We start from the raw sequence: 72,089 nt of genomic DNA on the forward strand, positions 1-72,089 counted from the left end.
CACGGAAAGGTACAATCATTCACCTAATCGCCAGTGTATAATACATTTTTATTAGGGCAGTTCCAGCTTCTCTCGGGTACCTAACCGCACCACAGTCGCGCACAGAAGACAAACCCACGTTCTGACAAACGACCGTACCGAAACTTACTCTCCCGTCACCAAAGCCACTTTTCAGAGTTTTACAAACCACGCGTTTGGAATTTAAACTATTTTAATTTATTAATAGCCTAGTTACAGAATAGTAGTTTACGCAACAAGGTGCAGAATGATGATTTTTACAGCACGAGTCGTACATTTATTCAACGAGGCTTGCCGAGTTGGATAATTACGATGAGTGCTGTAAAAATCGAGTTCTGCACCGAGTTGCGTACAACGTTTTTTGCAACTTCATAAATTACCACTTGAGGATAGTTTTTAACAAAACGTTTTCATCAGACTGCACACTGATGTTCATAGCCTTGTTTAAGAAAATCTGATCATAGCAGGTTTTACTGTGTAGTTGTCACAATTTTTCAAACTTGCGTCCAGAAAGCATCAATAAGTTGATCAAAACTGAAAACAGTGCTGTAATGGTTCATTACGCAACGCAAATCAGCGCTGTTAATTTGGTGTGGGAAAGTAGTCCTTTTCCTGTCAGATTTGCGTGAGGTAAAATGGCCCATAGGGCACTGCAAGATATTCTTTCCTTCTCTTTCACTCTCACAGAAATTTTGTAAACAACAAGGCCAAGAAACGTCAAAATCCCATACAAAATCAAAACAATGCAGTACCCTATTACGATGAGAAGTTACAAAAAATGTCTTTACAATTCAATTTCGTTATTCTAATCATCGGAAATGTGCGTGCTGTCCACACGAGAAAATTTTCACTTCTTCTGAAAAATTCAAATTTGAACCTCGCGATGCGGTTCGTTAGTTGCCAAGGCGACCCGTTCGCGTGGTCGCGACGATTGGGTCGACGTCGGGCGTCGGCAGCGCCCTAGGTGTCGCAATGTTCGCAACACGCCTCCTTCTTCGACACCAAGTTCAGCATCATCATTTCTCCGGTCCTGTTGTATCGGATGCTTTTTTTATGTTTATATTTTTTCTGTGTATTTTAACTTAAGCTAAAACTACACTACGAACATCGGATGCTTTTAACATTAACGTCCAGCGGCGAGGGTCGAGTTTATACGAACTTCCGGTGTTAACACCTTGCTCCCCACGAACCACGTGACCGCTAGAACGCGCGCGCTGCTCCGGCTGACTTGCGCGCCAAATCTAAACCCAGCTGTCGTATTTCATCCCCGGGCGCTCAAACAAAAGATGCCATCTAGGCCACGAATCAGCTGTCATCAGACTGCAAGAAAACTGCTTGCCGCAGCGCCATCTCCCTTTTCGTGCAATTTTTCCCCGACACTACAGTTTGACAGGTCGCGCATTCTCTTCGCGGAGGCATCAAAATCAAAACTTTTGTGTGCGGCAGGAAAAAAGTTGTTTCTTTCCGAAAAAATTGCTCACGTTTCGGTAGGAAAAGTTGCGGATTCGCCACGGGACGGTGAGTTTTTGTCGATTCCGGTGAGGCAGTTGCAATCGATCGCCGGCAGGTATCGGAAATCGTCGGAACGCAGTTTCGCTGCCGTCGTCGTGCGTGTGTGCGATTGGATCCCCTTTCTGCGGTGGGGTAGCGGAAGAACCAAACGCTGGGGCGATTTGTTTTCGTTTTCTTCGGGGTCGGGAAGCTGCGTGATCATATGAAGTGTGCGTACGAATTGCCGCGTTAAAGATTTAGTTATTTTACCCGTGAAGAAGAACCATCCAGTGTCCGGAAAGTAATTGTGTAGCAGGAAGTAGTTTCCGGCCGGTAGCTGGAGCCGAGGAGTGAAAAGTGCGGATTTGTTTACATTCCTTTCGGAAAGTGAAGCTGTTGTGCAAGCTTCCCGCTTTAATTGGCCTTGAAATAGTGCTCCCGTTGTGGAAGATCGTGTAAGCGAAGGAGCTCCACCAATGGTCAGCTAGCGCTGATGAGAGCACATAGCCGTACTTCAAGTTATAATGAGTGCAATTATTTGAGAAGCTGTGAAAAACAAAAGAATCGGCAAAGCAGGAAAAGTAAACGAAAAAATGTCCAAAACGACAACGCTGTCAGTGACTGCTACGGCGGCAGCTGCTGAGAGGAAAAGTAGCAGTAAAAGCAGTGGAGGGGGAGGAAATGCTGCGTCGGGAGAGTTCGATGTTCCGGCATTTGAACAGAAGCTGAAGGAGCTCAAGGACACACAGGATAGTATACAGCAGCTTTCGGCGTGGTGTCTGCAGAGGCGGGCGCATCACAAGAAGATCGTGACCAGCTGGCTGAATATACTGAAGCAAGGTAAGACATTCCGGTTGTTATGTTTGGCACGTACACTTGATCCTATGGTGATTTCCTCTGCTGTTGGACGCTAGTCAAGTTGAGTTGATTGACTAGTGCAGTACCGATACGTCATTTTTAGAAGCTGACTTTGTATCTGGGTATCTGGGTTCGATTACTGACCGGACCTGAAACGTTTTTAGTTAATGAAAGTTTCCCTTATCACCTTGGACATGAAATAAGATCGTGCTTGCCTATATTGTATTGTATAACTCAATTTAGTGGAGTCCCCTGGGCTTGGATTATATCTTCCAGGGAGCTTTGATTTCAGACAAGTGGCCGATGTGCTTTGCAGCTTTGCAGTAATGATTGGAATAGCTGAATGTATAATCAATGGCAAACAATTCTGTTAAAATCAGATCTTCAAGTCATCTGATATAGTTATACTGATCATGATGCTGCATAGTATATTGAACATTTGTCAAAGTCATTTATGTGCCGGGAAAATATAATTCCAAGTTGGTGAGAATATTACAAACTGAGGGAGGGTAATAGGCCCAGTCAGACCCCTGAATGGGCAATGTTGGTTAGTGTATGGGAATGCCATTGAAGGTTTGTAATATTCTCCGAGGCTTTCGAAATCCAACAGGGCGCGTCCCCGGGTTGCGGATGGGGGGAAAAGGGAGATTTTTCACATTTGTACTGTAATCAGCCAATGTGATATTATTTCCTATGGTGTTGTAGTGCAAATGAATGATCTCATTCTATGGGAATTCGAACCTTGTAATGTATTGTTTACTAACTTAAATTTTCTAAGCTTGACAAAGTTTTAAAGACAAACATGAGATGAGAGAATTGCCTAATAGTAAAGTCACATCAGCAAAGGTTTTACATATGCAAATGCTACCCATGGGGTCATGTCTAGCATTTAAGTGGACGCTATTTACACCGACTTGAAGGCAGCGTTCGATTAAATTGACCACGGAATACTTCTACGAAAGTTATCTCGCCTCGGTACCGCTTCGCATTTGGTGTCTTGGTTGGAGTCATACCTTACAGGACGAGAGCTTCGAGTGAAGATCGACGGCTATGTATCATCATCATTTTCCAACAAGTCCGGAGTTCCGCAAGGAAGCAATCTTGGACCGTTGCTTTTCATTATTTTCTTCAATGATGCTGCTTTGGTTTTGGACGAAGGATTGAAACTGATCTATGCGGATGACCTGAAGCTGTATATTGTGGTGCGTTGTATAAATGATTGCAGACATCTTCAGAACTCGCTGACACTTTTCGCAGATTGGTGCCGTAGAAATAAGCTGACTATAAGAGTGGAAAAATGTCAGGTGATTACTTTCCACCGCACAGTACAGCCGATTGATTTTTGATATCATATTGAAGGAGATCCCCTGAGCAGAGTGACTAGTGTGACAGACCTAGGCGTTCGTTTGGATACTAAAATGACTTTCGGTCTTCATCGCTCTGAAATAGTATCGAAGGCATCGCGTCAGTTAGGCTTCATTTACAAAATAGCCAAGGATTTTTCTGACCCGCATTGTAGGAAATCTCTTTACTGTGCACTAGTACGCCCAATTTTGGAAAATGCCTCCGTCGTATGGCATCCGTACCAAGTCACGTGGAGCCTAAGAATTGAACGAATTCAGAGACGGTTCATCCGTTTAGCCTTGAGAAGTTTGCCTTGGAGAGATCCTGATAACTTGCCACCCTATCCAGACAGATGCCTGCTACTAGGGTTGGAGACCTTGGAGCGACGGCGAAAAGTACAGCAGTCGCTACTTGTAGCTAAACTACTTAATAGTGAAATCGATGCTCCAGCGTTGCTTTCTTCATTAAACTTCCGTGTTCCGACCATACATCTTCGAAATTCGACGTTATTGCAACCAACTTTCCACCGGACCGTGTATGGCTACAACGAGCCCTTCTCAGCGTGTATTCGTGCTTTCACAAATGTGGAGGAATTCTTCGTTTTTAATGAACCGACAAGAATTTTCGCCAATCGTATAAAATCTGTGTTAAATGTCGTTTAAATGTATGTATGTAATATTAATTAATTTTATTCATTAAGACTAACATGTCAGATGAATTATTTAAAATACAAATACAAATACAAATATGTATGGCAATGACTGGTTCTTACCTAGAAGGGGTACTAAAAGACCACGCGGACAATTCGATCAAAGGCTTAATTGGGAATAATATATTTTCCAGAACTGAAAGGACATTTTTTCCGGGGTGACTGGCGAGTCGGAGAGGGTAGAAGTTTCCGTTTGTTATAATTGGCAAAATAAACAATCGGGCGCTTTTTCTTCCTATGACTTGCTTGGTATTTTGTGGATTTTTGTTTTTTTTTATTGGTTTTGGAAGGTATGCGATTCACTATTGAGCCTTAAAATTATTTTGCATCTGAATAGCATTGATATTGTCCCTGGGCTTGGATTATATCTTCCAGGAAGCTTTGATTTCAGGCATGTGGTCGATGGCCTTTGCAGTAATGATTAGAATAGCTGAATGTATAATCAATGGCAAACAATTCTGTAAGAATCAGATCTCCAAGTCATCTGATATAGTTATACTGATCATGACGCTGCATAGTATATCGAACATTTGTCGAAGTCATTTATGTGCCGGGAAAATATAATTCCAAGTTGGAGAGAATATTACAAACTGAGGGAGGGTAATAGGCCCAATCAGACCCCTGAATGGGCATTGTGGGTTAGTGTATGGGAATGCCATTGAAGGTTTGTAATATTCTCCGAGGCTTTCGAAATCCAACAGGGCGCGTCCCCGGGTTGCGGATAGGGGGAAAAGGGAGATTTTTCGCATTTGTACTGTAGTCAGCCAATGTGATAATATCTTCTATGGTGTTGTAGTGCGAATGAATGATCTCATTCTATGGGAATTCGAACCTTGTAATGTATTGTTTATTAACTCCAATTTTCTAAGCTTGACAAGGTTTTGAAGACAAACATGTGATGAGAGAATTGCCTAATAGGAAAGTCACATCAGCAAAGCTTTTACATATGCAAATGCTATCCATGGGGTCATGTCTAGCATTTAATATGTATGGCAATGACTGATTCTTACCTAGCAGGGGTACTACAAGACCACGCGGACAATTCGATTAAAGGCTTAATTGGGGATAATATATTTTCCAGAACTGAAGGGACATTTTTTCCGGGGTGACTGGCGAGTCGGAGAGGGTAGAAGTTTCCGTTTGTTATAATTGACAAAATAAACAATCGGACGCTTTTTCTTTCTTTGACTTGCTTGGTATTTTGTGGATTATTGTTTTTTGGTTTTGGAAGCTATGCGATTCACTATTGAGCATTAAAATTTATTTTGCATCTGAATAGCATTGATATTGTCAAGTCTGTACCAACACCCTAATCCCACACCAAATACTCTTTTCCTATCCCATGGCGTTTATGTGGTCAGCAAAGACTATTCAGCCATTACCCCTCCTTATCATCGGCTTTGGACTGACTTGCGCTCTCATTGACCCACCAAATGCTGCAAAATGAAAATGAAAATGAAAGTTCGATTCAACTATAAGTTAGGTTAAAAAGCGAAGACAAACTTATATCAGAAGTCGTTTCAGTGTCCGGTCCTGTCCTTATGTTAAAAATGACAAAGATAAATCGCATTTAATTCGGTTGTTGTACAAGGCAATTTCACATGAGAGAAGAAGAGAAAAAATAGTGTTGAACTCATCCACTGATTTACGGTAATCTGGCCTGCGTCTTTCCGGGTTGACCTAGCCCACCATATATCTTGGATATGCAGTCCTTAGGACACCTGGTTTACCACTTTATTTAAACATTTTATTGACTTTAAATAGATGTTTCAACTTATTCACTTTTTTCTCTTTCATTTTCTTTGCAACAAAAATGTCACGAACATCAACGAAACAAAGCACGGAAAAAATCATAAATTGAATAAATAATTAAAAATGCACAGAAAAAGATTGTTTCGGAATACAGTCGGGACCCGCTGGTTGGGGGTTTAATAGTTGGGTGACTTTTTAGTTGGGTCTCCGTTAGTTGAGCTGTCAGCCAACTAAAAAGCACCTGCATGTCATAATTCAATGTCAAACTGAAAATGACAACCAATGTGTAATTCCGAGGGGCGACCAAATGAGTTTTTTGGTTTCTTGAACATTACTGATAATCGAGAAGAATTTCTCATTCATTTTTCTTTAAAAAAAACAATATGTATGATTACCTCGAAACAAATGCAAAACATCGACAATATTTATTTTGTCGATCATTGAAAGCGTTTTGTACTTGCACTTTGGACCAGGTGGTTTCATAATCATCTGTATTTTCACTTCACCGACTAAAATGGATGAAGATAATTAATTCTCGTATTGGTCATATATGTATCTTTCATAACGTATCAGTTTGGCTCTAAATGTGAAAATAATTGAAAAATTTACAAAATTTTACTTTTTACTTCCAACCTAAACATGATAAAAAAAAACAATGCGCACGCCCCTTGTGCTGCCGTCACTGCACCCAACTAATGAATCGAATTCGTTGGTTGGGTGGAGGTTGTGGCTCAACGAGCGAATTCCGACTGAGAGAATGGTTTAAACGTAAGAAAAACAGTATAATATATTGTTACATAAAGATCGGATGTAAATGTATAGTAGCTACCAATGTGCAAAGCTTTTAGCGAACCTTTTCATTACAATACACTATATTGTAGCTGGTACAGTGTATGGTACAGGAATGGTTTTCACCAAATACCCTATGGTTAGTTTTTATCCGGGTATCTAAACGGAAACTTTTTATCGAATTTCAAAAGCTAATTTAACAGGTTCGTACTGGACAACCAAGAGGAATCCCAGATTCTTTTTGGAGAATTTCTAGAAGTAAGCCCTTGTGGGCACGTGAATATAGTTCCAAGGAGGAATTCCAAGAGATTCAGAGGAAATTCATGGAGGGTTGAACAGTTCCTGGTTGAACTAACAAAAATCCAAAATAAATTCTTGTTGAATCCCTAGAGGAACTCCTGATGGATTTTCCGCGGGTGCTGCTGTAAGAATTTCTAGATGATCTTCCCAGAAGCTAAATAGACATTTCGTTTGCAATTCGAACACAGGATTTGATTCAATAGGCAAAAGATAATTTACTTTCACTGAATCTTACGCTGCTTTGAAATCAATGAACAGATAGTAAGGCTGCAAGGTACTCTTCCAAAATTTGTCTAGGATTTACTCTCACGAAACCTAGCCTGATATTCGCCGACGAAAGATTCCTCACGAGATCTCAAAATGTTGATCAGGATACGCAACTTGTACGACGAATTTAAAAGGATTATCACTCTGTAATTAACACACTCTAGTTTGTGCCCTTTCTTGTAGATTAGGTATATCAAGCCTTCAAAGCAACGGGTAGGTTATTCGTCATCCTCCCACATCTTTATAAGAATATGGAGGATTCCTGCAGCTGTTCGGTTCCGCGCTTAAAAAGTTCAATCGGGATCTTTTTTTCCCTTCTAAACCATAGGGGGATAATCGGCTCAACAGACACCCTAACAGGAAGGTTAGGGTATAGTGTAGGGCTGAGGCCGTCTTCTACAACAAAAGTAAAAGCCAGGACTACTCTCTCCTCGTACCCACTAAACCATTCCTATGGTCGCCAAACCCTACGTCTCTCCGGAACTACCAAGAAGGTATTGCTTCAGAGAGGGGCTAGTGCACATCGCACCCTCAAGGTTAGCTGCGTAGCCTAGCAGCAACGAACATCGATGACTCGCTCTGGAGAGTCCATCACGGTAACATGCTTGCGCTTAGCCAGTTTCCCGAGTGGTCCTCGCCACTCCCTTTGTCCTCGGAAGGCGGGCAACGTCAACCCCGCCCGCGCCCAACTGCTTTGCAGACATCAAGAACTGATGCCCACTTGCAACCCGATCTGACCTGCTGAAGGCAAGGGTATCTCTACTCTTCAGGCCCTATCAGCTGCACCAGAAGGTTGCTGACAGCAGGGTCTCCACCTGCCCCGACCCTTGCCTGGGCCCCCTTTCCAACCGCGGGCTCGGATCCAACCCAGTAGACCGACGCCACGACAGCATCGCTACCGGGACTACCTCTCCGCGGCCACTTAATCGCTGTAAGGGTCGATCTCGACCGCAGGGCACTGGTATGGCCTACGAAGCCGACTCCGAACCCCTGGATCACCTCTTGTACTGCATCTGGACTAGTCATTCACCGAGTCCACGCGCCACCACCTCTGTAGCTCCCAGACGATATGGGTGATAGCCGTTGAAACGGCGTTCCAGCCAAACTCATCCCTACACATCCTCTGGACCAAGTTGTCCGGATTTGTGTCCTCCCCGCATGTGGCAAGCATGCGGTCACGCATTGTGCGAAAACGCGGGCACACGAACAAAACGTGTTCCGCCGTTTCCTCTAAACCATTGCACACTGGGCATTCGGGAGAATCCGCATGCCCGAAACGGTGTAGATTCTGTCGGAAGCAACCATGACCTGTAAGGACCTGTGTCAGGTGGAACGTAACTTCCCCATGGCGCCTATTAATCCAACTATCTACCCTCGGTATCAACCTATGGGTCCACCTTCCTTTGGTGGAACTGTCCCACGCGCGCTGCCATTTGACCATAGAGGCCATCCTGGCAGTCTTGCGTATGCCTCTTGTGCCGCGCATTTCATGGTTCCACTGCTTGGATGTCATCAACTGTATTTTCCTATTTATAGTTACACCTTCATTATTACCATTTAACGAATCATCGAAGTCTTTTTGATATGACTGCTATCGTTGTTTTGTTTGTCAGCAAATTTCCTTCCTGATCATTGTACATGGCGGGTATTGGCGCAGTCTTGTACCGCACACTATTGACAGTTGCATAAAACCTCAAAGGACCAGAGCTGTTCTGGAGTACAAAGAAACTAGAATAAATCAGGCCCGAGAAAAAATCGGGAGACATCTGGGCTACGTAAGGGCTACGTAAATGTTTCAGAATAGGAAAGACAATGTAATAAATGGAAAATCCGGGCCAACAAAGGACCAGATAAGTTAATAAAACAACGAGTGAATAATAAAAAGTCCTCAAATACTGAATACTAATCATACCTGTTTTATATTTATAAAAATTAATCCAACATCAAATTCATTCAAATCAATATTCATCATGATAAGGCAGCAACGCGAATCCTTTGTCGAAGATTTATTAAAGAAAAAAATCTAATGTAGCACTTATACAAGAGCCGTGAGCTCATAAAAACCAGGCAGGGAGGGAAGTTAATATACGATGAAAATATCATAAAACCTCGTACAGCCTTACACATAAAAGGAAGAACAAAATTTGTACCTTTGACACAGTTCATTACCAAAGATTTTATTGCAGTTCAAATGGAGATACCCACTACCCGAGGAAAAACTGAAGCGTACATAGCTTCAGCCTACTTTCCAGGAGATGTGGACTCGGTACCGCCACCCGAACTGACAGCTTCGTTAATTTTTGCAAAAATAATAACAAACATTTTATTAATGGGTTTGATGCCAATTCCCATCCCCATCACACAATTTGAGGAAGCACCGACATTAATAAAAGTGGCGAAGATCTGTTCGAATACATATCATCGAACAACATCGAGATATATAATGAAGGAAATCAGCCGACATTTACAACAAAAACTAGACAAGAAATGTTGGACATAACTATTTGTAGTCCAATGCTTTCATCAAATAATAAAAAGTGATATGTTTGTGACGAAGAAACATCATCTGACCACAAACACATAATGTTTGAGTATAATGCCAGTAAATCAAATAAAGAAACTTACAAAAATCCTAGAAACACCAACTGGGAGACATACATCATACATCAGTTTACAGCTTGATAATGATATAACAGTGAATAGGAACATTGAAACACCACAACAATTGGACAAAATTGCAGAAAATATCATAAGAAAAAATATTCAGGCATATGATACTAGCTGTCCTACCAAGGAAGAAATTTCAAAGAGAGATGTTCCTTGGTGGAACAAAACTTTGACTACTTTAAGGAAAAAATCTCGACAGCTTTTCAACCGAGCAAAACTTTGATGAGATCAATATAAAGAAGCCCTTACAACTTATAATAAAGAGATAAGGAAATCACGTAGAATTACCTGGAGGCCTTACTGTGAGAACATAACCCAGATGTTCCTTATTGGGTATCCAAGTCACCAGTTGATAGATCTATTGTGGCATAATCCAGATGTTGCAAACATGTAAAAAGTTCTTTCCAAGGACAATTCAAAAGTTGAAGAAAACAAACGGTAGTTTTACTGTTGACACAAACAAAACTTTCAAAATAAAAGAAAATCATAGGTGTTTTAGGACTATAAACGACTACCTAGCCGTACCGGATACTATCTTCACCCAATCAAAAGTTGAATGGGCGGTTAATTCTTTCGAAACTTTCAAATCTCCTGGTAAAGATGGCATTGTTCCTGCACTTCTGCAGAATGGTGGAAAGGTGCTTTTGAATTCTCTTGCCAGAATATTTAAAGCAAGTCTGTCGCAAGTTTACATACCTAAGTTCGTGTTGTATTTATTCCTAAAGCAGGAAAAAGAGACAAAACAAATCCAAAATTTTTTAGTTCTATTAGTCTCACATCGTCCATACTTAAAACTATGGAAAAGATACTAGAAATATTTAAAGAACAATCCTCTGAACAGACAGCAATTTGCTTATCAACCAAAAAAATCAACGGTCACAGCCCTTCATGAACTAGTTACAAAAATAGAAACCACACTTGACAGAAGAGAAATTGCCCTTGTAGCATTTCTTGATATTGAGGGCACTTTTGATAATGCATCATACAATTCCATTGAAAATTCAATGACAAAAAGAAATTTCGATCTCTGGGTGAAAGATTGGGTTATGGAAATGTTTAATAGTCAAAAAGAGTCTGCTGAATTGGAAAAATCATCTATTACAGTAAGGACCACCAGGGGTTATCCTCAAGGAGGTGTATTCTCACCCTTGATATGGTCACTTGTGGTTGATGATCTTCTCAATAAATTAGTGGAAAAAGGCTTCGAAGTCATCGGTTTTGCAGATGACCTAGTTATAATAGTTCGTTAAAATTTGATAATATCATCACAGATAGAATGCAATCTACATTGAACTACACTTGGCGGTGATGCCAAAATGAAGGGCTAAACATCAACCCTTCAAAAACAACGTTGGTACCGTTTACTCGCAAACGAAAAATCACTATGAAAGCCTTATTAATAAATGAAGCTGTCCTACAATATTCGTCGAATGCAAAATATACCTATATTACAATAGATCACAGTAATGGTCGCATTGGTTCAAATCCCAAAAAAAAAAAATAAAACACGTAGTATATGTGAGAGTGAGTGTCACAATGCGGGCGTCACCAAGTGTTTTTTTTATCCCATTGGAGTGTGTGTGCTTTTAACGGACTTATCCTTCAAATCGTCGGGCTTACCGTTCTTTGGTGCATAGATACTGATTAGGCTGTATGTAGTTCAAGAATTTGTTCCTCATTCTCAACACACACATGACACTCGCTTCATCTGCTTGCCGGTCATTATGGAATCTGAATCAACTCCACATTCTGCCTTATCGCCGTCGCTGTAGAAATACTTAATTGCCGCTTATTTATCAAAGTTCTGCTAGAACATAAAACAATTTTCTTTAAAAAAATATATAGAATCTATTTTTATCTCATTTCTTCCCTACAGTCAAAGTGGAAAGCCGTCTAACGTTGTTCTACCTGGCGAACGATGTCATTCAGTACAGCAAGCGAAAGAACTACGAATTCGTTGACAGTTGGGGCACGTATCTCCAGAAGGCGACCACCCTGGTCCGGGACGAAAAGGTGAAGCACAAAATCCTCCGAATATTCAAGATCTGGGAGCAACGCGAGATCTACAATGATGAATTCTTGGCCGACCTGAACGGGTTGCTAAGTGCCACATCGGCGAAGAAAAGTGATTCGAGCACGAATGTCACCTCTTCGAGTACACCGGCCAGTACAAGCTCGTCGCAAACCAGCGTCCAACTGGCGAGTGGGCCCTCTCGGTTAACCGAGCAAGCAAAAAACGTCGTGATCAACTTGGATGCGGACGATTTCCAGAGTGCATCGTTGGTGTCCACCATCAAGGACTGTGTCAAAAATGAAACCGATACGGATACAACCTTCAAAAGTCTGAACAAAACGCCGCTGGTGGACGTGGAAATGGTCCGGAACTCCATCAAAGGGAAAGGTAAGATATCGTTGGATGTATGTTGGACCAATGACTAACATTTTCGAATTCTACACGCAGAGCGGAAACGAGTGGAAGATATCGAACATGAGATCGAGGAGAATCTGGTCCATTACCAAAGTTACGTGCACAGTTTGAAAACGGAGATTAAATCGAGAAAGCTGCTGCTGAGTTTGCTTGAGCAAGCCGAATCATTCTATCACAATCAGCGAGGGGAAGTTAAAGTCGTGGTTAATGTGAGTAAGATGTTTTGTGAGCTGTTTCGAGCGTATTTGACCTTGTTGTTATGTACTAATCCCGCAGGCTTACCGAAATTTCGGTAACCGACTGAAGAGCATGAAAAAGAAGCTCGATGAGCTGACGACGACGTTGCCGAGTCCAATGCCGTCGCCGGACATCAATGCACCGTCCCCGGAACCGGATATGGACTTGCAACTGCCCGACGACCAGAGTTTCTTCAATGTCAACGGTATGATGAACAGCTACATGGATGGAAATCTACCGTTCGACATCAACGATTTCCGAAGGGATTCTCCGACGGCAAGCGCGGGTGAGTTATTTTGATGTTTTTAAAAATTTAATCAACACTTTCTTTTGCGTGAGATGTCAAGTATGAAAATGAACGATATAATAATTAATTTTGAGGAATATGCGCACACTAGACTGGACTGAACTAGACGCTAGTTAGTAAACTAGACTCGAAAGTAGACTCCAGAAGCTATTTTTCATTTGGGACGTTTGTGTCATTATAAGAAGCCTATTTCATTCTCTACATGAGTTTTGAGTTCGACAAGCGCTAGCCAACTTTGACGTAGAAGAAGTGTCTGAAACAAGTGCTTCAAGAGCAGCCTTACTAGATAATAAGGGTGCTATTGGAGAACTTGTTTCAGCCTTTCAGATATTTTTTTTCCTGTTGGGTACATTTTCCACTGCGACCAGTTTTTTGATCTATTGTGGACGGCCCCGTTTTAATGTTTTTGCCCATATCAGTGTGTCATATCACTATGAGTTTGAGTGATTTCCACTTGCTGACGGTAGGCATTATCCCAGTACGGTATAACAGATCGAATGAAATGTATTACCTTGCTAGGAGAAGTCATCCATACATCTGATGGTTTTATAAAACCTTTATCGAAAAATGTGCATCTTTGTTGGAAAAGTGCTTCACAGGTGCATAACAAATGTTCAGAATCCTCCTTGTCCCTATTACAGAAACGACAGATAAACATGAAGTATATTATTTTGCGCGATTCTATAACACTAGCCCGAATGTCACTAGCCCGAATGCACCCTTAGCCCGAATGTCACTAGCCCGAATACCACAAGCCCGAATCGAAATTCATCTATCAGTATCTTGGTAATAATAGAAAACGAAAGAACAGCGTATGTTCCAAAGAAGGAAAAACCTCTGCCAGGTTTGTAAACTGATTATGGCGCTAATGATGGTGCTAATACGATTTGCGTCAATAAATCTTGAAAGAATAGCCGATAACTTAAAGAAGGAAAAATGTCTGATGAAATTGTTAATCAGTTTTCCCCAAAATACCTTATGCTACCATTCGGGCTAGTGTTACATTCGGGCTTGTGGCATTCGGGCCAGTGTCTTTCGGGCTAGTGACTTTCGGGCTAATGTCATTCGGGCTAGTGTTACAGAACCATTTTGCGCATTATACGTTGCTAAAGTGCTGTTTGCCCTCTGCATAAAAGAGTAAATACTTCAGCCTGAAAACTATTGTACCATCACCTAATTTTAATCACCTTTTTTCGGTTCATAATTACGTTCATTTCATTTGTTTTGCATGATGTAAGTGTAATTAGGAACCCTCAAATAGTGATTGGAATTAGGTGATGTTACGGTAGGAGTTTCTACCAAGTGAGTAGCACTGATGTAACCTTAACTCAAGAGAGTAGACACTAGTACCCCGAGCAAAGTCTGATAGCAAATTGAAAACTGCTTTTGATGTTGTGATATCGCAAACAACCTCAGTTATCAAAGGTTGTTGTCGTTTTGGTCGTTTTAACGGTTAAAACATCAAAACTGAGAGCAGAAAAATGTCCCCGTAATAGCAAGTTGAAAACAGTTCCTGCCATCAGTGATAGCAAATTGATAACTGTTTTTGCTAGCAGTGCAAAAAATGGAAAAATCGTTAAATGTAGAGTTTTACGATGAATATGGAAACGAAAATACAATAAGACAATTGCGCAAATGGTGTATGATCAAATGTATTATACAAGAATGCCTAGAAGTTTTGAAATTACTTAAAAACTTTAATATTTATAATAATTTGAAGTGACAACAAAACGAAATCAAAATTTGAAATCAAATTTAATCAAGTTAAATCGATATCAAAATGTGATATCAATTTGCTGCTGATTACAAATCGTGTTTTAGATTTGCTATCATTTTGTTGTTGGACTTTGCTCGGGACAAGCTCGTCCTTCACAAAGGAAGACATCTACATAAGATACGATGCAGTCTGAAATACCGTGGGGTGCCCTAATTTCGTGCGGGCCCAAACTTCGTTAACTTCTGACATCTGAGTGCATTCTTATCTAAATAACAGCGGAATCATCCAAAATTTGCTATAACTTCAAAACTGCATTTGATCTCAATACAATTCACAAAATAAAGCAATGAAAAATTTGATTTATGTCAAAGATTGAAAAATAAATTGCAAATGTATGCAAATAGCAGTTGCCATATTCAGAGATACGAGAAAATCAACACTCACGGTAGTGAACAAATATTTCGATCTCTATCAAAGATAAATATTTCAATTTATGCTTGATTATTTCAATTCAATATGTTTTATTATAATACGCAATAGGTAAAATTACTTACCAATGTTATTTTCTTATTTTGTTTCAACATTTTTGTTGTTAGCGAAATTAGGAACCCACAATTTGTATGGGTCCCTAATTTCGTGCACTCTTTTTCATAACTTTGTTTTAGAGGTTCATGTGTACACAAATGGCTACAAAGCCATCGTATGATTCGGTTATTAACAATAGTTCTATGTAATTACAAACTATTTTAATTGGTTTAAAATTAGCTAGGGACTGCTCATACACCACGTAGAAAAAAAAATAAACAAATTTATAAATGTGGGAATACTAAGTAAGCTCGGGATGATTTTATTTACCAAACATTGGGAGTAGTAGCTTACAGCTGCTAGTTTCATTCAAGCAAGTTATTGCCGTAAGCTTTATTGCCAGAACACTAATTTGGAAGACGACACTTTACTAGAACTAACCTCCCGAGGAATGTGCCTATCAATGGCACATAATAGAAACGTAAAAAGCTACAATTAAAAAAATGAATTAATTCACATTACTGACCATCAGTAAAGTTAGTGTACATTTGATTCGAATAGCAAACAATATATTGTTTTATCAAGAATCCAATAAAAGAGCTAAACAAACGTCAAAAATAATAACCCCCAAAGCTACAGAAGGATTTTGGAAATCTTAATGTAAACATCCGGGACGAACATGGTAAACAGCAAATATTCACTCATATTTCGTCACAGACATCGATTTTATCTACACGCTATGGTTTCATTGGTATTCTACGAGTATGCTACGTTTTGAAAATTAACATATTTAGGCGAATTGTACGTCTTTTAGAGTGAGCGAAATTTGGACCCATTTTGAACGAAATTTGGAACCCGTGCACGAAATTTGGCACTTTCAAACAAATCAAAACTAATGCTGTATCTATCTTGTATAATGTAAAGTTGCCAAATTTATATTTTTCTTGGGAGCTACGGTGCCAGCACTAAATATTATCGAAGCAATTAATCTGATATACTTTATGGTAAAATTTCAGTCGTTTATCTAACTTTGAGAATTCTTAAGTGCACGAAATATGGGCACCTCACGGTACTTGCCCACATTTCCCGAGTAGGGAATTTCGTGGAAAATTTTGTACCTCATAAATTACAAACTATATTAAGATCACTAAGAGTAAGAACAACTTTATCCCAATCAACCAAAATATGACATAGGTATGTGTATTGATCTGTGGTTTTTGTTGAACTTAAAGTAGACCTCAAAACTAACTCTTCCAATGTGAAGAGTCAAATTTCAGAGAATTCGTCCGACAAACCCCCACATCATGAAGAGAACAAAATTGCCAAAATTACCAAGTCCACGTGTGGTTCAACTTTTTTTTACTCTGTTTCCTGAGTTTGAGCAGATCAAAGTTCTACCAAAGGATAGGATTCTCCTTGTCGTCTTCACAGACCGACAGGGCAAGCTACTTCATTATCTTTCATGAAAAATGAAAGTTTTAGTATCGACATTATTCGTACGCAGGTATGGGAACACTCACTTTCAAAGAGTTACACTCACTTTCTATTTTCTCAGCTCAGAAGCGTGCAATCAAGAAACGATGTATGGACGACTTTTGCCTTGTGGTTTTATCTAAAATTTTGTCGAATAGAGTAGAGGTCACACACGAGTCCCAAAGTCGTGACAGAGATGTGAAAACCACTCTCCACGAGGTGAGTGTATTTTACATTCACCTCGTGGAGAGTCGCTTTCACAGCGATGTCACGACTTTGGTATTCGTGTGCGACCCCTACTCTATTCGGCAAAGTTTTAGAAAAAACCACAAGGCAAAAGTCGTCCATACATAATTTTTTGACTGCACGCTTCTGAGCTGAGAAAATAGCAAGTGAGCAGGGTATGAAAAAATGGATCACGCCGAAAAACAAACGCTTTGTCCTAAGCGGTGCATGTCGGTAACAAAGCCGCTCCGCAACAAACGCATGTCAGGCGATGAGAGCAATAAAACAAACATCGCTTGCCGTGCGTGTGCCGATATTTTGGTTTTTCTGCTGAAATTTTCAACCCGTATCATCGAATTCATAAGCATTTGGACGAACTAAGACTCTTGCAAACCTCAGAGTCAAGTTTCAGTTGCAAAACAATGCGAAAATCACGATGTGAATAGAACGAGACAAATATTCCTACCGTTTTTGTTGTGAACAAACTTGGTAGCGATTTTGTCATTATCTGCTAACGAAAAAACAAAGCGTTGTTGCCGTGCCTTCTTTGTTGCCTATTTTTCGCTTGCGGTGCCACATTCTGCGTACACTGCAAGTGAGTGTAACTCTTTGCAAGTGAGTGTTCCCATCCTTGTTCGTACGGCATTATTCAAATCACTTGGAGTGTCAATGGATATCTGAAATAAGCCAATCGGTCAAATCGTGACTGATGCTGCTAGATAAAAGCGTTATATCTATCACTTCTTCTAGTAGGTGAAGATGGGTCGGTTGCCTATGAGTAATTCTCGCTGAGACCGGCCCACTATTTACACCTTGTTTTTTAAAAATGCTTAAGGTGGCGAATTCTTGAAAGTCCTTCCCGAAAAAGTCAGGAAAAATGCATTTCGATAACTGACACTGAGGAAGATTACAAGTGGTAGTCGAAATACGCGTATCTGTCAAAGGAAACGAAACTGATTACACTCATTCGAAGAGGGTTCGATAAGTCGGTACAAGATTCCAAGTAGGTACGCTAATGCTTCAAATTTTTTTTCTTGGGTAAATTGACAGTTTTACAGCAAAGCATTCTACGAATTATTTTATCCCTTTAAATGTTAGTTATCGTAGGTTACAACTATAGCCTAATTCTAGCATGACAATACAAAACGCAATGAAATTATTTGCAATTTCCACATAGTTACTACATAGTTGAAAATTTCAGTGATATTTCAGAATTTCAAGGATATTTACAGACAAGACCATTTTCTACAACCAGACCAGAAGTTTTCAGTTTCTACAATACAAATGGTAACTATTTATATTCCTTTGAAGACTTCTCAACTTTTTCAGTTTGGATTATAAATAAGGTTCTTAAGAAGTAATTCTTCAATAACGATAACTTTACCAAACGCCATTGGAACAGCAGCGCGCAACTTTTCAATAGGAAGCAATTGGTGAATTACTATAGATTGGTAGTAGTGAGCTGGATTTTTGTATGGTGAGATGATCAATTCTCCATTTCTGCAATGAAATGGTACAAGCAGCGTGGGTATTATGATTTATTGCTTAATGTGATGCTTCTTTTTCTTCTTCTTGGTTTTACGTTCCCACTGGGACTTGGCCTACTTCTCTTCAACTGCCGCAGTTATTAATTGAAGGGCTTTCTTTGCCTGTCATTGCATGAATTTGTATATTGTGAGGCAAGTACAATGATACACTATGCACAGGGAGTCGAGAAAATTTTTCCGACCGGAACGGGAATCGAACCCGCCGTCTCCGGATTGGCGATCCATAGCCTTAACCACTAGGCTAACTGGAGACCCGCTGATGATTTGATGCTGTTTGAGCAAAAATTTATGTAACTATGTTGTTGTATTATGTATCTCTTGCAACTTCAACAACACAGTTACCCAAACTTTTGCTCAAACAGCAGCAAATTCGGCAAGAAATCATAATACCCACGCTGTTTGCACCATTTCATTGCAGAAATAGAGAATTGATCATCTCACCATACAACAATCCACCATACAAAATCACTACTTTCAATCTAGTAAATACCATTTGCCCGAAAAGACCATTCGCCCGAAAACCATAATAATCTTAACTTTATTCGTGCATTAGCTGACGCTCACCTCGCTAACGTAGTGCACGTTTTGGGGTCATAAAGACCCTAATGCACGACGAGGGTCAAAAACACTTCTGAAATCAATTTAGGCGTCGTTCATGTGTATGGCTGAACCCCATTACCAACTAAAAGCAACTGCAACCATTTTCGTCAAAGGTTTTTGCTTCTGATTTGAGACTTATACTGTTACAAATATTTACGGCAATATAGTTCTGGAAACATTAATTGGATTTGTCCCTTCTTTTGTTAATAGGCTTTTCTTTCTAGTTTCACCTTCAAGGAAATTAAATTCAATTTGATGTCATTTTAAACCAGAAATTTGCCATGATTGAAATCATGGGCTGTTCTTTTAAGTTGTTCTGTTATGGGAACCGTGACGTTTTATACTTTTACAACTTTTGGATTCCAAACATGGTTTCAAAAGAACGGCTTGCTCAAAAAGAGTGTTGAATTTTTACGTTTTGGTGTTTCTTTCTGCATCCGCTAGCTTACACGTTTTAACGAAACGTAGTTATTCCGAGTAGATCAATCGTGAACACTATTAACTTAAAAGTGTTGACTACTCCGTGCTGAAGTTTTGTTTTTATCCTTTCAATCAATAATCTGCCGGGAATCGCATATCAGTCCCATCTTTGCTGGATTTCCCATGCAAATGGGACAAATATGCGATTCACGGCAGTAATACTATTACAATTAATTACACAGCGTAACAAAAATTTACCTTTTGTCTGTCTCAAGAGCAAACTTATGAGGAGCGGACCTGGTGTGATGGTTAGAACACTTGACTATCACGCCGAGGACCTGGGATCGAATCCCACTCCCGACAAACTCACAAAATGTGGGTTCTTCCTTCGGAAGGGAAGTAAAGCGCGGGTCCCGAGATGAACTAGCCTTGGGCTAAAAATCTCGTTAATACAGATAAAAAAAAAGCAAACTTATGTGTCTCCGAAGGATTTTGGGCCGCTGAATCCGAATTAGCATTTTATGTTAGTATGAAAACTTGCATGCAACTTTTGGAGGGTGACTTGTATGGGAAATATCGTACCTAACATAAATCGCTTAAAACTATCGAATTTGATTAGGTAAAACGAAATATTTTGTATGAGTTGTTAATTTAGATGTTAATTGACAACCTTTTGATTGCTTAAAAAAATATTTCCTTGCTTAATGGCTTGCTGTCAAAAAAGCCCAAAATCGCATATTTTGCCTTATAAATTGAGGTATAGCTCAAAATTGTGACGTGTTAGAGCATATCTGAGCCCAGATTCGGATTCAGCGGCCCAAAATCCTTCGGAGACACATAAGTTTGCTCTTGAGACAAAAAAATGTTGCGCTGTGTTACCTATTAATATTTTCACAAGCAATTAAGCCTTCTTCAAAACATAGGCCGTTCTTTAAAACTAAGCTGATATGATTATTATTGGCGCTAGTCCAGCAGTTTTTGCGATTGGCCGGATACTAAGTACACCATGCGTCTGTCCTTAAAGTTTGATCATGGCAAACCAGATAAAAAAAAACTTGTTCTAAAAATTGCATGGAATTGGCGGATGACTTTCGGGCAAATAATTTTTCGGGTGAATGGTCTTTCCGGGCGATTGGAATTCGGGCGTTTGTCATTCGGGCGAATGTGACAGAATCTAAGAAATCATATAGTTGCTATTGGAAAATCACATAACTTCAGAAAATCTATATGATGTTCTAATATAATTTAAAGGAAACGCATATTGACACAAAGGCAATTTGGACACCGAATATTTATTTTGGACACCCTCGGTAAAAGGGAATTTTGTAGTGGGATTAGGGTGCTGGTACAGACTTGACAATGTCAGTGCTGGAGCGGACCTGGTGGGATGGTTAGAACACGTCACTATCACGCCGAGGACCTGGGATCGGATCCCACTCCCGACAAACTCACAAAATGTGAGTTCTTCCTTCGGAAGGGAAGTAAAGCGTGGTTCCCGAGATGAACTAGCCTAGGGCTGAAAATCTCGTTAATACAGATAAAAAAGACACGATCCATATGAAAATCAGATAGAAACAATGTGAAAAATATTTTCAGTGAATAACAGAATATTTGTCGACTATCATTAGCACTTTTGATCTAATTTGAAATAAAAATCGAATAAAATGAAAAACTCGCGCAAATTATACAAGTGTTTTAGCATTAGTCTGATAAAAGCCTCTTATGAACATACTAACGATAACCCTTATTTCTTTGACTGCTAACTGATCTCCGTTGTATCCTGTGTGTGTACTATCGCCCGCAGTGCAACCAATCCAAGTGATTAACTCCAGAAAGGAAGAATCGGAGGGTGTAAATGATTTTCTTAAAACGTTTTTCCCAGATACGCCCAGTGCCCAGCACTACGGCGCTGGTCGCGGCGTAGGACCCCCCGTCGGAGGACCCCCGCCTCCTCCAACGCGTAATTCTGGTTCTGCTGGCTCTGGTCCGTACGTTCCGTCGCACAGTAGTAACTCCTCGCTGGATGATTATGGAAATGGCGCGGCCGGACCGGACTATACGTCCGGCCTCAACAGTTACGGCGTTTCGTCGGGTGCTGACTATGGACTGGGTCCACGGCCGAACAATCACCACAATATGGGCATGGCACGTAGCTACGGTGCCGGACCACAGTACAATCAACCGATGCTTTCGGATTATCCCGCGGGAAGATCTCAACCCGGGGGTCCACGAGGGCCCCATCATCCGCCACCTGCCCCTGTCAATCTGGACCGATCTGATGAGTACAATTCAACGTGGGATATGTCGATGACCTGGGATGGACCACATGTAAGTTTGGTGGATTTTTATGGTTTACTTAGGTGGAAGTATTTAACAAAATATGGTAGCAAATCTTTAGCCCAATCATGTAACTAATCACGCAGTATGTCACCATTTCCATCATTGTTTTTAAGTTTCGATTTTAAAAGTTATAGGTAGATTATTTGATGTTTTCTAATTATTTTTGAATCAGTTTCAGTTAGTTTACAATATTTTTGAACTTAATTTTATTTTTATATAATCGTAATAAGTTTAGATTTCCCGGAATTTCATTTTCCGTGATGCCATTTCTCGAAGTGAAGTTTCCTGAAATTCCTGATTTTAGGAAGTTATTTCGGAAAAAAAACATCTTTCTGGAAAATGTCACTTTGAGATATGTGAAAACAGGCTTTACCATTCAATTATTCATTTTGTATTACATAATCTATTTACTAATTCCTTAAAGACTCACATTTACGTAATTCTTCGTTGGTAATCCCGTCTTACCCTGATTCTGACGATTCCATCCCTTTAGGATTCTTCCTTCCAGAGTCTAGACACTCCTGTTTCTCCTCCTCATTATGAAAGAAAAGGTGTTAACTCGAATGTGATCGAGTACATCGACGGTGTCAATGAAGACGGCCCTCTGCAGGACGTAGATCACCGACAGCTTCCCAACATGCCAATGCCTGCCTTCATGAAAGACAAGGGACGGTTGATGGACGTAGATCATCGCAATCTTATTTCGTTGACTGGGTCGCCAGGTCCACTGCTGAGTAAATCCGGGTTGGATGATCTTGAGGACATCGACGATGATGATGACGACGATGTCCTGCTGCTAGAAGGGAACGAGAAAACCGTTTCTAATCCGAAAGAGAAGTCAGTTCCGATGCCTGTGTCGCCGCCGGTCGCTGCCAAAGCGGCCGACTCTGCACTCAGTGCGTTCCCTTGGGGTACCGGAACGGGTGACGTCGATCTGAGGCAACCTAATATAAGTCTTTTGGGAGCAGCGCCGGTATCGATTTCAATGCCAACGATGACCAGCAGTAGTAGCACAAGCATAGCCACCAGCGCCACCAGTGAACCGAAGGATCTGGACATGCGGATACGGTCGATGCAGCAAACGCTCGATTCTCGCTTCGGCGACGTTGAGGGTAATGAGGAAACGGAAGCGATGGATGATGACAAAGGAGCCGATGATGCACTTCAACTGCTGCAGACACCGACGTCTCTGCTCGAAATTGATGATTTTCTGGTAAGGTCTTGAGAGGCACAGCATATGGACACAGTTTTATGTATGTTTTTTTTTTCTCTGATCGATAGCAAAACTTTGAGCGCGAAAACTTTGACATAAGCAAACCTCCAATGGTTCTGATGAGCAATCAAACCGAGTCGTCACTGTCGCCACCTCCTTCGCTGCTGGAAGGGAATGTTTCAACACCAAAACAGGCGGCGCAATCTAGCGATGGTGAGTGAAATGGCTTTGCTGTCCTTATCTTTTGTATATTGAAAAACAAATTTTGTATATTTGAAAAGAGGAACTGAAAGAAAGTTAGAATTATTATCCATTTTAATCAAACATACTCACATACATATACAGTTCAATAAAAACTTAAACCATTTGATAGCAAAGTGTCCGCGGCAAAATGTGGAGAGTTAAAGCTTTGTTAAACATTCTCTCAACTATTCTCAAACTATATTTCAAGGTTTCTATTTGCAAAACATCGATTTGTAAAACTTCGATTGCCAATTTTCCATTGTTTACAATGGATGTCAAGATTTCTGGAGCAACCCATAAAAAGTACATGATCAAACTATCAAACATTTCTGGGAGATCGCAGTAAGCCGTGCGCGCGGGCGGGTGCTTTAAAATTTTCTGTCACGCGTTTTTCGCCTCCGCGTTGTTTTTAATTAGCCGGCCGAATCGTTAATAGTGGTGCTATGCCTTCCGGATAGTTTCCCATTGAGAAGCGTTTGCAAAGTGAGTGGAGTGTGATTTGCAGTGACGATGCTGCTAATCAGTAGCCGGAGGCCACCTTTTTCATGTCGGTTTGATCGCGCTACCGTCGGTTTGTTAGTGCGTCGTCTACCCGTGTGCTGCCGGGAAGTTTTAGTGTGCAAGAATGTTTGAAGAATATGTTTGAGTTTGGATTCCTCTGGTAAAATAATGAAAAGTGCAAGTTCTTATTGAAAAAATTACAAAATTTATGAAGAAATGTTTTAGCGCCTCAGAAGATATGAATGATTTCTTTGGGTTTGGCTGGCGCTTCTATACGTGGTACTCGAGCTGTAACAGTTTTGGCTGACGAAAATCAGTTTCCCCCTGCGGTGATGCTGCACAATTTGTTTTCCTATTGGCTTTCACATATTACGCCAAAGCAAGTGTCATTCATAATGTGAACTAGATGAAAAGTTCGCGTGTTTTGACTAAAGAAAACCTTGTATTCAAATAAGTTAAGTTTGAAAGTGAACGCAAACGGAATATGGTCTGTCGATGACAAATTGTGTGAGTTGTAGTTACTTTTTGAATGTTTCTATAGTGACAGCAGTGTCGCAGCGGATTCCTGATTGAACGAATTCTAGGATCGACGTTGTATTACGAAGCTGCTCAATAAATGGGTGAGACCTTTCCAATTTACATTATATATCATCCAATATGACACATTTACATATATTTTAACCATATTAACCTTATACAATCTGGAGCGTTTGGTACGGTATGTCCACGCATCCTTCCTCCCCTGTAGATTCGAGAATTACTTCGACGAAAGAACAACCATTCAAAACTCGAGGTACTTCAAAGAATCATCTTTGCGGCAAATACAACGCAGTAGGCCTGGCCGCTTTGACGCTTGTGTCATATCTTTGATATGCTGCAAGCCTCAATATTGACAAGAAAAGTAATCGGGCATGATCTAACCCGATTACTTTCCAGGATGCTTTCTCGTACTGGCTGCGTTTGTATTAGATTAGATTAGATTAGATGATCAAACTATCAAACATTTCTGGAACCCAGACTTTATGTAAATGGCAGCCTGGTTTCAGCGAAAATTACCCATATGAACTCGAACATAACTTATCCAACTATTATCTATGATCCCCTTGGAATTGTATGAAGCATTTCAAAATTCTTTCGGGATATTCCAGACCAGTCAAACTACGCCGAAGAACAGAACTTCGGGTCTACACACGTAGCAGAGCAGCAGTCATATCCGTTTTACACAGTAACGTTTCATAATCAACTATGGTTACCGGACCTACTGGAAAACTGAATTTTATTATTACTGAATTGCAAAACAGTTGCGATGATCTAATTTAAGGAGGACAGTTTGGATAACCTGACACACCCGAAATTTTTTTTTCATATTTTTTACCATTTTTATGTAAAATTACAGAAATACGTAAAAGTTGTAAAAGCTTCTTTTTTTACGTCTGGACAAATTAAGGCCCCAAAACGTTAAAATGACGTAGGCTCGCCAAAAAAAAACGTTTCAAAATCCCTTGAAACCCCTCTGAAACCTGTTGATGCTCCCTTTATAATTCACTGAACCTACTGAAATTTTCAGAAACCTCTCAAATCGCTTTGAATCGCTTTGGAATCCCTCTAAAACTTTGAATCCCTTGGAAACCCACACCGAAGTCTCCTTAAACTCATTGAAACACCTCTGACCCTTCCCGAAACACTCGAAGACCCCCACCCACCCCCCAAAACCACTTAAACGCCATGGAACGATTTGATTTTTAGGGAACGTCCATAAATGATGTAGCATTTAAAGAGGGAGGAGGGAGGAGAGAGGCTGGGATTGTGTGACGAGCCGTGTATTTGGTATGAGAAAATACGCTACGAAGGGGGAGGAGGAGTAAACAATCGGCCAAAAAATGCTACGTCATTTAGGGAGCATCCATTAAGTACGTCACGTTAAAATTGGAAATTTTCAACCCCCCCTCTCCCTTCGTACGGGTTTTTCCTATGCCTAATACACTGCTTGTCACACTTGTCACTCCCCCTAGGATCGTGACGTACTTGATCGATGCCCCCTTATGGACGCTTCCTTATGAAATTTCACTGCAAACACCTCTTAAAAGCCTTGTAATGACTTGAAATCCTTCTGAAACTCCCTCACAAGGTTCTTGAAATCCCCGGTAACATCTTCAAAAACCCCGTGAAAGGCCTTGAAATTGAAAATCCTCTAAACCCCTGGAAACGAATCCGAAACTCCCGATAACCCCTGCAACTTCATGTAACCAAATGAAACCTCCTCAAACACCTTGTAATCCCTTTGAAACTCACCTAAAACACATTGAAACCACTATGAAACTTTCCCAAAACCACTCTGAAATTCCCCTAAACCCATCAGAATATCTTCTGAAACTTCAGAATGCCCCTCCGTAACTCCTAAAATGCCTTGAAATTCTTCTGAAACTACAGGAATTCAGATCAAACTGGACCTGAAGTTCCAGTGAGTTGTCCCTGGAATTTCAGTAAGTCCAGAAAGCCTCTGAAACATCCCTGAAATTCCATTAAAAGCTTCCTGATACAACTTACAAACCTCACTGAAACTCCCTGGAACCATCTAAATCCCCATGAAAGCCTGCCTTGAAACTCCACCAAAACTCTTCTGAAACCCTCGAAAACTTATCCGAAACCCATGATACCCCCGGAAACGCATTGAAATCTGTATGAGACATCTTTGAAATCTTCTTTTGAACTTCTTGAAAATCCAGGAAACAACTATCAATCCCCTTGAAAAACGCTAAACCACCTGAAACCACCTCATATGTCTTAAAACGTCTTGTAACCCTGAAATTGGAACCTCTGAAATTGAAATTCTTCGAAACCTATGAAACTGCTCTGAAATTTAATGAAACTCCAGGAATTCACATCGGTTTCCTGGAGTTTCAGTGTGTCCAGGAAGCCCCTGAAACATCTCTGAAACTACCGTCAAAGCTTCTTGAAACTCCATGAATCAACTCGAACTCCCTAGGAACACCTTGAATTTCCCTGAAACGCATTGAAACCCCCATGAAACCTCAGGAAACTAGCTGAAACCTTCATGATACGCCTTGAAACGGGTCTGTGTCATTTGGCATAAGGCCGTTTGGCATAAGGTCACTTGGCATAAAGACATTTGGCATAACGGTCATTTGGCATAATGGACACTTGGCATAATAAAGAAGGGTGCATTTCGATTATGCCAAATGTCCATTATGCCAAATGACCGTTATGCTAAATGTCTTTATGCCAAGTGACCTTATGCCAAACGACCTTATGCCAAATGACTTTATGCCAAATGTCCCGCTCCCCCTTGAAACACCTATCAAGTTCCCCTGAAAGCTCACCGAAACCCCGTTGAACCCCTTCGAATCACTTTGTACCGATTTGAAATCTTTCTGAAACTCCTTTTAAACTAGGCCAACCAGATTTGTTCCGTTAAAATGCGATACTCATGTTGGGAACGCAACAAAAACGAAAGCAATGTTCAAAACAGCATTGGATACCCAGGTAACCAATAAGCATTTGAATAAGCCGTATTTCTGTTTTATAACTGCATTCGGCCTGCTTACTGCCGTATCATAGCAGTTCGACTGCAAAACTGTCCTATATTAACAATTCAAATGCTACTCAAAATCTGACAGCATTTTCGTAGCATTTCAAATGCACGATATGTTTTGGTCAACACGCAGCATAACTGCTACTTTATTGCCATGAAACTGCTAAGAGAGATGAGTGATGCTTAAACCACATCACATTTTCACTTTCTTATTTACGTGCCACTGCTGTAGAAGCCATCATCATTCGCATGTCCAGTCAAACATAGGTAACGACGAAGAAAATCAATGGGAAAATGAAGGCAAATGCTTTGGCAAATCAATTCCATGTTGTGTTTCCAATGATCGATTTTATTATCAGCACCTGCCGAGCTCATAATTTAACGAAGCAACTGCCGGTGTAATACTCATGCCTCAAATAGATCAAAAATCCAACGCGCTTTATCTGATCATCTATAGCTTACCCTGTAGCGCAGTTCAGCACCATCGTCAACCCGAGGATCGAGGGATCGAATTCCAACTTGGCCGAAAGCAGCAAAAAAATACAGCAACAGCAGTTCAGGTCGTGCCCCAAGCATCAAAAGTTCCATATGAGAGTGAGAAAAAAGAAGAGAAAGGAAAGCCGTAAAATGGGCAGGGGAAAATATTTGATTTTATTTTTGACAATCTGGGGGATAGGAGGGATAAGCATTTAATCAGCCGTATATTGGGCCAAAACCTGCATTTAATTAGCACTAATGGCGGATATACGGCAGATTAGCATTTAATGACCTGCTGTAAAGGCGCATATACTGCCGAATTAATGCCATTTTAACTGCTTATTGGTTACCTGGGTATTATTAATAATGCCATTAATTGACATTCATTTCTATTTTTCATTCCCAGACGCCGATGAACGCACTGGACGACCATCCGACAACAACGAGAGTGTCGACATGGACCTCTCGGATGAGGAGTACGTCCCGGAGCACCCTACGGAAGCGATGTCGATAGGTAAGGGCAGTACAGCTGCCAATTGTAAGTCTACTTCTTCTCCTGTGTCGACCTTGGGACGACTTCCGGTGGCGGGCAATATCAATGCTATCTGTTCTACTAAAGTAGCTGCGGACGATGGTCCAATAGAATCTGATGCAGCAAACAATACGACGGATGATTCTCTTTCAGCGTTACATGATGACCCCATAGATGACTCGACCGAACCGTACGAACCCTTCGAAGGTGAAGAGATTGACGAGGCGTTTATGCCGCTCATGAGTGCCCCGGTGCAGAAGAAGGAGGAAAGTGTAGCGAGTATACCCATGCCTCCGATACCGGTTCCGGTTCCTCAACTGCTGGAAGAACAGCAACAGCAACAGCAGCAGCAGCAGCAGCAACAACAACAACAACAACCACAACCCCAACCCCAACCACAGCTGCTGCCCCAGCACCGGCCGCCATTGCTGCCCGATCCGGACTATCCACCGCCGTTCGCTTTCCAAGCGCAACAGCAACAGGCACAGCGAAAACACTGGGACGTGCCTCCACCTCAGTTCAACAACAGCTTTGGGGCTGGCCTGCCGAATCTGGCCGATCTGAGCAACTTCGGAGAATTCCCTAACTTAGCGGCGGGACTGAACAATCTGAATCCACCGCAACCGCCGGGTCTTCCGCCACATTTATGGAACAATCAGCAACATCAGCAGCCACCGCCGATGGGGCCAATGGGCGGCAATCAGTTCAACCCGTCAAACAGGCCTCCTCCGTTCGGGGGATCGCCGTTCAACAACAATAACAACAAAATGAACAACTTCAGGAACCACAACAACAACACCTGGGGTGGTGGGGGTGGTCGAGGGGGCGGCGGAGGTGGAGGACCTCGGCATGGATCGCCCTACTTTCGGGGCGGTGGAGGTGGTCGGGGTAATTTCCGCGGTGGCAACAATAAGTTCCGCGGCGGTCACCACAACAACAATAGGGGTGGAAACTGGTAAATTGTAATTTTCTTTTTCATTTTTGTTTTCGTTATGGTTGAATGCTTGTGATTGGGATGTGCGTGAGATTGCGTTAGGAAAATGTTTGAATTGGAGGAGAAACTTACTCATTTTGGAAAGTGTACAGTAGATGGCCTATTTGCATTGATTAAAAACATCTTCAATCCCTTAACGCTGACGCTGACTACAATACTTTTGTTAAAGAAGAATTGGTGTCCTCACATCGCTGTATTGAGTCAACGTCCTCCTAGGTTACTATTTGGTTTGATTGGCTTTTATCGGTGAATTGTAATGGTAAATCCACCGTCACTTACCGGAAGACAACGTTTATCTCCGATAATGATATTAACTTGTGTGACAATGAGAAAACCAGACATTTTTATATGTTTTAATATTTCTTTTGATTAAGAAGATGTAGGTATCAAACATACCTGTTGGAACCTAATCCTTGATGGGATTCTCAGAGGCATCCAGATATAATCCCTTGAGAAAATAAAAAATCAAATGAAATATCAGAACCAATCTATGAAAAAAATCCGCTGGGATTCTCGAAGGTATGCGTTGTGAAATCGTTGGATACATTTATGGATGATTCGGAAATGACTACAATATGTATTGTTCAATGTTTGGAGGATTTTTTTTAATGTTAAGAAATTTCCCATGGAAGTTTCTTATTCAATCTTTTGAGCAACTTATACTTCGGAAAGTCTGCAATAATTTTCGATTGAAGTCACGGAGAAACATCCATGTTGGAATCTTTGATCGAATTCCCCACTAGAATTTCTGCTAAAATCGTTTGAAAAAATTACTCTGCTAAAACAAACCATGAGGTAGATCATTCCATTCCGGTATGACTCTACGGCCATAGTAATCCTTGCGCTGATGGTGGGTACACAATCATCATCATCATCATATCGTTGGAAAAAATCTAATTAAAAGACTTGAGGGAAATTTAAAAAAAAATCCTAGTTCTAGATGCTAGGAGCCAACCAGATGCAAATCCATGGATTAACATTCAATTAATAGGCAAATCATGTATTGCCCTTTTCCAGCTAATATTAGTCGGCCATGTCTAAAATAGACGTAATGCTTCGAATCCAATTTGACTTTCTATTTCGCAGAATCGTAACTTGTTCTGTGGCTTATTTACTTAAAGCGCCGGACTAGCGATACGGAGTCATGGGTTCAAATCCCACCAAAATATGTAGTGATATTTTTTTCTCAAATTTATCTCTCAATTTGTCAATATGTTTACTTTCCTATCAAATACTAAAAGTTTTTAGTATCTTTCTAGGTTAGATACTTCTGCAGAGCGAGCTTCGAATGAGTATCATGGCTGACCAACTTTATTTAATATGTAGTTCATCCTGATATTGTTTTCCTTCCTGAGACAAACGTGGAGATGCAACGAGTCGCGGTCTTTATAACAACGTTTGTCTTACTAACATTCCCTTCCATCCTCGGTGACCGTAAGGACATGGCCGGCGCCGTCATTGACCTTTTTAGTTGAGAGCTCTCGAACTGTGTACATTGAGAATAGTAAGCTAGTCCCAAGCCCTATTCATTGGTTCCTTGTGCAATTTCGATTGCTCTGGTCAATCACGGAGTAGCAACTACGAATTGTGCGGTCATCTATGCTCATGCTCATGCTCAGTTCATCCTGATATTGTTTACATACTTAAACGTATATAGTCAAAAGTGCCGAAAAGTGCTACTTTTCAACACAAGTCTTGTAAAGTAGTACTTTTCGCTACTTTTATTTTGGTGAAGAAAAATAGCCCGTTTTATCATTTTTTCCTAAGTGAAAAGTTGATGTTTTTACAACGTAATGGCAAAAAAAGCATTTTTAGGTTCCCTGAAAAAATATGCATATGATGGAATTCTTCTGGTCGTGGGATTGTTATTGTTGTGGAACAGCTGGGCCACCGGTCGAGGTATCCAGCGAAGAAATGTCTAGTAATGCACTTACAAGAAGTTTCTGGAAAAAAATGGAGGATTTTGTGTGGGAAATTTAGATTTCACAACACCCGGAGTGCTGGAATTTCCATGATGCCTTTTAAGGTTGCTGGCTTTTCGATACTAAAACATTACTAGCTTTTTATAATTATTGTTGGTATTCTGTTGAATTTTTTGACTGTGTGTGCATGATAGTGTGCGAGTAGCGTTTTTTATGTTTTAATGTTATTTTTCGAACAGTTCCACCCAAATAGAGCAAAAAGAAATATAAAAGCAACACTCCGTGAAGTGAATGTATGTTAATGACAGGAGAATAACTTCAAATTAGGAACTTGTTCGAACTGCAGGCTAGATTAGAGGCGAAATTTAGAGGGTACGGTTCCGCACATTTCGTTGTCGTTGTAAATATATGTGTGTGTATGTGAGATCGTCTGCCAACGCAGATTAATATAAAAAAAATCAACGTTTTGGCACTATATGGTCAAACTTATTGAAAGCTTAGGAGTTTAAGGTACCTATGAGGAGAATAACAATTGTGTGTGAAGTAACTAACTTACATTTATTTCTCTCATCATTTACCAAACTACCATTCGTCATAGGTTAGACTCGTTCTTACGAAGCGGTGGCGACGTACTTGAACTCATTGATCGGTTCACCCCTCGCTAGAACGCCGATGAAGGAACCTGCCCGAACCTCACAAACACAAGGAACCATTTTCATAATACAGTGTGTAAAATAGTCGAAACCCAGAACGGACAGGACCCGTTCGAAGATAAACTACTTTTTTCTATGTTGAATTCGTGAATCAAATTGTTAACAATTTATCTTCTAATCTTGTAGCATTCGGCAAGCCAAGGTTTGCAAAAGTGCACTCACTTCTAGAGTTTATTATAAAAAAAATGTCATGAATCTGACACAAATGTAGAAACAGACTATATCTGAAACAAAATGGATCATCTGTAAATATAGATATTTATGATAGTTGTAAACCCAAAACAAAACTAAAAGTGTGCATGTGTCTGAAACCAACAACACGACTCTCTGGTAATAGAGTGCACCATCTTTAAGGCCGAAGTTGGTTTTTGATCGTCCTGAACTCTAATTAAGTTAAGTACATTAAATGATGAAAAAGAAAAAAAAAACAAGCGAAGAAAAAAATAAAGGCAGACGCAATTTTGAAATAATAAAACACAAACAGCTAGCGCAGCAGTTGATGGAAATAGATCAGAAGCAAAGCCCACATACAATCTGTAAACGCTGTTGTCAGCAGGGTAGGGTTGTCTAGATTTCAGCACATTTATTTACAGACACGGTTTTAAACTTGCTTATGTTCTACTGAAATATGTTTCTTCTTATCGCAGTTGTAGCCGTAGATACTTCCTAACATTTCTAAAAATATATCTACATTTAGCATATGATATGGTTCAACAACAAATATCAGGACGATATGAGTAATAACTATCAATAAATTAATTGTGTTTCATTTTGGTGTTTGTCTACTTGAAAAAGCATTCCTTGTTTGTTGGACGTACTTGTTTCCATCGCAACGCCTCTTTTCCTTCCTGCAAATGGCATCTGTTGTTCCTGCTTCTGCAGATTCTGTCGAATCATATGCTGCACCACTAGCTACTTACTGACTTTCAGTCCTGGGCACCAACGGTGGTGCAAAGGTCCGAATTGAAAGATCTCCATCCTGGGCGATTGCCAGCCATCGACTTGACCTGTGGCCAGGTCAAATTTCTGTTGATTTGCTTGATCTCGTTGTTGAGGCTGCGCCATCATGAGCCTCTAGGTCTGCCTCTGCTGCGATGTCTTGCTGGGTTCCAATCTAACGCTTTCTTGCAGATTTCGTTTCCGTCCCTGCGTAGATTGTGGCCGACCACTTTCGCTCCCGAATTTCTGTCGCTATCGGCTTTTGATGACATCGACGATGGAGCTCCACGTTGGAGATCCAATTGTGAGGCCACCATGCACGAATTATAAACCGCAGGGATCTATTAATGAAGACCTGCAGCCGTTGAGTGTTCTCCACTGATACACACCAGGTTTCACTGGCATAAAGCAGCACAGATTTCACGTTCGAGTTGAAAATTCGGATTTTGGTGTGCCGACTAATATTGTCGTTTTTCCATACATTTCTTAAACTCGCAAAAGCAGCTCTCGCCTTCTTGATCCGTGCACCTATGTCGATCTTGGTGCCGCCATCGGCCGCCATTTGGCTACCAAGATATTGGAAGCTTTCAACTTTCTCCACTGATTGCCCAGCTACCGTACAGCTGGAAGGGTTGACCGTGTTTACATCCAACAATTCGGTCTTGTTGACGTTGATGGTAAGACCTGCCGCTGAGGAGCGATTAGCAAGATCATCAAGCTTGCTCTGCATATCAGAGCGCCGTTGAGCAAGGAGAGCAACGTTATCAGCCAGTTCGAACTCATTTAGGTGCTCCATGGTAATGGGCTGCCAAAGAAATCCACGATTTGGTTCACGGTCAATCGCACCTACCAGGATCTCGCCGATTACGATGAGGAACAATAGCGGTGATAGGATACATCCTTGCCTCGCTCCAGAAACGACCCGGATGGGATCGGACAAAACATCGTTGTGCAGTACTCTGCACGAAAATACCCTGTACTGTGCTTCAATGAGGCCAATGACTTTCTCAGGGAGACTCGTGATTGAGACGGTCGAAAGCTTTTTCGTAATCAATGAACACCGGGTAGAAAGACTCTTGAAATTCATTGAATGATACGGAGCGTGACAATATAGTCCACACAGGATCGTCCGGCACGGAATCTTGCTTGCTGCCGTCACTTTGCAGAGGACTTTAAGAACGATGCACAGCAACATGATGCCCCGCGAATTATCGCATAGTCAGCTCACCCTTTTTGGGCACCTTTACTAAGACGCCTTGCATTCGGTCAACCGGAAATGTCGCAGTTTCCCATATTCGGTAATGCGACGAACCCTTAGCGGATCTTGCTGAGGTGTTGATGGCATGGCCGTCTCTTGAAAAAGGTTTCCAAAGTGCTCGAACCAGCGTTTCAGTTGGTCAGCCGGGTCGATCAATAACTGCCCACGCGACACGCGAGTATCGTAGCATTCATCTTAGTCCTACTGAGACGACGTGAGACATCGTAGAGTTGCTAGTATTTACGGGTTTCTCGTCTTCGTCGGCTAGGGAGTCCGCCCACGCTCTTTTGTCCCGCCCGGTTACGGCTTTGACTCCTCGTGTTTTCGCTCGCTCCTTTCGCGGCTTCGGCATTCTTTCGCTCCTCTACCTTCCTCTAGGTGCCATCTGTGAACTACTGTTTTCTCTGGGTGCGTTGTTCCCGCCGGGGGCGATATAGGCGTTCTTGATGGCGCTCCATTGATCTTCTATGCTTCCACCTTCCGGGATATTCGCAGCACGGTTCTCTAGCTCCTTAACGAAGGACTTTATCACCGCAGCGTCTTCCAGTCAGCGTGTGTTGAACCGGCGCCCGATTTTCTCCTATCTATGGATCCTCTCAATATTTAGCAGGTTCTCACCGATTAGGAGATGATGGTTTGTTTCGTACATCAGTTTTCATTTTCGGCTGATGCAGATGTGGTCGATTCGATTTTCGGTGACACCATCACGGGAAATCCATGTCACTTTGGTTACTGGTCGATGGGGAAAGAGCGATTCCCCAATCACCATATCATTGTTGCCACAAATCTCTGCTCTCCGCTATTGTCCATTTCTCCGAGACCATGGTGTTCCATGACGTGCTCATAATCCGAGTTGTCGGAACCAACTTTTGCGTTGAAGTCGCCCATGGGGATCATCTTTTGGAATCTTATCCTCGACAGCATTCATTTGGCTGTATAAGTTCTCTTTAACAGCATCGGTTGGCGCGTAACATTAGATCACGGTAAGGTTTCGAACCCGTGTTCTGTATCAGGCTACACTTATCCTTTCATTTTCATTTCATTTAATTTATTTCCATAAACTTAAGACAATCAATCAGGTTCCCACATCATCAGCGCAGCGTGGGCGTTGGCGCTGAGCAGGAAACCAACTCGGTGACGAGAAGCTTCTTCACTTCGTAGGCCAGAGTATTGGTAGCACAATTTGACCCAATGCCAATGTGTGTTCCCCAAAGTTCGGTTTTTGGGTTTCGAAAATAGTAGGTTGTAGGCCTAATTTCCTCTATTCACCGTGACACCTTAGATACAGCTTTCGGAAGAAGAGCATTTCCGAAGACGGCTAATAGGGTAACCCAAGTAACATTTTAAGTTTTGTTCGGCTCTACAAGAGATCTTCATGGCCAATTTTATAAAACTTGCAATAAAACTGAATCATACATCAAAACCTCTTGATAACCTCTTTAAGAGCATCTTCCGGCTAAGTGGACCACTCTCGGAGAGGTTTTGCAAACCGCATTAAGAGCAGCAATAAACCCGTTTTAAAACCTAGTTGAAATATTTCCCATTCTCGACTGTTGTTGTTTTTTTTCAACAAAAACTATGACAGCTCAAGATGCAGAGAAGCTTCTTCGATGACACGTAAAGTTCAGGAGGATACATCATTCGTAAGTAGAAAGCGATTATTTCAAAGTAGTATTTTAGTAGTTATTGTGCTGGTAGGCTTATGCGCATTCGAATTTACCGTGAATATTGGGGTTGCAGAATCATAAAATTAATGCGCTTCGAAAATAGTGAATATTGATTATCTTGGAATGAAATAAATCAATTTGTGAATTTAGTAAAACTATCCCGAATCACAAGAAAACTCAGCAGAGAGAGTTTATTTATGTGAGCATGTTATGAAAATGGTTGCAAACTACCAATTCATTGCTAATTAAAGCAAAATTAACTATTTTTCATTCACGTTAGCTAATTCTTCAATATGGCGACGACCATAATCAGCGAAAATAAAACGAAAGCAAGTTAACTTTTATGATGACCGCAATAAACCTAGCAGTGTCGTAGTTTCTGCTTTTCCACCAACAGATGTCGTTACTAATCGAACGGATCGCCATCTGTTGAGAGTTTTAACAGTTTTTGTTCGGGAAATAGATCGGAGGAATTGGTTTTTCTGAGGATTTGCAAATGAATCGAAACACTGCGTGTGAACTGTTCAACGTATTTATTCCAACTGAAAAAAACTGACATCTTCTTCTCTTTCTCTCCACTCATGTTCGCGCCGAGCGCGCGTCGCCCGATACCGGGGGGTCGCTCGATGAAACTCTACACGTCACATCATATTCCCCCCGTTGAGTCCAACGGATCAACCTTTGGAAGGAAGCAAACCTTTGATGTAGCTCGACGGAACTCCTTGTTGTCTGCACGCACCGTGACCACACGCACCATTCCATCCTGTCCGGGATGCGTAGCGACAATGCGCCCCAATCGCCACAGATGTGGGGGAGCGTTGTCATCCTTCAACACGACGACAGCACCAATCTCGAAGTTTGCAGCTCCGTTATGCCATTTAGGTCGAGATTGCAAATAATGCAAATACTCACCCGACCAGCGCCTCCAGAAGTGTTGCTTCATCAATTGCACGTGCTGCCATCGATTCAGTCGGCCGACCTTCTCCTCAGCATACGACGGTTCTGGAACGCTCAAAGCAGGTCTCCCAATGAGGAAATGTGATGGAGTCAAGACCTCGATATCATTCGGATCATCTGAAACAGGAACCAGCGGTCGACTGTTCAGGATGGCTTCACATTGGGTCAAGAAAGTGCACATCTCCTCGAAGGTCAGTTTAGTTTCACCGACGACACGTTTCAAATGGTGCTTCACAGATTTTACTCCAGCCTCCCATATACCGCCAAAATGAGGACTGCGTGGCGGGATGAAATGCCACTGGATCCCCTTTGAAGTGCAGAAATCGTTCAGTTGCCGTTGGTGTGCCTGGTCCTCGAACAATTGGCGCAGCTCGGCCAACTCGTGATTAGCCCCAACAAACGTCGTTGCATTATCGGAATACATATTGGCAACCATACCGCGTCTGCTGATGAACCGCTGTAAGGCAGCGATGAAACCTTCCGCTGTCAAGCTGGACACTACTTCGATGTGAATGGCCTTTGTGGCCATACAAATAAAGACTGCAATGTAAGCCTTATACAGAGTTTTCTTTCTGCCTGCTTCCTTGAGATATACCGGTCCAGCATAATCAACCCCGGTATTCGAAAACACAGGTGAAGGTGTAATCCGATAGTCTGGTAGATCGCCCATGAACTGGTTTACCGGTGGTGGATTGTGGCGGAAGCAGACATAGCATTTGGAGACGATTCGTTTGATCAGCACCTTTACCTTGATCGGCCAGTACCTTTCGCGTACGATGGACAGTAAACCTCGCTGACCGACATGGAAATGGTCGTTGTGAAGCTGACGAACTAGTATCTCAGTCACGTGGTGCTTCTCAGGCAACAAGATCTGATGTTTGCCGTCGTAGGGAATTGACGAATATTTAAGACGCCCGCCAACCCTAATCAATCCTTCCTCGTCGATGAACGGAGCCAATCCTCGATACTGCTTCAACGTCTTCTTACCTTGCTTCAGCGCGTCGAAAAGCTCGTGAAATGACTCCCTCTGCACGAGCATCATGATGGTGTGCGTTGCCTTCTTGATGTCCTGCGTTTGGAGTTCAGATGTATTACGTTGCTTCGAGCGTACGTTCTCGATGAACCGTAACACGTAAGCCCACACTCGTTGTAGACGTCGAAAGCTGCTAATCCGTGTCAAATCTACATGGGATTTTCTTTGCACGGAAGTGGCGACCACCGTTGGTTTCAACTCTGGCAGTTCGCTGTCGTCCAAACACAGTATCTTCTCGTTAGGGGAATTCGATTGCCACAATGTTGGAGCCCCATTGAACCACTGTTCCTCTGTAAGCAGTTCAGCTGGTAGCACACCACGTGAAATTATATCGGCCGGGTTGTCCTGCGACCGCACATAACGCCAGTTGTAGTCCTGCGTCAGTTCGTGCACAGTAGCGACACGGTTTGCAACGAACTGATTCAAAGCAAGCGGTGACTTCGCAAGCCAGCTCAAACAAACTTGCGAATCAGTGTGAAGTGTCACATTGGAAAAGGGGATTTTCATCGCCGCTACAGTTTTTTCAACTAGCCTTGCCAAAAGGAGTGTACCACACAATTCCAGCCGGGGGATGGTCATTGGCTTCAAGGGTGCCACTCTTGATTTGCTGCACACGAGTTCGACATTCACTGTTCCTTCCGGGGAGATGCACCTTGTGTACAAGACTGCCCCATACGCACGCTTGGAAGCGTCCGAAAATCCATGAAGTTCTATAACATCTGCTCCACTTGAAATAACACATCGCTTCTTTTGCAGTTCATTTAACATCGGCAACTGTTCCCGAAAAGTGGTCCACAAATCGTACTGTTCCTTTGGCAATGCTTCGTCCCAACCTATTTTGAGTCTCCACAGATCTTGCATCAGCAGCTTTGCTGTCGTAATCACAGGACCAAGATACCCACATGGATCGAAAAGCTGTCCAATGGCAGAAAGTACATTGCGCTTGGTCGGCGTTGTGCTCGTCACCTTACCATGGAGTGGACTAACGTTGAAGGTGAAATAGTCGTCGTCAGGGTTCCAAATGACGCCAAGGGTCCTGATGACGTTATTGATGTCGGCTTCCTCGAAATCGAAAAGTGTTTCTTGAAGTGCGGATGGAATGATGTTACGAACCATTTTACTATTGGTGCAGAACTTATGGATTCCAAAGCCACCTCGTCGCAGTAGCTCAGTGAGTTGCTCGTAGATTGCAATCACCTCTTGCTCACTGTTACCTCCTGTGAGGAAGTCGTCGATATAACTATTTTCTACAATGACTCTGGATTCAAGCGGTAACTCGGCAGCTTCATCTTTCGCCAACTGCATCAACGTGCGCGTTGCCAAATAGGGGGCACTGGCGCAACCGTACGTAACGGTTGTCAGTTCGAATGCAGCTATTTCGTTGTTGGAGTTAAGCCACAGGATGCGCTGAAACTTTCTGTCGTCGTCATGTACTTGCACCTGACGGTACATCTTCGGAATGTCGGCGGTTAGTACCACAGGATAGCAGCAGAATCGAAGAAGAATCGTGATGAGATCGTTTTGCACTGTCGGTCCTACCCCCAAAGCATCGTTCAGTGATATACCAGATGTGGTCTTCGCCGACGCGTCGAACACTACACGGATTTTTGTAGTCGAGCTTGACTCCTTGTAGACCGCGTGATGTGGTAGGAAGTAACAATCATCGGGCTGATCGTGAACTTCAACCATATGGCCAAGTGCTAGGTACTCTGCCATGAATTCGGAGTAGCGCTTCCTTTTTTCTTCGTTCACGAACGATCGCAGGAGTCGGTTGAATCGAGATCGGGCCGATTCCAACGAGTCACCTAGTTGACCTTTGTTTTCGTTAAACGGTAGTCTGACAACATACCGACCCGTTTCGTCGCGGGATACTGTTTGTTCGTAGTGCTTTTCGATGGCTTGTTCCGCTGGTGTGTACGGTGATGCTTCGTTGCACGCCTCTATCTCCCAGAACCTCACAAGTGTGCGGTTAAGTTGCTCTTCAGCATGGTTGAACTGGCATACGCTACGTGCGGGACCGGTTCGGTTGACCTTGACGGGACCGCTTACAATCCATCCAAGTTGCGTTTCTACCAACATCGGTGTTCCGCCAGCGAGTTTCATGCGGCCGCCCTTGAGCAGCTCGAAAAATAATTCAGCACCGATGATCATCTGGATTTCGTCCGGAGCATGGAACGACGGATCCGCCAAAGCGATGTTAGCGGGTATGTTCCAGGAGCGCGTGTCCACCTTCGTGACGGGCAGGTTAGCAGTGATCGTCGGCACGACCAGGAAATCTAGAACTGCGTCAAATGAATTAACGCGTGAGCTGATCTTGGTACGAAGTTTATACTTAACTTGGGTTGCGGCGTTATTGACGCCGCTAATCGGAATATTGACATGTTGTAGGATGATGTTGAGCTTCTTCGCAAGTGCCGCACTGATGAGGTTTGCATCGGAGCCGGAATCCAGTAGCGCACGGCATAGCACCCGTCTGTTGCTTGCATCGCAAACAAGTACTTCAGCCGTCGAAAGGAGCACTTGTTTCGTCATGCCCGTACGGGCACAATTCACCGATCCTTGCGTTGGTTCATCATTTTCTGGATCTTCTTCTGCGACTGGTTCTACTGCCACGGCAAGTTGGCTAACCTGCGGCTGTGTGGTCGTCGATTTTTCTTCATGGAGAAGGCTGTGATGTCTACGCTTACATGTTCGGCAGGTCCTGTCTGAGTTGCAATCTGCAGTACGATGCCCACGCCGTAGACAATTGAAGCAGAGGCCAGCTTGTCTCACTTTGGTGTATCGGTCGCTCACTGTGAGATTCTCGAATACATCGCACTTGTAGATCACATGCTCGCCGTTGCAACATGCACACACTTCGTTGGATTGCGTTGAAGTTTGTGCAACATTCCTGGCTTGGGTGGGCTTCTGGTCAATGGATTTTCCTCTTTGCTTAGTTGGAGCCGGTGGGTACTGCTCGTAGCTTTTCATCTTCTGTAGTATGCGACTCCGGTCTCGAAGGAAGTCGATCATATCAGTGTACGAAGGTAACTCATCAGCCGGAATCTGCGACTCCCACAACTTCCTGGTTTCCTTGTCCAATCGTTTCGCTACCACATTGACCAGGATCATCTCAGAGAGTCCTTCAACGGGTAACGACCGGTTCTTCAGTGCGTCAACGTGTTTCATGCAAGCATCGAGCAAGTTCCGCAACTCAGTAGCGTTCTCACTCGTCATCTTGGGCAACGAGAGTAAGGCGTCTATATGGGTATCGATGATGAGTCGTTCGTCCTCGTAGGTTTCCTCAAGCATCTTCCACGCTGATTCGTAATCGTTGTTGTTGATTACGTCTTGGTCTATCTTACCGGCAGCGCTTCCGACCAACGAATTCTTCAAGTGGTATAGTTTGATGGCCGGGGATTCGTGGGGGTACCTGTTCATTATGGTTTTGAACATACACTTGAAGGAATACCAATTTTCAAGGCTGCCATCGAATGTTGGCAGTGGCACCTGTAAGTGAGGCATCGAGTTGTTCACTGCCACCGGTTGCTGCGGTACGAAAACAGGAGCTAACGCACTCATTCTTCCTCGTTGTTTTTCTTCTTCTGCCGCGTTCCACTTCGCGACTTCCGTTTGGATGTACACAAACAACTCGTTATGCAGCTCCTCGCAGCGGAAGTGATTTTGCTTGTGTTCATCTCGCTGCTCTCGCGGAACAATGTCACAGATTTCGATGTACGTTTTCTGCAGTTCATCGTTACACTGACGAAGCGTCTCCAGTTGTAGCTTGAGCCAGTGAATGTTGAGGACGTCCTGTTTCAAACTCTCGCGTATCCGGAGCATCCGCTCCTTCGCCAGATCACGATGATCGAGAATTCTGTCTAGTTTCTTCGCCATTTCTTTGTTCACTTGTTCTTGCTTTTGCTTCTGTACGGACTCGTAAATCGCCGCCGGTGTACCACTCACAGAACCAAGAAGCTTTCTCGGGTGTTTACTCCGTAGCGTATAAGGAGTTTCTTCGGTCATTGGACCACCACTTTTCACTGTTCGTTCACGAATCGTTCAAATTTATTCAGGGAATTCCCTTCACTTAGAATCGGTGTTTCGAACACGATCATACATGTTTCGCGTACGCACAACACACTGCACTGACGCGTCCTCGGCGTCGTCGCCGATTGAATTTTCCACACGGTGGAAATTAGAAAGTTCTCTCGTTTTACCGGAATTTCACCACAAATCAACAAAAAACCATCACAAAAACGTTCATCTGGCTCGAATGGACCAAAATGTTCGGGAAATAGATCGGAGGAATTGGTTTTTCTGAGGATTTGCAAATGAATCGAAACACTGCGTGTGAACTGTTCAACGTATTTATTCCAACTGAAAAAAACTGACATCTTCTTCTCTTTCTCTCCACTCATGTTCGCGCCGAGCGCGCGTCGCCCGATACCGGGGGGTCGCTCGATGAAACTCTACACGTCACATCAGTTTTATTGCGGTAATAATTATAGATTGTAGAGTAAACATAGATCTGCGGACATCACTGAGTCAAATGTTTCAAGCGTGCGAATAGTATTTTTCAGGAGTGCGACTGTTGAATATGACGTCATGCGCTCCATTGTTGTTATTGGAATCGTGACGTCATGCTCGTTTTGATACAAATTTTGACAGTTCGTTTGGATACAACCAGGCCCCTGACACGGCTTATATCAATGCATTGGAATCATGGTAGACAGGATGTCCTGGGCGCTAATAAATAGCGCCCACTGTCAAATGCGAAAACATCAACAATTTTTTGTTTAACGTTTATTTTGGTTTGTTGATCACTTTTTGGAATCATTTTTTCCGCCGCTTATGATCACAAAACACTTCAAACTCGCTTTAATATTAATGTACGGTAAGAGGAGCATGCGATTAGTTGAATAAAGCAACCCAACAAACACGCATTGTGAATGTGATTTCGTGTGTGGCTCACAACATCAAACAAAAGCTGCGTTTGTTGATTACACGCTCGTTTCAATTTGCACGAATATGAGTATAAGGCAGTTAGATGTTGGCTACGATAAATTTCATTCATGCCAGGGGCCTGGATACAACGGATTCATCATCGACGGATCTATGTTTACTCTACTATCTATAGTAGGGTAAACAGGTATAATATGCCCCCCCCTAAGCAGAAATGGAAATATATCTGAAACTGGCGCCATATTCCACCTATTGTTCACTGCAAATCGTTGTTACTAAAGTTAGTGAAGTGTTGCACGCAAACTTTGCCTTTGGAGAGGTGGCTATGGAAACTTTCAAACGTTTTTCGAAAACGTTCCAAATTTTGCCTTTTCAAAACAAACGGGGCAATACGCCCCATCAAAAGAAAAACGTCCAGCCCCGTGATAAAACTGTCCCAGGGGACAACTCCACCACATGCTTATCCTAGCAGGGTCTTTCAACAAGTGTTTAACTGCATAAAAGTTGCAAAGTAACACAAGCGAACAGAGCTAGCTTCGTTTACAATGAAGTCAGCTCACAAGAGGTAAAATATTACGCCAAAAGCCTCGATTTCAGACTTTTTGATATTTTTAATAATTTTCTGTACCAATCCACTAACGGACCCGCTTGATGGCAATAATTCTTCAATATTTGAGATTTATAATCGATCACGCATGCGGAAAGCGCTTGAATCGCTAGAAAATGAAGAGGGGCGTTTTGCCCCGGTGGGTGGGGCGCATTATACCCTTTTACCCTAATAATGATTGCCATAAGGTTTACATATCGGAAAGTTTTGTTTACTCTTAAAATCTGTCTTTATGGATATCTTCAAGTATACTATAAAACATTTTATTAATGGTTTTCATAAAAGCAGTCATAAAACTGAGAGTTTTAATTATTGCTGTAATAAAACCTTAATAAAAATCAAACAAAACCAATCAGCGATGGAATTGTTACTTGGGAAAAGTGTGCCCATCGTTGTGGTATTAAGGTAAATTCATTTTAAAAACAATGATCGTACCATCTAATGAAGGGTTGCAAAACGTTAGTTGGTAGTTTTCTATCCAAATTTGCTTGGAAAAATATAAAAACTATCGTTTCTCTCTGTTTTCGATCATAAATCGCTTACCACAACAGTGCCTATTGCCTGTTCCTATTATGGAGGTAAAATTTAATTTTGGTTCCTATTGTTGCGGTATCCCATTGAAATCATATGGGATACCGCAACAATAGGAACACAGCAGCAAAAAATTTAAGGAAAATATTTGTTTTAATAGGTTTTAGAGCAAATCTTAAGCACACAAATGGTGCAATCTCATAATTTAAGCATAATACATCTACCCCTCTCAAGGGCCCATATAGCCGAGGCGGTAAACGCACGGGTATTCAGCATGACCATGCTGAGGGTGACGGGTTCGATTCCCGGTCGGTCCAGGATCTTTTCGTAAAGGAAATTTCCTTGACTTCCTTGGGCATAGAGAGTATCTTCGTGCCTGCCACACGATATACGCATGCAAAATGGTCATTGGCAGAGGAAGCTCTCAGTTAATAACTGTGGAAGTGCTCATTGAACACTAAGCTGAGAAGCAGGCTTTGTCCCAATGAGGACGTTACGCCAATAAGAGAGAGAGACATCTACCCCTCGTCCTCTTTTTACGTCCATGCTTGGCTGAGCGACAAAAAATTCTACCGCTAAGACAATGAGCAAACTCAACAGTTTTATATTTTTTAAAGCATCTTCGTGATTAAGAGAAGTGTACAAAAATATAAAAATGTGTATTTTGATCATTATTTTGTCGGTAGAATTTTTTTTCGCTAAGCCAATAGTGGACGTAAAATAAGGTTTAGGTGTATTAAAAATGCCTTTTGGTAACATTTCAGTCGAAAAAGTGCTCAATTGCCACTACCGCAACAATAGGTACTACCACAACGAAGGGAACAATTACCCTAACAAGACCGACATCTACCCTCTTGCTCCATATACTGTGGGAGCTACAAGCACACTTGCGCCGCGAACGACTTCAGGGAACAACATCATGAATGAGTGTGCGTGCGATACTACAATTTACATGCACGTATTAGCATGTACACGTGAATCGTTGAGGGCGTTCCAACCATGTCGCCTGCGACAGGGTGGGAGCTGTATGTCTTGTTATTAGCCGTCTTCGGCATTTCTCAACCGATCCGATGGATGAACAGACGCTGTACGTTTGAACGAAAGCCCAAAAATGTGAACTTCTTTTCAGTAGCGTCTTAAACCCAATTGATTCAATATGACCCAAAAAAGCTCGCTTAATGTACACTATACGCCATCGTGGTGCGCCTGGCTTAATATCTTAGGAGGGTTAAACGTGATTCTATCGGCATTGATCAATCCAAATTCCTGTGTGGTAGTGGTTTGTGTTCAGATTTCCCGTGTTAATCTATCTGTAAGAACTTTGTAAACATCTTTTGTTCTCACGTATATGGATAGGCTTGCATTAGGTTTCAGGAGACATTTTTTGGACAACTCAATGGTGTCTTCAGATGAAATTAAAATAAAGGACGCATCCGATGGCGTTTGATTTTAGTTCCCAACTTTGCCACAGGCGGCGCTACGAAATTCAACTTTTTTATTTGTCGTTTTTTATGTCGTTTTCGTTTTTGCGGCGGTTTTTCGCTGAATAAACGAACATTTTCGGTGCAGTTGCATTGGTGTGCGTGTATAAACACCAAAATATTGACACTTTTGTCGTTTTCGTTTTTGCGTCGGTGCTACACCACCTCGTGCTACACTTTTCACTGAAAAAAAACGAACATTTTTGGTGCAGTTGCGTTGGTGTGCGTAAATAAAAACCAAAATATTTACAACTTTGCAAACGCTGATTGGTGGACACGGTGCGCACCTGCTACACTCTCGAATTTTTGAGTGCTGCACTATCTTGAGCGGTGCAGAAAAAGTGCTACACCGGTGTAGCATGAAAACCAACAACCAGGCCCCTGACACGGCTTATATCAATGCATTGGAATCATGGTAGACAGGATGTCCTGGGCGCTAATAAATAGCGCCCACTGTCAAATGCGAAAACATCAACAATTTTTTGTTTAACGTTTATTTTGGTTTGTTGATCACTTTTTGGAATCATTTTTTCCGCCGCTTATGATCACAAAACACTTCAAACTCGCTTTAATATTAATGTACGGTAAGAGGAGCATGCGATTAGTTGAATAAAGCAACCCAACAAACACGCATTGTGAATGTGATTTCGTGTGTGGCTCACAACATCAAACAAAAGCTGCGTTTGTTGATTACACGCTCGTTTCAATTTGCACGAATATGAGTATAAGGCAGTTAGATGTTGGCTACGATAAATTTCATTCATGCCAGGGGCCTGCCAACAACGAACATTTTCGGTGCAAAAGTGCTGCACCGGTGTAGCACCACCGTAAAAACGAAAACGACATTTGCAAACGCTGATTGGTGGACACGGTATGCACCTGCTACACTCCCGATTTTTTGAGTGCTACATTATCATGCGCGGTGCAGAAAAAGTGCTGCACCGGTGTAGCACGAAAATCAAAAACGAACACTTTCGGTGCAAAAGTGCTACACCGGTGTAGCACTACCGCAAAAACGAAAACGACATTAGTTATGTCGTTTTCATTTTTACGGTGGTGCTACACCGGTGCAGCACTTTTGCACCAAAAATGTTCGTTTTTGATTTTCATGCTACACCGGTGTAGCACTTTTTCTGCACCGCTCAAGATAGTGCAGCACTCAAAAATTCGAGAGTGTAGCAGGTGCGCACCGTGTCCACCAATCAGCGTTTGCAAAGTTGTAAATATTTTGGTTTTTATTTACGCACACCAACGCAACTGCACCAAAAATGTTCGTTTTTTCAGTGAAAAGTGTACACGGATAAATCAAACTACCTAATTTTTGGGTCGATTTTACTCAAAGCTGAGTATATCGAATAAACTAGTTACCCAAAATTAGGTTGTTTTCCCTCTTTCCCTCACCGATGTTGTCAAAAACAAACAGAGAAGCATCTACCCGACGGGGGTCCTTGAGCCCAATAAGCCAATTTTGGGTAAATGCAGGTTTACTCAAATTTGGGTTGAATGAGGGGGGGTCTTGGGTTGAATTTACCTACTCTTAAGTAAATGTTTTTGCTGGAGGTGAAGGCAATTTACCTAGTGTGAGTTTAATCGATTTACTCAAATTTGGCTTATTGGGCCGAAGTATGGGATTGCGTCAAAAGAACTCAATTTTGGGTAGTTTGGCGGCTCCGTGTAGCACGAAGTGGTGTAGCACCGACGCAAAAACGAAAACGACATTAGTATGATGCCTTCACACCGACGTGACAGTGGTGTTTAAAACTGTCCCCCCTAAATTTAACGGTCGACCGGCGAAGCGAGCAAACGCTTCTGTCAAATCAGCGCAGACGCGAGCCTTTTCCTATATACGGGGGTTTGGAGTAAAGCTATCAAAACAACGCAAACCGTTAGAGGAGGCGGTAGTGTTCGACTATTTTTCATCATGGCGTCGGGGACAACAAATTTGTTCTTTTTTGTTCGACGAACAAATAAATGGAATCGAACCTGCCGTCATCGGATTGGCGATCCATAGCCTTAATCACTAGGGTAACCATCGAATTATTATCGCATTATTTAAAAAAAATAGTTAATATTTATCACTTCACTGAAGCTAATGAGGTTTAAATGACATACAAAAACTTATATTACTGTTTTAGCGCCAAAAATAGAGTGTAGTTAGATTAAGAATCCTTGCTAAGAATACTCACGATACAGATGAAAACATCAGGAGATTCAAGTAACTATTATACATATTAAAACTAGTGAGGTTTGATTTGCATCCATTTGAATCCAAGATAGTCATTGATATTTGTATTGAGCCTATCTACAACTTTGCCGAAGTCTATATTGGAAAAAAGTTAAATAAAAAAGTTGGATTCAGTCTGCACTGCCAGCTAAATAAGACAAAACTCTTAGCTGGCATTCTTTGTCACCGATTGACTCGTGGATACATGAGGCAGAAACTTGTAAGCACCTGAGCTATGTTGGACGGCCCTTCTACTGGGTGTGGTCAAAAGGTTTGGGATAGGCAACTTTTTTTTATCTCACAAAAAAGTTCAACAAGCTGTTACTTTTCATAGAGTGCATCAAAAATTCTAAAATTTTGACTGTTTGTCAACCTATTATATGTGCATCATTGGTACAAATTTGTGCTCGATTGGTTAAACTTTCGCAAAGCTAGAACCGTTCTAGTAAAACACTATTAGTTAGACAACTATTTTTTGAACTGTCATATCTCCAGAACCAGTGAATCGAAAATTTTGAGCATTCATTAACAATATATGTTTGGAGGTTGTGGCTTTCAGTCTTTGGGGGAATAACTCAAATCGGATTTTTTAGTTTTCATCCGACATTTCGGTCGTTACATTGCGCCTTCTTCAAGGAATTGACTATGCTCTGTTCTATCGTGATTATGAGCGATAGAACGGAGCATAGTTAATTTCTTGAAGAAGGCGCAATATAGCGCCCGAAACGTCGGATGAAAACTTAAGAATCAATTTTTGAGCTATTCCTCCAAAGACTGAAAGCCATAACCTCCAAACATAATCATCAACAGTCGAAATTCGAAGAAAGATTAACAATATTTTGATACTTGATACTACGTTCTAAAATGCAAATAATGCAAAATTTTCTCACAACGAATAAAGTTATACAGGCTTGACGTTTTCACCCATACAGAGGAGAATAAGTCAAATTTACCACACTACACAAACAAATAAAAATGTGTTGTTTCTTCAATCTAAATAGGCTCTAATATAATTTATTCTTGAGAACAAAAGTACAGTAGACGTTCGCTCGGTGCAAACGCTTTAACTGCAATGCTTTTTAACTGCAAGTCCGCTAAGTGCAACAATTTTGCAGTTATCGCACCGCTATCCTTCAAAACGAAACGTCAACGGCGATGCGATGTTTTTCGCATGCACTTTTGTTGCAGTGCGATGTTTTTCGTATGCACATTGGCTGCATTCTGCAGCAACTGACAGTTCTTTGACGTCTGTCAGTCGTTGCAGTTATCGAATTTTATTCGCTAAGTGAAACGTAAACATGTTGCAGTTATCGAGCGTCTACTGTAGAACTTTATTGGATGTCAAAATTTAATTCCGAGAAAAATCCAAAAAGTTTAATCCATCATTAGTTTTCCAATGAGCTTGAGCTTGATTGACCGCCCGCAGTTGCTACTCCAGTATCGCCAGATCAGCTACACTCACACAAGGAACGAATGAGATAGCTGCTTGGGACTAACAGGCATCTTCAGTGTGTGAGCGTTGGTGGTCTTGTATTTTAGGCGACAATGGTGCCTGCTGCGTCAGGTTGCAGGTCAATGGGGAAGGGGAGGGAAATGATGATTGCAATCGCTTGCCCACATCAGGCCGTTGAATCCTCTGCGCCTGCACAAGGTCATGCGGATGTTGGTGTGTTGGTGGGAAATGTTTATTTTTGGCACATGATGCACTTAGAATTTTTGATGCACTCTATGAAAAGTAACAGCTTGTTGGACTTTTTTTTGCGAGAAAAAAAAAAGTTGTTTATCGCTAATATTTTGGCCTTCCCCTGTAGGATGTCGACTCATAATTTTGCAACTGATTTTTTTTATTCCTTTAGACTTGTTGATGAATTTCAATGATATTTTTTTGGAGATTCTCCGGAGAAATTCCACATAAAATTACTTACACATTTTTTTCCAGCAAACATTTCGGTGTTTTTATTTCGTACCTACTTTATTTTTTGCTCCAACAAGTCTTCAAAGACCTTTCTAAGACTTCCAATAATTTTGCTTCGCTCGATTTAAATTAGTGGGAAATTTGAACGAATAAATTGTACACTTGAATTGTAGTGTGTGGAGTATGGTGGCCCACACTTATATGAACAACAAACATTTTGAAAAGTACGACGTCTTACCTCCTAAATCAGTTGTTTTGGACTCTCAATAGCTGCGTTCAAAATTGGAGCAAAATCGGTCAAGCCTAAGGGGGTACTCAACATGCTTGAAGTTTGTATGGGAAAACATGGCCAAACGTATGCAGAAATATTAAGTTTTCGATTTTGGCCGCTAGGTAGCGCTGTAAGCGTTCAATGATCAAACCCTTGTAGATAACTATATGCCAAAACACTTTGTCGAACACCGCAAAGTGATCCGACGGCTGTGAAAAAAGTTATACCCTAGGCAAAGTGAGGCGAAGTATTTTGATTTCATTATTGATATTATTCCTTTACATGTACGAGAAAAACAACAATTAAGTTTAGCCTCTCTTTACCTAGGGTGTAACTTTAAAACCAGGCGTCGGTTCACTTTGCGGTCTTCAAAGTTGTTTGGCGTATAGTACTCTACAATAATACCAAATGGTTTAATTGTTGAGCGCTGCCAGTGTCAGTGCCACCTAGCGGCAAAACATGAAAACTTAAGTTTTCAGCATACATTTGGTCAAGTTTTCCCATACAAACTTCAAGCATGTTGAGCGCTCCCTTAGACTTGACTGATTTTGCTCAAATTTTGAACGTAGCTTTTGGGGTCCAAAACACCTGATTTAAGAGGTAAGACTTAATATTTTTCGAAATTTTTGTTTTTCATGCAAGTGTAGGCCACCTTTGTGTAAGGGTTCTACTTCTCAAAAAATAGCATATCTCGTGCTTAGTATCATACAGGCGTATCTACAATGATCGATTTCTCTTCGTGGATTTTCTCTTCGCATTATTTCGAAAAATACGACCAATATTCGGATTATCTCTCGGTGTATTTCGGTGAAGGACGACTAGGACTAGCAACTAAAACAACAAAAACAACCAAAATTTGCAGGCCAAGTTATTAGCCGAAGAGAAAATCGATGAAGAGAAATCGATCATTGTAGATACGCCCGTATGATACTGAGCGCGAGATATGTATACCGGCCAAATTTACGAGCTCTCTCCATAATCCACAGTATATAAGTAGAAGTCAACTGAATTATTTTGACATATGAATCCTGCACTGCTAAAAATAGCGTAACATGAGCAAGTGCACTGTCGGGTATCCGTCCATCGCCCACCCCACACGGATTACATTTCCAATTATGCCGAAAAAAAATGGTATAGGGTCTGGGACCATTTGGGCAGGAGCACCTATTTTGGGCACTTGCTGCTATAACTCAGTCAATTGTAAACCGATTGATTTGATTTTTGAGACACGATCAGATACGCACAGTATCTAGCCGTGTACAAAAGTTCAAGTCAATCGGTTTGAAATTGACTGAGTAATACCAGCAAGTGCCCAAAATAGGTGCTCCTGCCCAAATGGTCCCAGACCCTATCTATGACTTCCACATTTGTGCTGCTGTTGCATCCTTCTTCGACAGAAACAAGCCAAATTAGCATCCTCCCCCATATCTGGCGGGAATCGAAACCTCCAGGATAAGTGTGCAGTTGACATCGGAGTGAACATGGAGCCAAAAAGTCCCGTCTTCGCCGTGGGTGATATTCGATCGAACAAGACCATTTTCTTTATTAACGGGTGTCATTTTTTTATTGGGTGAACGAACATGTCGGAGTCAACTCGATAGCTTGTGAGTGTCATTCAAACGTTTGATACATTTTAGTAAAAGAATTTTGATAACATTACACATTTTAATACTTTACATTAAAACAAGTTCTTAAGCGTTATGATAACTAACCATACAAAAATAAATCTTAGTTCAATTTTTCCTTAGACTTTTCTTCACTTCCAGACTTGGGCAAATTTAAATTTGCTGTAGGTAGAATAAATCTATCAATACAATCGATACGCATCATTGAATCATAATGAAACGCTTCTGATCAATCGCTGACGCGCTTCCCATTTGATGCTCAAGTGATGAAGTGCCTGCCTCTCGACAGGCAGCGATGTAAAATAAATCAATCCATGAAACGAGACAACTTGCAATCATCTCGTAAATGTCCGCGAGTTGAGAAATATTACAGCACTTTTAAGGTGGGATTGACTTTTAGGGCATTTGAAATGGGTGTTAAAGCCTCTTGGTGGAGAAACTTTTGTAAGTATGATATATTGTTGAAAGTTTGCCATGCAATGAATCCGCTAGGCTGCACTGCACTGTGATTCATTTTTATTTCGAAATTTGATTGTAGCATAGAGTTGATTCCAAAAAATGCGCCCCTTCCGACAAATAGTCTTCGTGGGCCATAACCCCTGAAAATGATGTTTCTATAATTCTTTAAATTCTTTAAAATTTTGAAACATCCTCATTTGCCAAAAATAGAACAAATTGTAAAATTAAAAACTATAGCTAAATATTCAATTCAGAGCAAAGAAAAAAAAAGTCAAATTGTAAAACTAAATACGATTTTTTCTAAATCCCGTTCTAGCGATAAAACACCACGGAATTAATATAGGAACATTTCACCTACCCAGGCGCATACTGCATTAAGTATTTACCATTATCCTAAGGGTGGAAGATGGTGAATATCTCTTTCTTCGGCACCACGTGGATTATGATCTATTGTGCTACTTTCCCGTGGAGCTTTATTGCTACCATGTGAGTTGGATGATAATGCAGTGCCACGTGTGAAGATGCTGTCACATGTGGAATATGGTGGAATTGGAGCGACTTATCTTTTGAGAATTTTTGCATCTGATGCACATCTAGTAGTTTTTGCCTTTTGACTTTTTATAGCGAGTGTTATAGAGAATTGACTGAGCAGAAACTTTGTCATCGTAGATTGGTATGACATTGATCGCTTATGTATTTTGTTTCATAATGAATCAATAACTGTTATATTCAAATATTTTTTAAAACATATTCTATAAAAGAAATATTTGAATATTCACGATCTATCCTAAAATAGGACAGATCGGTGAAGTACTAGATTTGTAGTAATGAGCTGATTTTTTGTATGGAGAGAAGGCGAATTCTCCGTTTCTGCAAGGAAATGGTACAAAAAAGCGTGGGTATTATGATTCCTTGCCTAATTTGTTGCTGTTTGAGCAAAACTTTGGGTAACCGTGTTGCTTTTTTTCCATTTCTTGCAACAACACAGTTACCCAAAATTTTGCTCAAACAGGATCAAATTAAGCTAGGAATCATAATACCCACGCATTTTGAACCATTTCATTGCAGAAACGGAGAATTGACCTTCTCACCATACAACAATTCAGCTCATTACTACAAATCTAGTACTACACCGAACGTGCCCCATTTCTTCTTCTTCTTGACGTGACGTCCTAACTGGAACATACTCCGCTTCTCAGCTTAGTGTTCTATAAGCACTTCAACAGTTATTAGGAAGTAGGTCTCGCCGCGGTCGGACGTGATTTTGTTTTTCTTGTCACGGTTTTTTTTTTTTTTTGCTCTCCCGTTTAGTGTGGTTTGGTGATAATTTGGATGGTGCTACGCCATCCGGAAGAAGCACGCGTGTGTTTTATAGAAATGTCGATTTTGCATTAGTGAATTAGGCACAAAAATGTGGATTTTGCATTAGTGAAGCCTTTATTTTGAAACTGACGGTTCCCGTACTGTGATTGTGACCGAATTCAAAGGGCTTGTCGTTATTCCCTTGCACTGGTGACCGGTTTGGTAATATGCCGCGACCAAGAATAGGCGAACACGCATGGCGTTGCTTATTTTGTTAAATGCTCACTAAATATCTAAAGGATTATCATGTGCTGTTTCTAGTGCTGTATTATTTTGTCCATTTTGTGTTGAAATTAAAAATCAGGATGATACAGTGAGATCGGTTTGAGCATAGTGTCACCAGAAAATCTTTAGAACATTCGTATAATAATCATGTTCGCGAGTGTTTTTGTTCCGTGGTTATTTTCAAGCAGTTATCAACAGTATCCCGGTATCCCTCAAAATGTGACTGGCACAAAAATAGTGAGGTGTCAAATGGATAGCGACAAACTTGGTGAGAATGTTTCATGCTTTCATATTTCACTATAATAATCAATATGTAACAATATGATATTATTTACAATCTCGGAGCGTTTGGTACGGTATGTCCACGCATCCTTCCTCCCCTGAAGATTCGAGAAGTGATTCGATGTTAAACGAAAGTTTATTGGCATCGAAACGCTTCTAGGATTCAACTTTGCGGTAAACGCTGCGCAGTAGGCCTGGCCGCTTTGACGCTTGTGTCATATCTTTGATATGCTGCAAGCATCAATAATGACAAGAAAAATAATTGGGCGTAATCTAACCTGATTATTTTCCAGGATGCTTTCTTGTACTGGCTGCGCATGTGTTAGATTAGATTAGATTAGATTAGATTATAAGCACTTCAACAGTTATTAACTGAAAGCTTCCCCTGTCAATGTCAATGACCAATTTGCATGTACATATCGCGTGGCAGGCAAAAAGATACTCTGTGTCCAAGAAAGTCATGGAAGTTTCCTTTACGAAAAATCCTGGACTGTTCGGGAATGGAACCCGTCTTTTTAGCAGAAGTCAGATCACTGCGGTTTTCGACAATGCACAATGGGTCCAAAGCCGTCCCGCATAGAAAAATACTATTCATGGCATCATTCATATTATACGTTGTCCATTGGTGCAATAATAACTATACAAGTAGTCATCGTTTAATGATAAAATGATAGGGGTTGAAAAATTTCAACAATTTAAAATTATTCAAGTATCATTAAATATATAATAACGATACGTTGAATAATAATTAAATAATTTTCAATAATAAAATTTAACAAAATTGCAGTGACAAAAACGATGGTTTAAACATTTTTTTCACTATATTTAGTATTTAACGGCTTAAATAAGAGGACATCATGTTAATCTCCATTGCTATCTGATTTACAGTGCTATTGTTTAGTATTTTTGGCACAAAAATGGGCATAACACTATTACGCTTACATGTAACACCAAAACAACAGCCCTTGCGGCCGCAGCTTCCAGTTACTTTCGGATAAAATGCCACTTGCAGAATAGTTTAGAGAGTTCAGGAATGAAATCCGGCACATATAAGCACAAAAATCACCGCTCACTGGTACTAGACAATAGCTTTCATTAAACTTACCTTTCATATACAATCTAATAACACGCAAGTAGGGAAGCTTCTTGAGGATCTGCAGATCTTCCATGTTTCAGTCCTTAGTAATATTCTTTCATACGACTCTTCCCATATCTTCCAGAACCGTGTTTTTGCTCACACTGTTTCAATCTTTTGAACATCAACGTATTCAATCAAACCGCGATCACTCATCTAATGTGGCCTACGCAATCAACGCACGAGAATAAATGCAGCATACCAGTATATCACTGAGTTCAATTCCAGATTCACCAAAGTATGGAGAAAAAAAAAACTTACGAAAAAGTAAACAACGATTCCCTCAATGGTACTCAGAATTGACAGTGTCTGGTGCCCGCTGCAGGGGTGTGTACGTTTTTGCCATCGATAAAGTAGATGCTGAAATATTTTTATTATTCACTGTATCATTAAGTAAATGATAAAGCGACTATAGCGCGAATAATTTTGCAAAATTTTTGTTCGAGAAAAAAGGCATTTTTGAATGGTAACGATACTTAACAACCCGTTCGGTCTATCATTGTGACTTCCAAAATGATAACTGCTATCATCGATATGATTCGTTGTATCAGAGAGTTATAATCCAGTTTATGATAACACAAATAATCAAACAATGATTAGCCGTACAATTTTTGTATAATACCGTTTTATTCGGGAAATACGGATGTCTTTGGGAAAGTTTCTTCATATTTTACGACCTTTTTTCTTATCATTGTGAAATTAGGGTGCATCTGCTTTTTAATAGTTTTATGTACGCTTACAAAATGTTCAACAAAGTTGTAAAGGAACTTATTTGGAGCAAGTTTGTCGAAGAAACCATTATTCTATCTCTTATGGTTCCTGAATTATATTTTTTAAGAATCATGTTAGGGTGATTCATGAAATTCAGTTTTCTTGCAATAACTTTTAATCCATTCGTTTCTCGTAAAAATTTTGTTCCGAGCACAATGACGCATTTTTAGAACTACCAATGACGCAGCTTTTTCCCAAAAAGCTCAATATTCTATCTGTCATGGTTAAAAAAATATTGGCTTTTTTCTTCAAAAAACACTTTTTTTCAAAAAGTCATATCTCAAAAAGGAGCAAATGAATTTTCAATCGCCGAATTGCATTGAAAAGACCGTACTCTGTTCTATTGATGGTGAAAAAATTGCGAGTACTTTTTTGTTTGAAGCATTTTATTGAATTTTGAAAATACGGCTTTTTACATAGAAAATCAGTTGTAGCTCTGAAAATCGTTGAGATACAAACTTGGTGAGATCGATAATATTGTGAGTTTTTGGATGCTCTGGAACTGCTCTGAAAAAAAGTATAGCGAAGAAATCAACGAATAAAATTATAATGAATAAAAACGGATTTTCATGTGGAAAATGTAACAATTCAAGCAAATTTAACTCGTCTTTGCTAGATAGATCAAAGTAGCTTGATGAATGGTCATCCATTTCATTTTAGAACCAATGTTTATTTATACCAATGTTTCCCAAACTTTTAGGAGGTATCGCCCCCTTAGAGCTTCAGAAAAATATTTTCGCCCCCCTAGGTGAACTTTTATTTTTCTATAGTAGAAGACTGAAACTGTGCTTATCTAAAGCTTTTAAAATCAATATTGTGGTAAAGCTAGTAGTGCCATTTAGTGTATCTAAATCTGTGTCACACTCATTTTACTTAAATTGTTTTGAAAATGCGTTGAATTTCCGCATTTGAACAACATATACTAAATTTTATCGTGCTTACGTAAATATGAAAATCGTGTTTGTACCTACTTCTCAAACCGTAGTAGATGAGCATTGATTAATCGAAATCGAACGGAATGTGAACACCTACGGACATTCGATATTCCCAACTAGAAGTTTTATTATTGTTCGTAAGGGGAGTTTTTCAACAACCGAGAGTCAATTTTTGGTCATAAGTCAAATAAGACTATTGGAGAATTTGAAAACAATTACAAAAATATGTTATGTAAAAAAAATGAAACTCAGAAAAATATCGGTGTATTTTCAAATGTAGTTACTTTTCTCCAAACCCACATCGTGATCGAAATCAACAAGCTTCGTAAAAATTAGAATGCTTCTTGTGTTTTAAATAAATTATCAAATAAGTAAAAATGCAGCATTCATAACTAGATTTGAAAGTAATTTTACGCAGATTTTTTTTGAAATTTCGCACTAATTTTCATACGGGCGTATCTACAATGATCGATTTCTCTTCATCAATTTTCTCTTTGGTTAATAACTTGGCCGGCAACTCATTGTTGGTTGTTTTTGTTGTTTTTGATGCTAGTCCGAGTCGTCCTTCACCGAAATACACCGAGAGATCATCCGAATATTGATCGTATTTCCCGGAATAATCCAAAGAGAGAATCGATGAAGAGAAATCGATCATTGTAGATACGCCTGTATGATACTTAACGCGAGAAATGTTTTCAAATTAACTTCTAGTGCAGTTTGGAATTCCTCCGAGAAACTTCTTTGAAATATTTTCAAACACTATGTTACGAATTTCAAGTGTTCTGAAATTCGTCTAAACGTCTTGTTTTTGCTTGAAAATTCTATGAAGAAACCCGCCTACGAGTTGAAACGCAGTTTTGATCAATTTGCAAAAAAAAAACTCTGTTATTTTCAGAAATACGTGTATCAGTCTTTTTTTCTAGACATTTTGACAAAGAGTGCACATAAATACCAATAGTTCTGTAAAATTAAGTCGATGTTTGAGTTTAATAGTAACAGCATTTTTATAATAGTCAGACAAAACTTGAACTGTAATGAATGTTTTCCTATCATTGAAAAAATCGCCCCCTTTTTAAGTATTTTCACCCCCCAATTTTGATGTATCAAATTTTCGCCCCCCCCTGGGCCTGATTTTCGCCCCCAGGGGGGCGATTTCGCCCACTTTGGGAATCACTGATTTATACTGTCATCACCATTCAGGCACAATGTTGGTAAGATATTGTAAATTATGTAACTTTGATAGGCTTTTACGTTAACATCAACATTTACCAGTGGTTCACATTTTTGAATTAAAGAGATAAAATTAAAATTTAATTGATGGTGATGATCACTTTTTAAGTTGAATCCATTCACGGAATGTAGAATATAAACAAGTTTAACCCTTTCAGGACGGTTGGGTCATTTGCACCTCGCTGACGCATTCTACAGCGGCGAGGTTGGTGAAAAAAGTCGTCCCGAAGAGGTTAAACTTTTTTGACATGGTTACTTCGATTTATCTAACAAAGACCATTTAATTTTTTTAAATGTTTTGTTTTCCATGTGAAAATCCGTTTTTATTCATAATAATTTTATTCGTTGATTTTTTGCTATACTTTTTTTCAGAGCAGTTTCAGAGCATCCAAAAACTCATAATATTGTCGAAGACACCAAGTTTGTATCCCATCGATTTTAAGAGTTACACTATGTAAAAACCGTATTTTCAAAATTCAATAAAAAGCTTTAAACAAAAAAGGTACTTACAATTTTTTCACCATGAATAGAACAGAGTACAATCTTTTCAATGCAATTCGGCGATTGAAAATTCATTTGCTCCTTTTTGAGATATGACTTTTTGAAAAAAAAATGTAATTTTTTGAAGAAAAAAGCCAATATCTTTTTAACCATGACAGATAGAACATTGCGCTCTTTTGAAAAAAAAAAAAATATGCGTCCCTGATAGTTCTAAAAGTGCGGAAAAATGTTTTTACGAGAAATGAATGGATTAAAAGTTATTGCAAGAAAACTGAATTTCATGAATCACCCCAACATGATTCTTTGAAAAAAAATAATTCAGGAATTATAAGAGATAGAATAATGGTTTCTTCAGCACACTTGCTCCAAATATTTATAATTCATAATAAAAATTACCCTGCAACACAAAACTGAATAAATTTGTATTAAACGTAATATTTTCACAGTTATGTTTTGCAATCTGTGGAAGTTGCGAGATGATCGAAATATTCTTCAAATTATGACGATTTTCAGAGTTTTACATGAAAACGAGTTGTCAAACTTCAAGCGCTGTTGTGTTATAAATTCCTACTTTTTACAAATGGGACTTTTATGCGAGTGGGGGCGGTATAGTCGCCTACAAGAGCACCAAAGGTTACAGTACAGGAACGCTAACAGCGCCCCTAGCGGCAAAAAATAAGATTTCTACATACCTTTGTTCAACAGGTTCAGGAGGTAAGGTAATAAGAGGCAAAATAACAAAAACGAATACCAAAATTTTGTATGAATAACATCTAGAAAATAACAAGTCGTGTTATTTCAATTATGAATGTATTCCTACATTTTCAAGTGCAGTTATAATATCCAAAAGGTATTGAACAACAAATTAATAACAAATCTTACTGTAAAATTGTACATATTTTCGAAATCTCCATGATGTAATAGTAAAACTTGTTCTTCAGTTATTTTCATTGCTTAATCCACAAATATCATATCAATACCAAACTCTACTCAAATACCTTTAATTGTTGAGAAATAAAAAATATGCTGACCTCGCAACAATAATTTATGTGGGAATCTCTGGAGGAATCCCTGATAAATTATTCGTGGTATCCTAGCAGAAACTGCTCGAAGAATTCAGAAAGGGTCCGTCCATATACCACGTGGACAGAAAAATCGTGGTTTTTGACCCCCTCTTCCTCCCCATGGACAAGCGTGGACTTTACGTTGACCCCTACCGCCCTCCATCAATGTCCACGTGGACATAACAAAAAAATCTTCACTTTTTCAATTGTAAAATTTTTTACAATTCTCCTTTGAGTGACTTCTTTCCAAGTCTTTCTAAAAAAAGTATGTACAACATTATTTTTAATTGAACGGAATGTTTTTCAATCCATGATTGTCATAATTTGTTGATATTTTTTTTCCAAAAGTTCTTCAGGAATTCCGCCGCAGATTCTTTCAGATATTTAACTGGGAGTTCATAGTGATTTTTTCAGTGGATTCTTCACCTAGAATTCCTCAAGAAATACCACGGCAAATTCATCTAGGAGTGCCACTGGGAAGTCTTTCAGAAGTCCAATGTGAATTCCTGAAGGAGATCCTTCGGGAAATCCTCTAGAAGTTCCACTAGAGTGATTTCTCTTGGATCCCCACTAGGATTTCCTCTTTGGATTTCGCTGGGGGTTCTATGGGGAATTCTTTCAAAAGTTCTTCCGGGAGTTGCTTCGGGAACTTTCTCATAAGTTCCTATGGGAATTCATCCAGATGTTTGGTAGGGAATTCCTCTAAGATTTTCACCGGGAATTTCTTAAGGAGGTACTATTAGGTTCACTAGGTATTTTTCTAGGAGTGCCACTCCAGAATTTTCACCTGGAATTGCTCTAGCAGTTTCACTAAAAATTCCTCTAAGACTTCCACCAGGATTTACTCTTGGAGTTTCAGTGGAATTCTTGCAGAAACTCCATTGGGAATTCTTTTGGAAGTTTTCCTGAGGATTCTTCCAAGAAATGCTACGGTATTTCTACATGCGGGAATTTATGCGAAAGTTAATCTAGTTTTCCAAAGTTTCACCGTGTTTTATTTTCAATAATTCATCATAGAATTCTGCAGGGAGTTTCTCTGCGAGTTTTCCAGAAATTCCTATGAGGATTCTCTCAGAAGCTCCTCCGAAGATTCTGGTAATTCTTCCGGGAATTCTGACAGAAACTTTCCCGGGAGTTCTTCTGTATTTTTTCTGGCAAATCTTCCTGAAGTTTCCCAGGGAATTCTGTAAGGAGTTTCTCCTGTAAGTTTTCCGAAAGTACCATCGTTAATTTTGACTAAAATTTTTTGCACGGATTTTTCTGGAAGATCCTCCGCAAAAGCTTCAATAGTTTCTTCGAAAATTTCTGGAACTCTTGTGGAAGTTTTTTCGAATGTTTTCCGGGATTTTTATTCAGGAATTCTTATAAAAGAGAACTTTTAGTTCTTAGGAAAACTCTTCCGAATTGCTTCGATCTTGTCGTAGAGGCAGATTCTTCTTCTTCTTCTTCTTCTTCTTGGCGTAACGTCCTCACTGGGACAAAGCCTGCTTCTCAGCTTAGTGTTCTATGAGCACTTCCACAGTTATTAACTGAGAGCTTCCTCTGCCAATGACCATTTTGCATGTGTATATCGTGTGGCAGGCACGAAGATACTCTATGCCCAAGGAAGTCAAGGAAATTTCCTTTACGAAAAGATCCTGGACCGACCGGGAATCCTACCCGTCACCCTCAGCATGGTCATGCTGAATACCCGTGCGTTTACCGCCTCGGCTATATGGGCCCTTGGGGTTGCATGAATAACACCTAGAAAATAACAACTCGTGTTATTTCAATAATGAAGGCACTCCTATATTTTGAAGTGCAGTATATATTATCCAAAAGGTATTGAATAACAAAGTAATTACAGCTCTTACCGTAAAATTGCAATAACATTTTAGGGTATTAGAGGACAGGTTGCCTTGACAAGGTATTCCCTTCTGCTCGGTATAGAGACACTCCTAGAATTTCAGAATCTCTGAATGAAGCAAGTTCTCAGAACTTGCAAATGATTTCTTCCTTAGCTGTGGTGTTTTTTGGCTTGCAAAAATGAAAAATCCTAACAAAATTTCGCTGCTATGCTTAAATAAGTATGATTTTTGTTGTGTTTTGATTTTTACGCAGTTTTTTTTTATGAGGACAGTGATGACCTGCTTTTGTCAGCCCCTAGATGCCTTTTAGGCTGATAAAATCGGTTACCTGACAAAACCGTAACATTTTTCATTTATCAATTTTTAGCTATAAAACATTGTTCGTCCAAACTGAAACTGGGAAGAGGAGGGGATGACTTATGGCTTATATCTAAAGGTTCAGAAATATGTTAGTTTACGAAAACTTGGACCTTTTCAAATGTTTGATTTGGCCTAGACTTTGTCGCTGTATGAAAACATTCAAAAATTACGTCCTTAATTTTTCGGGCTTTTCTGACCTCCTCTGTCACGCTTTTTCGAATACTCATTTAAGTGTCACTCTCCCCCCTAAACGATGGTCGGCATATGGCCAGCGTAGGCATCAACAACCGTGCACCTCCATGTCTTTAAAAGGTGTACGGAATCCAATTGCATCACGGAAAATATGTATGTATTACTTTTGATTGCATGCATCAAATTGGCTGATTTTTTCAACCAATAATAGCTAATAGTGTGACGGGCTTGGCGGTCTAATGGCTACCGCTTCTGATTCGTATGCAGAAGGTCATGGGTTCAATCCCTGGCCGTCCCTTTCATCCTACTTTGTATCTTTCTATCCACTTTCTCTCGCTCTCTCTTCTCTACGTATACAACTCATGTATATTCATATATTCTTAGCCATCGCTAGAACAAGAAACGAAAAAAGTCGTTTCCGTTCCTTCAAACTTCCACTCAAAGCACAGTGTATATAACGCCTACAAAATATGCAACCACAGCGTGCTGTGCCGCTTGACCTGATTCACCTTATTCACCACACAATCTATCACGAACAGGGCCCTACATTTTCTATTTCAATTGAAATTTTCAGGTGAAGTTTGTAAACAATGTTTTCAATCGTCAATGGAAGCAAGGCGCCGTCGTCGTCGCCCAGTCCGACTGTCATCGTCACCGATGAACCGACGGTGCTGCGCCGTCGCAGACGCCGCTTTGTTTCGCACTCACAAGCTCACGCACGCTCGTTCGACATCAAATGAATTTCTCTGTTGTAACTCAATTAATGAGTGTAACAACCGGCAAATCTGTGTAATGTTGATGTATGCTATGCATATTTTACTGAAATAGTCTATTACCCATAAAAAAAATTGAGCAAACAAACATTTTAGATAATTTGAAAATTTCAATTGAAGCCCAGTCGGTGTGAAAATGAGCCGCCGCCCGTCGTTGCGTCGAAGAAAGCGACAAAAAGAACGGATGAAGCGAAGCGCTTGGATGTTGTTGTGAATGTTCCCGTCGTCGGCGCCCGTCCGATGCTGATGGGCGCTCGCTTTCAGCGTCATGTTTTGGTTTCGACGATGTAGGCCCCTGTCTGGGAGTCACCGTTGGGTCGGTGATGCGATCCATGGATAGGGTTTTTTTATAGTGTTCGTGAATCACGAACACTATAAAAAAAACCCTATCCATGGATCGCATCACCGACCCAACGGTGACTCCCAGATCTCCCATCCTTTCCCTCTAACAAATACCACAGTCCGTGCTCGTTGTGGGGATGCAGAGGTGATCTCGGTCTTTAGTAGCAACAACCAGCACACTCTTAGAGCAACATTAACGGCGGCTACTATTCGAGCAACCCGCGCAGCTACCATTTTGACTTAACCACCCTTTTCCACACCGGTAGCAATCAAATTAGTCACCCTGATTCGTATCGGGAGGGCTGTCATATTCCCATAGCATTTTTACTATATTTGGCCATCCACCCATAGCGCTACTATTTTGCGAGCGCATCCAGCAGCGACCGGTAAAGTTTGCTGCAATAATGGAGGGCTGCCAAACAGGGTATAGAAGCGCACCGTTAAAGGTGCTCTAACATTCCTTTCCCTTCCCAACTAACTATAAGGACGTGGCCGGCGCCGTTATTGATCAAAAATGTATGAGCTGCTTAAATTGCACTTTGAGAATAAGTGGAGTGTCCCAGCCCTTATTCATTTGGATCTCAGTGCAATTGGTGCCAGCTCAGATCAATCACGGAGGAGCAACCATTGACATGTGTAGTCAGATTTGATCGTTTTTTTTTGATCGATCGAATAATAGCTAATAGTGTGCAGAAGTTACTGTAAAATTTTCATCAGAATCGGTAAAGTATTGGTGGAGATATCTCCGACATCAGAAAACGAGGTTTTGGAATTCTTGTACGCTCATTGTGTAAATGGTTTAGGCCATAGGTTCCCAAACTTTCAGGTGCGCGACCCCCTTTGGCCAGCAGACGTACTTTCTGGTACTTTCCGCGACCCACCATAGAAATTCTCTCATTTGTTGTCTATCACAGTAAAAATATTCGACTGTACCTCGCGACCCTCTGAATGAAGGCCGGTGACCCCCCTGGGGGGTCGCGACCCACAGTTTGGGAAACTATGGTTTAGGCTATAACTTTATTGTTACTTTTTCAAAACATCTAAAAAATTAACTGTAAATTAACAACATAAAAAAATGCAGTGGTAAAAATATCATTAAGATCGGTTTAGTACTGTATTTTATAGAATTCAAAACACAAACCGCTTCAGAGTAAATGTTGGGCCCTTTATACAAATTTTAGTGGCCGTGTGCACTATTTTGACTGTGGAACTGTCAATGCTGCTTAGATTCTAAATAAAATTTGACAGTCCTAAACTATTATAATAAAATGTTTGTAGTCAAATTTTGAGCCATTTTGGCTCAAAACTTTGGAATCTAGTAGGTGAGAAAATCCAACTAATAACCCTCGAGTAGTCGCGTCGGTGCAAAACGGTGAGTCGAAAAGGAGAGCGTTCCTACCTCATGCTTCCACGGGTCAAGCGATGACAAAGACCGCCAGCTAAGAGTTGTGTGCTTGGTAGTGCAGCCTGGGCACTGTTGTCCTTCTGACTTCAGCTAGATTGAGGAGGTACGTCTAGAGCGTCTGTTCACCAAGGAGGTACGGCTCAAACAGTGTCTGTTCTGGCATCTAGCGGCTGAGAATGAAATGCTCCTCCACCGGAAGCTATATCTAAGGTGGCAGCTCCACCACGGTGGATAGGGTACCTTAGACCAACATCCTACTGTCTCCGAAACCCAAAAAAACGTTACTGGAACCGAAAATGAAATATTACGAACTGATTCAACGTTAACGACTTTTAGCGCGAAATAACGGACAAGAATTGGAACTTGGAATGTACATATTAATCCTAGCCCAGCAGGGTAAACTGGCACAACTAGTCAAAGAGGCATGCTGTATAAAGCTTGAGATCCTAGGACTGAGCGAAGTCCGTTGGTCGAACTTTGGAGAACACAGATTGGCGTCGGGTCAAATTCCGCTATACTGAACACGCTCCTCGCCACCGTGCAGTTTGTTTTTTGCTCAGCGCTCACGCCCACGTCGCGCTCATCAAGTGGGAATCTATTAATGAGAGGATAATTGTAGCCAGATTCAGAATACGGGTTCGAAACCTTACCATGATCCAATGTTACGCGCAAACCGATGCTGCCGAATTGCAAGATAAAGAGAACTTTTACAGTCAACTGAATGCTGTCGTGGACAAGATTCCGAAAGGTGATATCAAGATCCTCATGGGCGACTTCAACGCGAAGGTTGGTTCCAAGGTTAGTTCCAACCCAAGTAACAATTCCGTTGCTGATTGGTGTTGTTTGATTTTTATTAAGGTTTTATTACAGTAATAATTAAAACTCACTGTTTTATGACTGCTTTTATGAAAACCATTGATAAAATGTTTTATAGTATACTTGAAGATATTCATAAAGACAGATTTTAAGAGTAAACAAAACTTTCCGATATGTAAACCTCCTGGCAATCATTATTACCACAATAAAACTGTTAAAACTCTCAACAGATGGCGATCCGTTTGATTAGTAACGACATCTGTTGGTGGAAAAGCAGAAACTACGACACTGCTAGGTTTATTGCGGTCATCATAAAAGTAAACTTGCTTTCGTTTTATTTTCGCTGATTATGGTCGTCGCCATATTGAATAATTAGCTTACGTAAATGAAAAATAGTTAATTTTGCTTAAATAAGCAATGAATTGATAGCTTGCCACCATTTTCATAACATGCATACATAAATAAACTCTCTGCTGAGTTTTCTTTTGATTCGAGATAGTTTTACTAAATTAACAAATTAATTTATTTCATTCCAAGATGATAATATTCACTATTTTCGAAGCGCATTAATTTTATGATTCTGCAACCTCAATATTCACGGTAAATTCGAATGCGCATAAGCCCACCAGCACAATAACTACTAAAATATTACTTTGAAATGATCGCTTTCTCCTAACGAATGATGTCACAAGTAACAATTGCATTGCTGATTGGTTTTGTTTGATTTTTATTAGGGTTCTATTACAGCAATAATTAAAACTCGCAGTTTTATGACTGGTTTTATGAAAACCATTGATAAAATGTTTCATAGTATACTTGAAGATATTCATAAAGACAGATTTTAAGAGTAAACAAAACTTTCCGATTTATAAACCTTCTGGCAATCATTATTACCACAATAAAACTGTTAAAACTCTCAACAGATGGCGATTCGTCCGATTAGTAACGACATCTGTTGGTAGAAAAGCAGAACTACGACATTTCTAGGTTTATTGCGGTCATCATAAAAGTAAACTTGCTTTATTTTATTTTCGCTGATTATGGTTGTCGCCATCCTGAAGAATTAGCTAACGTGAATGGAAAATAGTTAATTTTGGTCAAATTAGCAATGAATTGATAGTTTGCCACCATTTCCATAACATGCTCACATAAATAAACTCTCTCTGTTGAGCTTTCTTGTGATTTGATATAGTTTTACTAAATAAACAAATTGATTTATTTAATTCCAAGATGATAATATTCACTATTTTTGAAGCGCATTAATTTTATGATTCTGCCACCCCAATATTCGCGGTAAAATTGAATGCGCATAAGCCTACAAACACAATAACAACTAAAATATTACTTTGATATACCGCTTCTACTTACGAATGATGTATCGTCCTGAACTTTATGTGCCATCGAAGAAACATCTCTCCATCTTGAGCTGTCATAGTTTTTGTTGAAAAAACAAAACAACAACAATCGAGAATGGGAAATATTTCTACTAGGTTTTAAAACGGTTTTATTGCTACTCTTAATGCGGTTTACAAAACAACTCCGAGAGTGGTCCACTTAGCCGGAAGAGGTTATCAAGAGGTTTTGATGTATAAATCAGTTTTATTTCGAGTTTTATAAAATTGGTCATGAATATCTCTAGTAGAGCCGAACAAAACTTAAAATGTTACTTGGGTTTTGATTAATAATTAAAAAATCTTATTAGTCATCGGCTGACCGCGACAAAAGAGAACAACAGAAATGTACCCGGATTAAAATATTTCCTTTTGTGCGTCAGACTTGCACCATGCTTTAGATAAATTGATTTCTCTTTTTATAGAAGGGTAATATTCCATCTGTACGGCCACTGTATTCACGTTTTACGATTGCTTGAAAAAAAAAACAAAGCAGAAAAAAAACGCAGTGGGTGGAAATTGGAACCTTTTTATTAAGTCCATCTTGGGGTGCGGTAAGATACGCAATCATTGAACGCCGCGCCATTTGTTAGTGTCGAGCGAAACGCGCAATTCCTTCTCGGTTCCTCCAAGCAAATAGATTTTGCCGCTCATAGAAGAAGTAGCTGCATGGTAAATCGACGTCGTTGTTCATTCAAAAGGCTTCTCCGGCTCCGATGGAGAGTGCTGCTTCGGAAATGATCGGTCTTTTACTGGAAATGTTTGCATACAACTATTTGCGCTACACTTGAAGGAAAAGTGCACTTCTGTGCTGTTATTTTCTTGGGAGTCGCTCGTCATTCTACAGTATCTGATAGTCGATGCACTCACTATAGCTACTTGGTTATGGTCGGGTATTACAGCGGACCTAGTTTCCTCGGTTCGTCTTCTATTTGTTTCGCTTGGAAAGATTAGGTGCAATGAAATTTATCTTAATTTCACCAGTCAATGCACTGCTATGCTGGAATTGTTGGAGCATTTTTGCAAAGCAGGCAAAATTTTAAATTATAATTCAAACTAATTTCACTGCACTTCGCCAAGTGTCCGTGAATTTTCAAGTGTTTCAACTAGGTGTTCGATTATTTGGCCAGGGGTTCTATTTTGAATAACAACTTCAAGCTCAAATAGTTAAGGAGTTTTAAGGAGGAGAGCAGAGCAGAGCAGAGCAGAGCAGAGCAGAGCAGAGCAGAGCAGAGCAGAGCAGAGCAGAGCAGAGCAGAGCAGAGCAGAGCAGAGCAGAGCAGAGCAGAGCAGAGCAGAGCAGAGCAGAGCAGAGCAGAGCAGAGCAGAGCAGAGCAGAGCAGAGCAGAGCAGAGCAGAGCAGAGCAGAGCAGAGCAGAGCAGAGCAGAGCAGAGCAGAGCAGAGCAGAGCAGAGCAGAGCAGAGCAGAGCAGAGCAGAGCAGAGCAGAGCAGAGCAGAGCAGAGCAGAGCAGAGCAGAGCAGAGCAGAGCAGAGCAGAGCAGAGCAGAGCAGAGCAGAGCAGAGCAGAGCAGAGCAGAGCAGAGCAGAGCAGAGCAGAGCAGAGCAGAGCAGAGCAGAGCAGAGCAGAGCAGAGCAGAGCAGAGCAGAGCAGAGCAGAGCAGAGCAGAGCAGAGCAGAGCAGAGCAGAGCAGAGCAGAGCAGAGCAGAGCAGAGCAGAGCAGAGCAGAGCAGAGCAGAGCAGAGCAGAGCAGAGCAGAGCAGAGCAGAGCAGAGCAGAGCAGAGCAGAGCAGAGCAGAGCAGAGCAGAGCAGAGCAGAGCAGAGCAGAGCAGAGCAGAGCAGAGCAGAGCAGAGCAGAGCAGAGCAGAGCAGAGCAGAGCAGAGCAGAGCAGAGCAGAGCAGAGCAGAGCAGAGCAGAGCAGAGCAGAGCAGAGCAGAGCAGAGCAGAGCAGAGCAGAGCAGAGCAGAGCAGAGCAGAGCAGAGCAGAGCAGAGCAGAGCAGAGCAGAGCAGAGCAGAGCAGAGCAGAGCAGAGCAGAGCAGAGCAGAGCAGAGCAGAGCAGAGCAGAGCAGAGCAGAGCAGAGCAGAGCAGAGCAGAGCAGAGCAGAGCAGAGCAGAGCAGAGCAGAGCAGAGCAGAGCAGAGCAGAGCAGAGCAGAGCAGAGCAGAGCAGAGCAGAGCAGAGCAGAGCAGAGCAGAGCAGAGCAGAGCAGAGCAGAGCAGAGCAGAGCAGAGCAGAGCAGAGCAGAGCAGAGCAGAGCAGAGCAGAGCAGAGCAGAGCAGAGCAGAGCAGAGCAGAGCAGAGCAGAGCAGAGCAGAGCAGAGCAGAGCAGAGCAGAGCAGAGCAGAGCAGAGCAGAGCAGAGCAGAGCAGAGCAGAGCAGAGCAGAGCAGAGCAGAGCAGAGCAGAGCAGAGCAGAGCAGAGCAGAGCAGAGCAGAGCAGAGCAGAGCAGAGCAGAGCAGAGCAGAGCAGAGCAGAGCAGAGCAGAGCAGAGCAGAGCAGAGCAGAGCAGAGCAGAGCAGAGCAGAGCAGAGCAACGGACGTGACGGAAGATCTCCCGATACCTACCCTCTTTAAGCAGTTAAAATGGCAAACATTTTATTAGTGTAGTAAGTGCGTCATTCCAAAACTCAATGTTTACAGAACTAAATCTATAAATAATACCGATTTTGGAAATCTTAATATTGTCAGCGCTATATTCTACCCGTTCTCATCTTTTTATCAAGCGAGTGCTGTTTGCACTACAGCGGAATCCCAAAACGTCGCATTCATAGAAATACTTGACCCTAAACTACTTGCATACTCAACATAGTTACACGCTTCAGCTCATTAGCTCATGGAGGCTAAGGAAATGAGCACTCTGTCATGTTGAGCAGTATGCCACTATGGCAGCATCCAGCCACCACCAGCAGTGTCGTCGGTGTCATCATCATCCTAGTCATCATTACCACCATTCAGCATTCTTCGGGCATTGCTGTGTCTTACGGATTTTTCTTTCATAAGAAAATAACGGCGTATCATGTTTCGCGCCAGCAGCTGTCGGCAGCCCACTTTTTCACACTACAACCCACCCACATATACTCTGTGTAACTGTGGCGGCAGATAAAGGAACCAGCCGCTTGGAACAGTTTACGGCACTGCTGGGTGATGACGATGACGGCCAAGGATAGGACAAGTTTCAAACAAAGTCAACACATTTTACGACCCGCGTTGTCTTAGCTTGCTGAAACATTTTAGAATGACTGTTTTTTAGAAGTCGTATGTTAGTTAACGACACAATTTTTCGCAAAGTATAAAGTAGTGTTTATTAAATAAGACTATATTGATATTTGTTCAGAATGTAGATTGATGAGCTCGTTCTATGTTATTATTTCGAAATCTACAACAACTATGTAACACTTTGTAACGGCTAACTGTGATGAACTTGTGGTCGAGATTAGATTTTGCTTCTACGTGAGTGAATCAGCATTTCAAAACTCTACAAACAATTATAGAGGGACTTAAACTGATACGACATCCTTACAACTATATCCCCCGCCAATGTGAAACCCTACCCGGTGACGCGTTGGCCTGAGAAATGTGAAGCGGCAGCGCAGCATCTCTTGGAAACATTTTTTTCTCCGGCTGTCGAAGTGCCACATTCCACACTCATCGTGATAAGCGAACCAGCAACATCCTCTCCTCAGACAGCAGCAAATGCCTGTGGGATGTTAACAGCTCCCGACTGCGTGATGTTGGACTGGTCGTCGCGTGGGTGGATGGGTGGAAAACTAGGAAAACTGCTGAACTGTTGTTCCAAGCTTGCTTGTCCCATATCACCATCATTAAGGAATATCCTAGACTAGACTAGACTAGACTAGACTAGACTAGACTAGACTAGACTAGACTAGACTAGACTAGACTAGACTAGACTAGACTAGACTAGGACTAGACTAGACTAGGACTAGACTAGACTAGGACTAGACTAGACTAGGACTAGACTAGACTAGGACTAGACTAGACTAGGACTAGACTAGACTAGGACTAGACTAGACTAGGACTAGACTAGACTAGGACTAGACTAGACTAGGACTAGACTAGACTAGGACTAGACTAGACTAGGACTAGACTAGACTAGGACTAGACTAGACTAGGACTAGACTAGACTAGGACTAGACTAGACTAGGACTAGACTAGACTAGGACTAGACTAGACTAGGACTAGACTAGACTAGGACTAGACTAGACTAGGACTAGACTAGACTAGGACTAGACTAGACTAGGACTAGACTAGACTAGGACTAGACTAGACTAGGACTAGACTAGACTAGGACTAGACTAGACTAGGACTAGACTAGACTAGGACTAGACTAGACTAGGACTAGACTAGACTAGGACTAGACTAGACTAGGACTAGACTAGACTAGGACTAGACTAGACTAGGACTAGACTAGACTAGGACTAGACTAGACTAGGACTAGACTAGACTAGGACTAGACTAGACTAGGACTAGACTAGACTAGGACTAGACTAGACTAGGACTAGACTAGACTAGGACTAGACTAGACTAGGACTAGACTAGACTAGGACTAGACTAGACTAGGACTAGACTAGACTAGGACTAGACTAGACTAGGACTAGACTAGACTAGGACTAGACTAGACTAGGACTAGACTAGACTAGGACTAGACTAGACTAGGACTAGACTAGACTAGGACTAGACTAGACTAGGACTAGACTAGACTAGGACTAGACTAGACTAGGACTAGACTAGACTAGGACTAGACTAGACTAGGACTAGACTAGACTAGGACTAGACTAGACTAGACTAGGACTAGACTAGACTAGGACTAGACTAGACTAGGACTAGACTAGACTAGACTAGGACTAGACTAGACTAGGACTAGACTAGACTAGGACTAGACTAGACTAGGACTAGACTAGACTAGGACTAGACTAGACTAGGACTAGACTAGACTAGGACTAGACTAGACTAGGACTAGACTAGACTAGGACTAGACTAGACTAGGACTAGACTAGACTAGGACTAGACTAGACTAGGACTAGACTAGACTAGGACTAGACTAGACTAGGACTAGACTAGACTAGGACTAGACTAGACTAGGACTAGACTAGACTAGGACTAGACTAGACTAGGACTAGACTAGACTAGGACTAGACTAGACTAGGACTAGACTAGACTAGGACTAGACTAGACTAGGACTAGACTAGACTAGGACTAGACTAGACTAGGACTAGACTAGACTAGGACTAGACTAGACTAGGACTAGACTAGACTAGGACTAGACTAGACTAGGACTAGACTAGACTAGGACTAGACTAGACTAGGACTAGACTAGACTAGGACTAGACTAGACTAGGACTAGACTAGACTAGGACTAGACTAGACTAGGACTAGACTAGACTAGGACTAGACTAGACTAGG

The 72,089-nt window shown here is 41.1% G+C and overlaps 2 protein-coding genes across 5 annotated transcripts; one reads left to right on the forward strand and one right to left on the reverse strand.

Moving 5' to 3' along the window:
- Window positions 1-1,382: 1,382 nt before the first annotated feature.
- LOC109408144 (uncharacterized) lies at window positions 1,383-32,931 on the forward strand. Of its 4 annotated transcripts, none has more exons than XM_029873562.2 (10): window positions 1,383-2,349; window positions 12,072-12,596; window positions 12,657-12,832; window positions 12,900-13,146; window positions 21,479-22,002; window positions 22,508-23,227; window positions 23,296-23,440; window positions 28,408-28,515; window positions 28,687-29,488; window positions 32,048-32,931. In XM_029873562.2, the coding sequence occupies exons 1-10, from the start codon at window positions 2,103-2,105 to the stop codon at window positions 32,112-32,114; spliced, it is 3,561 nt and encodes a 1,186-aa protein (XP_029729422.2). In that variant the 5' UTR covers window positions 1,383-2,102; the 3' UTR covers window positions 32,115-32,931. The 4 variants fall into 4 exon arrangements, with proteins under 4 accessions (XP_029729422.2, XP_029729423.2, XP_029729418.2 ...); XM_029873563.2 differs by having other exon boundaries at window positions 21,557-22,002; XM_029873558.2 differs by having other exon boundaries at window positions 28,408-29,488.
- A 3,741-nt stretch (window positions 32,932-36,672) lies between these two features.
- LOC134286297 (uncharacterized) lies at window positions 36,673-41,892 on the reverse strand. The gene has a single exon (XM_062847902.1). The coding sequence runs from the start codon at window positions 41,890-41,892 to the stop codon at window positions 36,673-36,675; it is 5,220 nt and encodes a 1,739-aa protein (XP_062703886.1).
- Between the last annotated feature and the right edge of the window lie 30,197 nt (window positions 41,893-72,089).

Source organism: Aedes albopictus, chromosome 2 (genome assembly GCF_035046485.1).
Source record: "Aedes albopictus strain Foshan chromosome 2, AalbF5, whole genome shotgun sequence".
In the NCBI taxonomy this organism is placed as follows: domain Eukaryota; kingdom Metazoa; phylum Arthropoda; class Insecta; order Diptera; family Culicidae; genus Aedes; species Aedes albopictus.

Bases quoted from the DNA above. Each gene is read 5' to 3' on its own strand.
- LOC109408144 (XM_029873558.2), top strand. From the start codon at position 2,103: ATGTCCAAAACGACAACGCTGTCAGTGACTGCTACGGCGGCAGCTGCT. The intron at 12,833-12,899 runs GTGAGTAAGATG...CTAATCCCGCAG, and splicing joins AAGTTAAAGTCGTGGTTAAT to GCTTACCGAAATTTCGGTAA. The intron at 13,147-21,478 runs GTGAGTTATTTT...TATCGCCCGCAG, and splicing joins TTCTCCGACGGCAAGCGCGG to TGCAACCAATCCAAGTGATT.
- LOC134286297 (XM_062847902.1), bottom strand. From the start codon at position 41,892: ATGGCGAAGAAACTAGACAGAATTCTCGATCATCGTGATCTGGCGAAG.